Source organism: Miniopterus schreibersii, assembly GCF_964146895.1.
Source record: "Miniopterus schreibersii genome assembly, chromosome: 22".
Classification (NCBI taxonomy): domain Eukaryota; kingdom Metazoa; phylum Chordata; class Mammalia; order Chiroptera; family Miniopteridae; genus Miniopterus; species Miniopterus schreibersii.
The window spans coordinates 1,285,778-1,357,866 of NC_138124.1; the positions used below are offsets into that span (position 1 = coordinate 1,285,778).

Consider the following 72,089-nt stretch of genomic DNA (forward strand, 5'->3'; position numbering starts at 1 on the left):
GGTAGGGAAGCACTGGTATGCATTTGAAGGTATCATCAACATAAAATAGACAATTATACACAGAAGATGTTTTATGTAAACCTCAGGTTAAACACAAAGCAAAAGCCTATACTATAAACACATGAAATAGAAAGAATCAAAGCATACTACTACAGAAAATGACGTCACAAGATAGAGCGAGAGGACAAACACAGCCATAAAACAATTAACAAAATAGTTTTAGTAACTCCAAACCAATCAATAACTACTGTAAATATAATTGGAATCATATCTCCAATCAAAAGAGCAGGGAAATGGATTTTAAAAAAAGAAGACCCAACTATATGTTCCCTATTACAGGCTCACCTAAGCTTTAAGAGCACGCATGGAATGAAAGTGAAGAGATGGAAAATATATTTCATCCAAATGGAATCCCAAATAAAGCAGGAATATCTATACTTATACCAAACCAGACAGACTTTAAGCCAACGACTGTAAGAAGGGACAAAGAAGGTCATTATATAATGATAACGGGGCCTATTCATCAAGATGATATGGCAACTGTAAATACTTATATACAATTGTAAGTATTTATTTACAAAAAGATCTGAAGGGTGAAATGCACAGGAATACAATAATAGAAAGGGATTTTAATATTCCATATTCAACAGTTCAACAATGGGTAGATCATCCAGGCCAAAAATAAATAAGAAAACATTAAACTTAAACTACACATTATGTCATATGGAACACGTGTGCATACACACACTCACACACACACAGAACATTCAATCCAACAGCAGGTGGTCACAAAACAAGTCTTAATAAATCTAGGAAGATTGAAACCTTATCAAGCATCTTTTCTGACCACCATGTTATGAAACTGAAAATCAATTACAAGAGGAAAATGGAGAAATTTAAAAATATATGGAGATTAAGCAATATGACCCTGGCCAACTAATGGGTAAAAGAAACCAAAAGATTCAAAAAAAATCTTGAGACAAACAAAAATATTCCATACCAAAATTTATGGTATGCTGCAGAAGCAGTTCTAAGCAATAAATTTATTTTAATAAACACCTACATTAAGAAAAATATCTGAAACTAACTTCCTATCAAGAAACTACAAAAAATAAAACCAAATGAATCCCAAAGTTAGCAGAAGAAATAAAGATTAGAGCAGACGTAAATAAAAGAGACTAAAAAGATAATAGAAAAGATCAATGGACTTAAGAGCTGGGTTGTTTTTTAAAAATATATCTTTATTGATTTCAGAGAGAGGAAGGGATAGGGAGAGATAGAAACATCAATGATGAGAGAGTCATTGACGGGCTGCCTCCTGCACGCCCCCTGCTGGGGATCAAGCCCGAAACCCTGGGCATGTGCCCTGATTGGGAATCGAACCTCAATTTCCTGGATCATAGGTTGATGCTCAACCGCTGAGCCATGCTGGTCAGGCAATAGTTGTTTTAAAAGATAACCAAAATAGAAAAACCTTTACATATACTTAGCAAGAAAATAAGAGAGAAGACTCAAATTAAATTATAAATGAAAGAGGAGACATGACAACTAATACCACAAAGGATCACAAAGACTACTGTCCTGTGCCACTTAACGAGGAGGGTATGTTCTGAGAAATGTGTCCCTAGGAGATCTCATTACTGTGCAAACGTCATGGTATGGTCTACTACTGTGAATGTATGCTCAATATACTTTTATGGACTGGCAGCACAGTAGGTTTCTTTATACCGGCATCACCACAAACATGAAATTGTAGTGTGAGCCCCAACAGTTGGCTTTTCTTTTTCTAATGCAAGTGCCTGACATAAGCTCCTTTTTTTAAAAAAAATCATTTTTTATTTTCAATTACAGCTGACATACAGTATTGTATTAGTTCAGGTGTATAGCCCAATGATTAGACATTACATAACTTACTAAGTGATCATCCAGGTAAGTCTCATAAGCATCTGACACCATGCATAGGTATCAGAATATTATTGGCTGTATTTCCTGTGCTGCACTTTACATCCCCCTGACTGTTCTGTTAACTTCCAGTTTGTACTTCAAAAGCCCTTCATCATCTTTACCCAACTCCCCTCCCCTCCGGCAACCATCAAAACGTTCTCTATATCTATGAATCTGTTTTTGTTCTGCTTGTTAGGTTATTGTTTAAGATACTGCCAGGAACACACTAGATGAAAGAGCCAGGCAACCTCACCCCACTTGAAGTGCCTTTATTTGCTTGATTTTGGTAACTGACCATTTGGGATACTTGTTTTTTTTCTCTTTCCATGCTTTAAATTCTCACTCTTATGTTTTAGAAACACCGTTAAAAAGTGAGTGTGCAAAATTCCCCAGTAAAAACAGAAGCCCAGGCTCATGATTTTTTTCTCTCTCTACCCTAGGACTTACTGTGCACCCTCTCACAGAACTTCTATGCTCTGGGACCTGTAGTAATAAACTCATTTTTTCTTCAAATATTCTGAATGGTTACTGTGGAAGGGCATCTTGCACTCTGATAAGAACCACAAGGGTCCATCCCATTGTAACAGTGATTTACAAAGGGGTGATATCTGTGGGAAGCTCAACCGGATCCAGGTGAGTGCCCTCAGGAATTTCTAGCTGATGGTACTACTATCCATAGACTGAGACTGCCAGAAAATATTAATGTGTTGTGCTACAACCTTAGGACGGCTACCAGGTCAGAAGGCAATAGGAATTTTTCAGGTCTCCTATAATCTTATGGAACCACCCTTGTACATGTGGTCCATTGTTTACTGAAAGATCGTTACTAGGTACATGACTATATTATGAACAATTATACACCAACACATTCAACAACCTAGAAGGAATGAATAAATCCCTGGAAACATACAACCTTCAAAGACTGAATCATGAAAAAATAGAAAATCTAAGTAAATCGATTATTATAAAGGGAGATTGAAGCAGTAATCAAAAACTTCCCAATAAAGTAAAGTCTAGGAATAGATGGTTTTACTGGTAAATGCCACCAAACAATTAAAGAAGAGTTAATACCAATCCTTCTCAAACTCTTCCAAAAAACAGAAGAGAATGGAACACTTCCCAACCCATTTTGTACGGTCAGCACTATCCTAATACAAAAATCCAGACAAGGACAATACAAGAAAATAAAATTAAAGGCCTATATCCCTAATGAACATAGATGCAAAAACCTTAACACTATATTAGCAAACCAAATTCAACAACACATTAGAAGGATCGTACACCATTATCAAGTGAAATTCATTCCAGGGATGGTTCATGGATGATTTGACAACCACAAATAAACCAATGTCACACACCACATTAACAAAGTGAAGATTAAAATTGTATAATCATCTGAATAGATGCAGAAAAAGCACTTGAGAAAATACATCTATTTATGATAAAATTTCTCAGCAAAGTGGTTTTAGGGGAATGTAATTCAACAAAACAAAGGCCATGTATGACAAGCCCACAGCTTACATCACACACCTGGTGCAAAGCTGAAACCCTAAATGGCATGGCCTACTACTGTAATAGTATTGCTATACTTTTATATAACTGCATTGCAGTACGTTTATTTACATGAACATCACCACAGACACGAGTAATGTGTTATACTGACATGATGACAGCTATGACATCACTAAGTGAGAGTTTTTCAACTCCATTATAATCTTATGGGACCACTGTCATATATGTGGTCTATTGTTGACTGAATTGTTGTTAAGTGGCACATGACTGTACATAGAAAACTTCATAGACTCCACCAAAAACATTTTAGGATAATTTCAGTTAAATTCCAGAATACAAAAATCAACATACATAAATTAGTTCTGTTTCTATACACAAACAACAGAAACAGCAACTAAGAAAACAATCCCATTTAAAATAGCATCAGAGAATAAAATACTTAGAAATACATTTAACCAAGGAAGAGAAACATCTTTACACTAAAAGAAAGAAATCGAAAAGAACGAAAATAAATGGAAAGATATTCCATGTTCATGGACTGGAAGAATAAATATTGTTAAAATATTCATACTACCCTAAGTGACCTACATTTTCAGCAATCTCTAACAAAATTCTCATGGCCTTTTTCACATAAATAGAAAAAAACAATCCTGCAATTTGTATGAGGCCTCAAAAGACGGAGGTATCACACTTCCTAATTTCAAACTATATTATAAAGCTATTATAATCAGAACAGCCTGGTTTTGGTATGAACACAGGCACATATATCAGTGGAACAGCACTGAGAGACCAGAAATAAACGCATGCATATATGGTCAGTTAATTTTGAACAAAGGAGCCAACAATACATAATGGGGAAAAGATAAGTCTCTTCAACAAATGCTGTTGGGAACAATGGACAGCCATATTTAAAAGAATAAAACTAGACTGCTATCTTTCACCATCAACAAAAACCAACTCAAAATGGATTACGGACCTGAAACCATAAAACTCATAGAAGATCCCTGGCCAGTTTGGCTCAGTGGTTAGAGCGTTGGCCTGAGGACCAAGGGTCACAGGTTCGATTCCCATTCAAGGGCATGTACCTCAGTTGCAGGTTTGGGTGCATGCAGGGGGCAACCAATCAATGTCTCTCTCTCACACTGATGTTTCTCTCTCCCCCCCTCGCCTCCCTCACTTTCACTCTCTCTGGAAATCAATGGAGAAAATGTCCTTGAGTGAGAATTTTAAAACCACAAAATTCATAGAAGAAAACACAGGGTAAGTTCCCTGACATTGAAGGACATTATGTTAAATGAAATAAGCCAGACCAAAGGACAAGTCAAACACAGCCTGATATGACTCACATATGGAATATTTTTTAAAAAGTCAAACTCATAAAAAGCTCATGTGTCTATCTGAATAACACTATTGCTTCTTTATTGCTATATAGTCTCTCTTTTTTTTTTTACCTCACTCACTCCTTCACAAAGTTAACAAACATTAATGAAATTCTTACTTTCTGATATTACAGCATAAAACAAGACAATAGGAAAAATTGTCTCTGTCAAACAGGAGCTCATTACATATATTTTGGGAAAAGGAGGCAGAACACACAACAGAAAATGAATCGAAATTGCAAAGTGTATTACTGATAAGGAAAGAAATACAACATTGAAGAGTCTGACGTGGGAAGACAAAGGAAGGGGAACACACTGCATCTGCTATTCACACGAAGGCATGCTGACCAGTCCCGGGACACTGCAGATCTCAGTGTCAATCAACAGGGGTCTCATCCCAAATTCACCATTTTATCCTATATCCAATCAGACGCTCACTACACACCAGCATGGTTTTCACCAAGAGAATAGGCGTGGGTGGGAATGTCGTAGAATCTTATGAATGCAGATAACTACGAATCACTTTTTTTTACGGGGCTTTGGTTGAACTTATCACTACTCCAAATTGAACCAGCAGCAGTATTTTTCTAAAGGTAATAAAGTACAAAGAAATCTTAACCTAAGTCAGAACAACCGATTAAATACAAGGAAGGGAAGCAAGGAGGCGGCGCATCTGCTACTCACCTAATATTTCAATGTCCTAGAAATCAACCCTCTGGCACCTTGGAAAGCTCCCTGCTGACAAGGCGTTTTTTAACCTCTCATGAAATTGAGCATTCTCACGATTCTAGACTTTCCGAACCTAAGAGTAAGGGGAAAGGCTCAAGTACAATTCCATCCTCTTTTCCAATTGTTTTCCAATTGTCTCTCTGGGTCTCTCTGTGAAACCTGTTTACTCCCCCATCTATCACTCGTCAGTAGACTTGTCTTCCTCGAGCATCAATACTAAGCAAGCGAACTGGTTCACATAGATGAAAGTAACTATGATCCTTTTGGGAAACTCCCATTATACTTAACATGGCAGAATGGCCTACAGATACACAAGGGAAGAATTTTTAAAAGTTGGGAAGTTTAAAGATAGCGGTATAAGTACGCTATTGTGGGGGCACTGCAGGGTCTTGAAGTTACCCATACAGACTGTGCCGTATTGTTCCTTCTCATGGTTGAAAGCCATTAGCAAGTGACTATCTTTTGCAAATTAATGCCTTACACATCAATCTATCATCTCAACTCTTCTCTTATGAGGTAAATCTAAAAATAAAGGAGTGCATACTACAGAGAAAGTATTTTCTAGGGAGAGAGTGAACATAAAAAGAGTATAATATAAAAATATGTTGATTCTATCCAGCGGAACATGTCTGGCATCATAAAGCATCCTCTCTGGAGGGACATCACTGGTACAGGCTGTGCAGACAGGAAGAAAACTAGGTTGAATTGTACCCACTCCACAACGACCAACGGGCATTCATAACTGCACAGGTGATTTTCACCATAAAGTCTAACGCAGCTGACAGTCCTTTCCCCAATACCACAATCTATATTTGCACGTTCCAACACAGCGAAGTCTACAGAACCTACGATTTCATCAGTCGTGGCCACGTGTCTCTGGAAACTTTTACCAACCTTGCCCTTTAAGTGATTGGCGAATTCACTGACATCTCACTCGTTCGCACACACTAAACAAGCAGTGTAGTCGATGTGGTAATGAAATGGTGTATCAGCTACACACTAGGCTCTGGAGGGTAATGGGACGTGAAATATGAATAGGAAAATATCCCTGTCAAAGGAGCTCATTATTTCTAGTCTATTAAAAAGATACAAAAATAAAACAAAACTTGGCCAGTGAAACGTTAGAGACATAAAGCATGTTATCAACGAAATGGTGATGGCGCCCCATTTAATATACAGATGATATATCCTAGAATTGCACACTTGAAACCTATATAATGTTATCCTCCAATGTCACCCAAATAGATTTCATATAAATAAATATAAACGGTGGCAATTTCGACAGGTTGGACAATTTCCAGACTTGTTTCTAAACCATTAGTTAGAGTATGACAATGCACCTTAAATTAATTTCTGGAAATATTCCAGAACCAATTGGGAAACATCAGCCTTCCTGTCATCTCCTTGACTTTAGGGATGTTACTAACATTTAACATGCTCCAGAACTAGTATCTAACAAGGAAGGTCAGCACACCTTGGCCTGGCCCTCTTTCCTTCCAAACTCCACCTTCTGCACAATCATCTCCGTTCACACCGCCCCTCCCCTCAATTCCCAGCACCACCCTTCCTCCACTCCATTGCCACGTGTTCATGACTAGGTTGCTGCTTTCTCTTTCCCACGGCTCCTTAGCCATTCTGTCCTTCAACGGTCTGTGCTCAACATCTCTGAAAAGCCAAGATCTCTGGAACTACTGCGCACCCTTGCCTCCATAAGGCATTCTACCAAGGCCAATGAACGCAGGAGGCAGGTAGACACAATGCAAGTGGGAACTCAAAGGGGAAATTTGCACAGAGGTTATTAGGATCCTTTTCTGGGTCCCAAATAAGGGGAGACCTTGTTGTAAAGAACATTACTAGGACAACCGGTAAAATCTGACTATAGACCACGTATCAATGTAATTTACTTGTACTATTGGAAAGCTCCACTGGGGTTAATAAAAGAGGGCTCCAAGGCTCTTAGAAAGTGAATGCTAAAGAGGCACCATATCTGCAACTTACAAATAATTTGTGAGATAAGAACAAATGAGGGGAGAGGGAGGAAGGGAGCGAGAGAGAAAGAGAACACAGCACCACAGAAAATCAGACTGAGGGCACACGTATCCGGGGGTTCTCTGTATGATTCTTGAAACTCTAAATCTGGATTGCCAAAACATGACGTCAAAGCAGTAAACACTGCTACAAGGTATACTCAGGAAGTTTACGAACCTCCAAGCAGCATCGTATTTTGAAAAGGTCAATGGACTCTACCTCCGGCAACCTGGATGACCCTTGATTGGAGGAAAGGTGGACTATTGTTTTTTGTTAATAAGTCATCTATCACTATTTGATCTCTTTTATCCATGGCCAATTACTGTTTAAATTAGATTAAATATTTTCACCTATTAGATTGGCTAAAAACATAATGGATTGGTAATACCCATCACATACAAGTCCTCATGAAAATCAGCACTGCCATTGCACCATCACTGTGTGCTGGCCTGGAACACATCTCAAGGGAAATTTCACAGTATCTACTGAAATCAAAAGCATGCAGAACTAATGACCCAAAAAGGCCACATCTAGAAATCTGTTTTAGAGAAATAAGAGCGCAGACACATTAACATAGATATATAATTATATACATTACAACATTATATGCAGCAGCAAAAACAAACAGTTAACCTACATTTTCCAAATAGAGAAACGGATGAACCCATTATGACGTGCACTTTACTTCCAATAAAGTCTGTAGGGAAGCTATAGTCATTGGCTTGAGAATATGTCCACAATATATTAGCAACAAAGATGCAAAACATATACCTTAATGATGGCATACTTGTAAAATAAACCCAACATAAACTTGTATAAGCTGAGAAGTTAATGACCACTATACCACAAATGGTTAATTGTCACCCCCCCAGGAATCAGAAACAGCATGGGGGACGAATGACCAGGCTGCTCTAAACTGTGTAATGATCCACTGATTCCTAGTGGCCCTGTTTTAATGTACCAGGTGTCAAGCTGGTCTACTGAGACAGGCTGGGCAATGCAGTTAGTAGTTCCCTTGGGACAGGGCAGATTATGTTCCAGAAATACAATTAAAAGTGACAATAGCCTGGCCGGTGTGGCTCAGCAGTGGAGCAGCGACCTAGGACCAAGGAGATCGCGGTTCGATTCCTGGTCAGGCCACATGCCCGGGTTTCGGGCTGGATCCCCAGCAGGGGGCGTGCAGGAGGCAGCCGATCAATGACTCTCATCATTGATGTTTCTCTCTCTCCCTCTCCCTTTCTCTCTCTGAAAGGAATAAAGATATATATTAAAAAAACAACCACCACCACCTGACAATAAACTCAACCATCTACATTAAACCTGCACAGGTTAAGTGGACAACCAATGAAAAATCAGGGCCATGGAGGTGACTGTGAAATCTCTTTGGTGCCTGGTGCTGTTTACTCCAATCCCAAAGAAGAAAATTCCAGCGATGTCAAGAAAATGATAACATCACCATGGCTCAAGTGTCAGTAGAGGACTCTGACTCTCCCTTACACTATCCAAGGGATGGTAGCAGTCAAGTCTAATGATGGGCCATTGGGAAAGAGGTCAATTGAAAATCCAAATCTAAAATGAAAGCTACCAGGTTCAATAAACAGGGAAACTTCCAATCATTTATTGCAGGAATGCACGTTTCAGAAACCTCTAAAAACTGGGCTCGTGAGTCAAATGAGAAACAAAGTCTCCCATAAATAGTACCAAAATGGCCCATGGGAAACACCTAGCCTGTGAGAAAGCCTGGCTATTATGTGGGGCGTCACCCAGGTGTCCATCGGTCGCATCATTACATTTACCATGCCCATCTCTCAATCAATCCCATATGTAATTTAAAACATGGGTCTTTAAAAATGCAGTGGGGTAGTTAAAATAGAAGAAAGCACACGATATATTCAGAGCACAGAGAAGTACGTAACATTCCAGGCAATTACTTGCCAGAAAGCAGGTCAGTTCTATTCCTGAAGACACGTATAAAAAAGTTGTGCCCCTGGAGAAACAAAGCTGCAGGAAGCTTCTCAGGGGGAAATAATGACAGCATCTGGGTGATGCTGGGGATGGAACCACTCCAGAAGGAATCTATGATCCTGTTGTCCACATGTCCACCACCTGGGGGAGTACAGAGGGAGATATTGCGAATGAAGACAAACAGGTTGATGACACAGCCAGACAAGTCCAGGACGTTACTGCTAGTCCACTGAAAACAACGCCCAGGAGCCTGATAAAAGTATCTCCAAGCTATAAAAACTAAGTAAGCTCACCGGGCAAAAATGACAAAAGCCATGATTTTCCTTGCTCGGCCCCTTTACTGTGACTTGAATACCCATCTTCCACTCCTAATAATATTCATGTTGTTCAAAAACAAACGCATTGTTTATACTGCCATTTCCTGTATATCCCAGGTTTAAGATTAAAAATAAACTAAAATGGCGATAGCACAAGGAAATATTAATAATGTGCTCTAAATTTTCTAGCAGTTTATGGAAATCCTTCCAAAACCCAAACCCCATTAGGACGGTACCGACGACGTATCTCTTCTGCCTGCTTTCCTGAACGACTCTTGTGCAATTTCTGATGAGCCTAACTAGAAAAAAAAATTCTTGTATTTCGACTTGTGATTTTATTATGTCATGTTGACTAACAAGAGACAACTCTAAAATCCTGAGTTAAACTATTACCTCGCCCGGCCAGCATGGCTCAGCGGTTGAGAATCTACTTTATGATCCAGGAGATCGAGGTTTGATTCCCGGCCAGGCCACACGCCTGGGGTGCAGATCCCTCCATCCCCAGTAGGGGGCGTGCAGGAGGCAGCCGATCAATGACTCATCATTGATGGTTCTCTCTCTCCCCCTCTCCCTTCCTCTCTCTGAAATCAATAAAGACACTTTAAGAAACCCTATAACCTCAACATAATCACAAAGGCTACGTAATAGGTTTAATGAAAACATAAATTAGTGTCAAATAACTCAGACAAGAATGTAATCCATCATCAAGACAGCCAAGAGGGTATCTCAAAATCAGAATGTAAGTCTTAATGCTCTTACCTGCAGTCAAATTCTCTTTGGTCCTTGCTTAGGGAAGATGCTTGTGAGACAAAGAAGAAAAAAGGAATGCTTGAAACATTTCAACAACCTTCATGCACTCATCAAATGAAAGGGTGTTAAGAACTGACCCCCCATCAAGGTCATATTGAAACATCCCCCAACATCTGTCTACCTACTAATAGTAGCAATACCCTAGCGTACACATCTGGAAATAAAATTCAATTTCCTTATATTATGAAGGCCCATACTATTTACATCAAATTATACTTCCTAATTTATTTACTTACTGATGTCTTTTTATATCCCTTTTACCCCACCTGCCTGACATCCTTCCTTCTCTCTCAACACCGATCCACCATCAATGGATTTATTCCAAAACATTTAGTATTTAAATGAATTTAAAATTGATTGTAGAGAGGTTACAGTCTCCATTTAGATAATATCACATTCTATGGTGGGGAGGGGTAAGCATACACCACCAGAATTTATATAACCTATCTATCAATACTACATCAAAGTCTTTCTATACCTCCTATGGTACCTAATTGGCAGTCACTCTACAAATTGACAATTTTATGTTTAATGGGATTCATAGATGGTTTTCTATTTTTAAATATTACAAACACATCTGGATTCCACATCAAACTGGTCAACAAATAAACAGTACACCAGTGCGATAGATTCTTACCGGCATTTTTGAAGATCAAGTCCACAGAAATGATATAACAAGAACTAGAATTTGGATTGATCTAGAAATGTCAGCATCTAAGATGTCTCACTTCTTACACTGGGAACACCTGTTATAACTGTGGAAAATATGGGAAAATGTGATATATTACATGAACACAAAACACAAGGTCAAGTTCGCTCTTTGATCAATCTCCTAAGAGCCCCCAAATTATTAAGATATTTAAAAATCAATGTAAGAGAACACTGCTCTATTTATATTATTTTGATTACCCAACCGCTAAACTTCCTTCATTTAATAAATTAGCCTGTATCACTCTATAGTCCACTCATCTTTTCATTCATCTTCACATGTGACTTTATGATTGTATTTTCCCCAATGATGAAATTCCTGTACTATTTGTTAATTCTGTGCATCAAACCACCTGTCACAGCACCTAAAAACCATCAACGGTGCTCTCTCGCGCGTGTATTTCGTGTATCTATGCAGGGACCCCTATATTAATCCATCCAACGCAACACATAAATCGTCATCTGGACAATCCTCATGCATGCAACATCCCCGTCTCCAATCCACTCTTTAGCCACCTGTCCTTTCATTTAATACTGACCCTCAATCCACGCCTCCCACTGCTTTTCAAAATACCTTCCTTCTCCTTGCACCCTGCACTTACATCCCAGTCTCATCCACTCTTTTCCATCCGCAGAATTTTCATCCATTCATCAGCCATCGCTCCCTCAGCTCCATAAAGCAAGATCCATGCACCCATTTTCGGGCCTTTTCAAAAGACCGACTCAAGTATCCTCCAAAACATTTTTCCAGCCTGGCCACCGCGCTCACTTCAACGCTGGCATCTGACTAAAATTAGACTCCTGGGTACCTCCACTGTAAGTTGCAATATGGAAAAAGTCTTTCAAGAGCTACCTTAAATTATTGAGGGGAAACCAAAGCACAGAGGAGCTCAGGATTAATTTTGGGAATTGCCCAAGGCCCGTGAGAAACAGCTTCTCCATTCACTACTCCCAGTAACGAAGAAAGGGCACCTTTATCGCCAGGCAACTTTTCCGGAGTCCCTGTTCTTTACTCCAAATGCTGACAAAATTACCAGTACCTTGAATACCTAACTACAAAACTATTTATTCCTTCCCTTTATTTCTAACTTATTCCGTAGCAAACACACGTTCATTCCACAACCAATTCCTGACCTAACGTCCAACCTGACAAAACTGGCTAGTGCCCGGTTTCGGCCACCGATGACCTCACGAGGCTTCAGTTATCCTAATTAAAAACACGGTAAATGCCATTTTGCCACCTTCGCTCCCTATATCCCAGTCGATCCTATTTCCATTCATAACTCGCCATTTCCTAAATACGTACAAATAAATACTCGTCAGTCCTCTATAGGGTTGCATTTCACAGGATGCTCTGGATTTGGTTCAGGTTAATAGACTGGATACTGCACCCCTATCCAGGGAAGTCTTACATTTTACACTGCGACCATCATTTTGCTCGATGCCATCAAACATCTGGAATCACTGATCTGAGAACCAAGTTCATCGTATCCTGGCTATATATTAAATTGATTTACTTTAAATTACTCCCGCCCTATACAAAAGAAATTAACCAAGTTTTACCTTTCGCCGTATGTGTTTACCCCAGGAATGGAAATTACCTGACTGGACTATTTTCTCATGCAATTGTGAACTTCCAGGTTCCCTACAGTATTGTTACGTTTTAGCCTTCAGCATCTGGAAGGGATAGCCAACTCCTGTACACAGGGTCCTACGTCCTACCCGAATAACCGCTGCCAGTATTGCAGGAAATACCGCCGGTGCTACCACAGCCAGAAAAAGGCACTGCCGTGAGCCAGCCAGGCCAGGCCCGCATCTTAGCTATTCGCATATAACACCTCACGCAATACTGAGGAACGTTTTTCTTTTGGCCCTGACTTTACTGATGAAAAAAGCTAAGGACTAAATCTAGTAAACAGAGCAGCCACATCATTAGGAACTCAATGTTGACTATCATTCATATTGTGTATTCACAAAGATCGGGAAATAGAACGTTCTTGATTTCAAACTTCAAAATAAATATGAAACACATTCGCAACTTGCTCCAACGCTAAATATGCAATTAAGACTTTTTAAAGATAGAAGCTAAATTGCACAATTAAAGGCATCTTTCTAAAATGATTCACAGTAACCATTGAAAATATAAAAAACCTTTTAAAAGGGAAAGTAAACGTAACTTAAAAAGTACACAAGAGGTAAATGAAAACCAATTGTATGGTGCATGTATACATAAAAATGGAATTAAAGTTTACAAAGGCTAAGTAAAAGCACATCTAAAAGCTGTGCAAGTGGACTTCATCATCTTGTCCTGTGCTTTCATAACTGCAATACTAGTGTTACATTAGCAACACACCCAAGTTTTTCTATATTTAGGCTAGAGTATGACTTCGTATTAACCACCTTTGGAAACCTGGAGACACCAGTTTCATTATTCTGTAACTGATAACACTAAAGAAATGTCCACCCTATATAGTTTAGATTGAAAATTTGATAAAGTTCTTACTTAAATGTAGAAATTACTATTCATTATGAACAATTTTATTTGTACTCATAGCAAATACGCAAGTAATGAAATAAGATGCCACTTTTCTATGAAAATTTTAAATGAAAGCGGAACGATTCTATAGTTGACACAAACATGTAATAATGACTTATACGCAGCTATGACATGCAACTGGAAACATTCCTATGATGACTAAAGATTAAATAAGACCAGTCTAGTAAGACATCTACCACAAATTGAGGAAATTATTAAACATGACCATCTACCAAGTCAAGAAGGTAGAAATGTAATTTTTAACAGGGCAAAGACTGATTTTTCTCGAAAAGAAAGTTGCAAAAGCCAAGGACATCTGAATCAAAGAACCATAAATTTACAAACTAATTGGAATACATTGCATGATTCTTCAAGCAGATTTAAACATCAGATTATTTTCTATTTTTCAGCAAGTCTGAATTATGTTTGAGACTGGTGTCCCTAATTCTTGCTTTGTCCCACAATATACAAAACTAGATCTTGTCATATCTTGGATCGAAGATGGGTCAATTAATTATAAGTGGCATGATCAGACTCCATCACACCCATGAGAAATTAGTATCATAAAACACGAAGATCAATTTAGTAAGACTAACAGTGACAGCAAGTTAAGAGAGGGCAAGTCTACAGTTGAACCCTGGTAACAATTACTTTCAGGGCTGACATGAGCTGTGCTTGTTATGACCCACAAAGGGATTTATGTAGTCAGTAAATATCTAAATGTGTATGTGTATGTGAATGTATAGGAAGTGAGACACATAACAATAAAGCAGAGAAAGTGTCCTGCATTTTGAGACTGAAAAATTTAACGTTGAGGGGAAAAAAATTTAAGAAGTGCATGGTTCCAAATTTAACATATTTGTTCAATTTGTACATTAAAATATTTATAGGATTCTTGCTAATATTGAGGTGGTAGTTATTTTTAAATATCACCTGTACACAAGTTTAGTCTTGAAACAATGGTAATTGTATGTTGGCAAAGATCCAATTTTTCTAGCTGCTAGTTATATGAACGCTTGATTTTGTCTTGATGCACGTGCGTGAAACTACAGTTCCTCAAAAAGTGGACCGTGTTAACCTATGTAAAGTTAACATGGGAGTTATGACTCCCAGCCATTTTACCCCTATGTACATAGCCAACGGGTATGAAAACGGACAGTTGCTTAACGGTGTTCACAACAGCATTACTCAATGTGGACAGACACAGAAGTGAAACCAGCCAAGTGCTCAATAGATAAAATATGGCACATGAACACAATGGATTCTTCAGCCCTAAAGGAAACCAGGTATCTTAGAGGAAATGGAAACTTAAGCAAGATTAAGAACAAAAATAAATGGACAATATGGGGCCATAAGGTTCAGAAAAGTAAGCAAGCAAGGACAGAGGCACGTTGAAAATATGAGGCCAACGTAGTAAGACTTGAATGACTAAATGTGGAACAATTTCAGAAAAAGTAATGAATTTTACCCATAGAATCAAGAAAATACCCTTGAGACCACATATTAAAAACTCGAAAACTAAATGGGGGAGAAGGGGTGACTTGTAGTCATGGTACACAATTCAAATTTCAACTAAATGTAGGAATGAAATATTTTCAAAATCACAATTGGGCAAACAGCAGGGTATTATTTCAATAAACAGCAATACATGCTGAGGTAAGCAGATTAAAGCATATAAACATTTCTGCAGTAGTCTTGCCAAAAACGCATGACCTGAATCTCAATGTCAGGAAACTAGATGAAGCCACACTGCTGTGTCATTTAATGGTTAGATCTGAGATTGTCAGAAGTGTCCAACCATGAAAACCAAAGAAAACTGGGCATCTGTCACAAATCAGCAGATTACAAAGATGGTAACAACTATATGCAATGTTTCCTCCAAATTTAAATTCTGTGCCTATAAAAGGAGTGGTCAAACATCTCCTGGTGTAGTAAGTGTATCATGTGTTTAACATGAGAGGAAGAATGGAGAATTATCTTTAAGAAAATATACCGATTTGCAACATTTTGGTAAGCTGAACATAATTTCAAAATAAAAATTAAGTAAGTGCTATTCAAAGCTGTACCCAAAATACTCAGTTTCAGTAGGGCCAGTAAACCAAGTCAAATACCCTGACCAAAAATTTATCAAACTAGTTTAGAATTCTCTTTTCAGAAATTGCAAATAGAATTGTATAACAATAATTTTATTGACTGGATGCAGGCAGTGTAATCTTCTTTATGATGTTAATTTAACCTAATCAGTAATTGTAATGGCAAATATAACAAATTGTAACACAAAAGACATTTTATTAAACATGCCAGAAAATTTGGTTGAAATCTACAATTAAAGTTTCCTAAAATAAATCATAAGTAAAATACACTAAACAAGGTTAATATGAACAAATAACAAAGGGCACTTGTTAATCCCATGTATTATGAAAATACTTAACTATTTAAAAAATAAAACCATAATTTTTGGAATTTCAATGAAATACCTGGCAATGAGTAATAAAAAAGCCTACAGTAGCAGTACCCCAACATAACAATTTGATTAAAATTGAATGACATACCTGTAGTTGTATAAGAAGACTCACATTTAAAGAGATTTAGTCTCCTAGTTTAATCTAATAAATTTGGTGCAAATGAAATAAAATTGCATTTTTTCCAACTTGCAAAATAATTTTAAGCATCAATTGAGAGAAAAAGTGCGAGTATAGACAGGGGATGTTCTGAAAAAGAAGAGAAATGAGATAGGACTCAATAGACTAGGTAAGACAAGGATCAGTAATTTTAAAGTATCAAAGAAGGTAAGAAACACCGGAAGTCAGCCAGTTAAATGTGCAGGTTTCTATATGAAAGAGCAAAACCTTAAATAAGTGGTTAAAGGCTTAGGTCAAGGTGACTCATTTGATTATGTAATGCTTTAAAACTGTAGCAATGATGCATGTAAAAAGAAAATGACAATTGACAAAAAGTAGGAGGAAATACAGACAAATGTATGGGATTATTATAAACATGTTTTTAAAGAAAAACACAAACACAAAAGGCATAAAACAGAACATGATTATATTTAATACACAACTTCGGTACAACCAAAAAGTAAAACAGCACAGTAAATAATAACAGAAAACATGGTATTTCATTTGCAATGCATGAGAAATGGTTAACATCTTTAGCCATAAACAAGCTTAGAAACCAGTAACAGAGACACTATATTCCAAGGAAACTGGAAAAAAAAGTGAAATACAAATGGTAATTAAGGATTAAGCATATAGGATGACTGCACTGAAGTGAGGCTACTTTTTCTCTGCAATACCACATGGGCACCTCATCTTTCAGTTTAGAACAGTTTTGCATTTTGAACTCTCATAACCAAACCTGGGAGACAGACTGATGACAAGTGTCTACAGTTTGGGTGAAAGCTAGTTTTCAATCAAAATATAAAGTTTGAGTATCCTTAGCCTTAAAGCCCTAGCAATCCCAATTAATTGAAATTATTTCAACAAATCAGTGAAATTTGAAATGAGTTATGTAAAACCATGTTTATTGCAGAGAAAATCCATAAACAGTATAGGCGTCCTAAAACACTACTTGCCTATCGATTTATCAACACAATCCAAACGGATGTGCACAAAACTCGTAGTAGATAATAGCGTAGTGAGTCCAGTCAAAACTGTGATGACTATATATGGGGCAGGTGTGTACCGGAAATATGGAGGGAGTAAGTACTTTGTAAAGTATAGGATTGTCTAATCACTATGCGGTACACCTGAAACTAATACAAAATAATATTGAACATAAATGGTAATTGAAAAAATAAAAGGAGACAGTACAACATGGGGAGTGGGTAAAAATAAAGGAAAACATAGGTACATAAAGTATTAACTAGTTAACAAATTTCTATGTCTAATATCTAAAAAAAACCGATTATTTTTAATGAATACATTTTAAATCTACCCTATAAAATAAGTAAAATGAGAACTATAAGCACTTAGTACTAATCACGGGAGCCCTGGAGAAAGGCCTCGCATTGGCATGTCCTAGGCTTCTTGGTATTATAGTCTCCAGCATTCCATCTCCTGGGTTCAGTCCAACAGCAACAATGAAAACAGTCAACATGCCTGCTTACAATTGTCTCCAGGTCGCCCTTCAGGTCACCTTCAAGAATGAGCTTTCTCAGCCCTGTTGCAGATCTGCAGTGTCCATTGCAAAACACAAAAGAGGAGTCTCCAGCCCTTGATGAAGACTTTCGGTTTTTAGGATGGTGGCAGAAGCAATGGCATGAGTTCCTGTTCAGTCATCACCTGAGAGGACACGGTGGGAAAATGAGTGAGACCATGTCAAATGCATACTTCACAAGACCATCAGTATGGGCAATACGATTTTGTGCAATGAAAACTACCATGTGAATCAGAGTTAGATGAAAGAGATTGGGATTCGAGAAGAAATAGCTGGTTCCATAATTGGAATCATGAAGTAACAATAGTAATGTTTTAGGATTATTTGCTAGTCAGCAATAACCTGAACAGATCCACAAACCCACCAGCTGCCAAAATTCATTAAGCTTAAAAATGTCGGAATGCCAACTACTGCCCAAACAACTGCCCCTCGCTGAATCAATGAGCAATCAACTGTCTTACAATCATGTCGCCAAGAGGTACTCCTAGACCAGAGATGGAAGGGAAGCACACTTGAGTGAGGAATACTTCAAGTTGGTGGTACCATGTCTTGGGAGAACTGTTCTCTCCTGACAGGGAAAGAGAAACACTGTAAGGAAAGGTATGCCTCAAACTGATAGAGAACAGCTGAAGCAGCAGGTAAGCTGAGGTTCAGGCTGAATATATTTCAAGTTTCTGTTAACATTTAGACACAAGACCTGACCCCTCTCTTCAATAACTGCTTTACCACAAGATTATACTTGCAAAAACACAATTCAGCTATTTTATAATATCCAATTATTGATGGATCATTTACTTTATACATTAGTTACATCACCAGGTTGGGTTGCACAGCAATTAATTGAAAAACAGGAAGTCTCCTACATTCTACACATGTTCTTACTATTTTCGCTGGAAAAATTACCTTTTTTATTAATTCACTAATTCTCAGGCACGGTTGAAAATCCCAACCTGCCTAAGAACAATGTGAGCAGCAGCTCTTTTCCTGAGCCTGGCTACAGCCTCCTGGCTCAAACAGCACTTCCTGATCCAGAACCTTCTTACCTGTGGATCAGTTGAGCCTCGTGGACTAGAACTCCACAGAAAGAGGAATGTCCCTGCTGCTGGCTGTCCTCACAGTATCTGCAAATACATTTTGCTTTCATCATGTTTCCCTGGGAAGCACACAGTATAGTCAATTAGATACCAATGAGATACCCGTACAGATTCGAATAAACTTACCATGGTTAGGGATAGCGAGTGGGGATAATTTAACACCAGCAAATATGACTGGCCAAAGACTTAACTACTGAAACATTTTTGTGCTAATTCTGAATAATCTAAATTTGAAATCCTTTTCAAAAAGAAAGAATCCATCCCCGATTTCCCTCATTGAGAGGAACTCAGAACATATCCTAAGAGACCTGGGCAGTAAATACATATACGGCACTGCCTTGTGTAAACGACCGTTAGAAAGTTTCAATGGCCATTCTCACCACGTATGATCATGGCCCCCAAAGGAACTGCTTGGCACGTACCTCTGATCCGTCTTCTCCCTTCTCTTCTCCTCCTGTATGTCCTCCGATTATCGATTCTCACCGCACAGTACAGCTCTGTGCTGTATTAGTCTCTCTGTCACTTGCTCTTCTCAATATCTCAAAAATCATTCATCATGGCCAGCTGAATTCCAAGGCCATATACACCTGTCCGCCCAATATGCCCAAGGTGTTGATAGGCAAGACTGAACGACAGGCACAAACTTTAAAATTCCTTGTTCTTCTAAAATGTTCCTTTTGAAATACCTTTAAATTTTTGAATTCACAAAGTAAAAGCAGTTCTTCTATCCCCATCTCTCTGTACATTATACTTTTGCCGTAGTCTTCTGGGCAACTTTCTCTTCCATAATTCACAGTCATTTTAGATTGTCATGTAGCAATATACAAATATATGGAGATAAACAATGCCTTACTATTATAACTAGCACTTGTACAAATATTTCAAAAAGAACTCCAAACCACCACCATTATAGTAACACTGATTTAAGAATCACTGCTTAATTCTTTAGTCATGACAGGACAATCCCAATCCCCATGAGCATTTCAGGTAGGTTGACACCTTTGTAAACAGACACTTGTTGATCTTTGTTCAAAAACGACACTTTTAAATACCAATTAAAAGCACACTTCCACATTAATTTTTATCGGTGTGCTTAAATTATATTCAATTAAGCTATATAATCATTACACCCTCTTATTGATGTGTTTCAATTGTTCAATATTACCCTCAATTTATAACACTTTCTTCTTTGTAAACAATTTGAGATTTGGAATAGATACAATCCCAGCTTTAACTCACATCATTTCAAAGTTTTACACATTAAATTTTGATTGTCATTGCCAAACTGCTGTTCAAAAAGATATGAGTTATACTTTGATCAACACTGGATAGGACCACCTTTCTAAGGAAGTTTCATAATGTACATTATAGGCAAGTAAGATACAATACTTCTGACATTTATCACATAACATTCAAATACAACAATTCACCAGAAGAATTTAAAAAGGTCTAAGAATTAAAAGGAATATTCATAACCAGAGAATTTTCATACAGATGCATATATTTGAAGATAGATATGGAGCTGTTTGTTTTACATAAAATTAACATACATTTAAATGTAATATGAAGCAAACTTCTAATAAGTGTTTAAGCTACGACTACTACTCCATAATTTTCAAAAAGCATCAAAATCAATAAGGTAATGAGATAAAAGCATTATGAGATGTATGCTGCTAAAACTAGTTTTACATGTGCATGTTAACATACATGGCTACGTACACACATACTTGCAAGGAGATTTGTCTAGCACAGCAAAACAATTACTTTAGCAACCTGAGCCTCTTCCATGTCTGATTACATCACTGAGTATCTGAATGTCACAAATTGGTTAATTCCAGCCTCTTGTCTTTTACTCCATTAAGGTAGAAATCCATCCCTGGTGTTTTCTTTTATCTGTCTACCATCTAAACCTTCTATCATGTGAACCTAACAATAGGAAGACAAGGAGGCAACCTGTCTATCCCTCTCCCCAAAACTCACTGAAGACCAGCACGGTAGTACAGCCCTACAAAGCAAATTATTACTAATCACCTAACTACACTGCCAAAGCATTACAGAAGCCAACTGACAATAGTATGCAAGGAAATATTTACAAAATTTTGCGAATGTCCTTGTGCATCTAGAAATACTAGATGTTTATATAATGATGTATGTGCTTATTTACAAAGTTGCCTTAAATGTGGTGTGCACTCCAATACAAAAAGGTTTGGTTATCCTTATAAAACGTATTTCCATGATTAAAATACATAATGCCCTATCATAATACAACTAGAAAATTATTACTGAGTTTTGTAATGTATAACACAACCCCTAAACAATGGCTTAAATGGATCATTTTCTTTAAGATGAGAAATCAAATGTAAAGGTCCACTACCTTTTAGATTTTCCTTCCCCTAGCAACTCCACAAACAGGTGAGATATGTACAGCTCAAGAAACCCAACATTCTATCTCCGTTAACACATTCCAAGAAAATGTAACCATGAAACTTTACACTGAATTATTTACAAAATTATACTTTAAGAGACTCTATACATCTTAAAAACTAGGTGTTAAGAATTCAGAAGTGTATCTGCCTATTATTTACAAAGTTGTCTTGAATACTGTCATGCAACCAAGGGAACATACAGAACTGTGTATAGTTCCAAGAGGTAGTATAAAATCCACTTAACAAGGTCAATATCTTAATGTTTAAAAAAAATTACAGACAGAAGGATGAATAGGCAGAGACAGAGGATTTGAGGGCAATGGAAATAGGCAGTACATCATTATGGATGTGTATGTATCACGAACATCAACTCACAACCACAAAATGTACACCACCTAGACTTAGCATTAATGTCAAATATGGAATTTTGGGTGATTGTTTCAATGTAGCTTTATCAATTTCAACAAATGTACCACTCTGGTGGGGGATATTAACAACAGGCACAATTGCCCATGTATTGGGTCGACAGTTGGGAGGACCGGGGGTGCGTGCGTGCGTGTGTACGCACATGAGGGTATATGGGAAATCTTTGTACCTTCCCTTCAATTTTGCTGTGAATTGAAAACTGCGTTTCCAGAGTGGGGTAAATGATTTATCTTGTCCATTTATCCTCTTAACCAAATTAATATATAAGTTGTTCATAGCTCTAGAGCCTATTTATCAATTATAAATTTTATTGCCATGTTATTATTGAAAGAAACTGGTTAACAAATTTACAATAAAATATTTACAGGATAATTTTAGAGAATATGTAAATGTTCCTTAAAAATGAGTTCCATCATGAACCTCAGTTCATCTGGGAAAAGAAGATATAACCACATGGCCCTTAAATCGAGGTATTTTTCTATAAAATGACACAATTTAATGATTACTAACTACTTTTACATCTAAATAAAAATGAGGTAAAAATACTTTCAAGACTGACTTATTTGCTTAGCATAATATTCTCAAGGTCCATCCATGTTGTTGGGTAGGGAGCAGAGAGGTAGTAAAAGGTTATGGGGGCCAAATACATGCTAACGGAGAGATGATTTGACACTGGGTGGTGGGCATACAATACAATATTCAGGTTATGTATCATAGAAATGAACCAAAAAAAGAGAAAGAAAACATCCACTACCCTTGTCCATAACCTTTAAAACAAACAAGTCACCATTCACAGAAAAACTCTACTTATACTAATAGTTTCTGATATTTAAAAGTACATCAGCAATGAACAGGCGTTTTAAAGATAAATACACAGTCTAAAGATCACAATGGGCAGGACTGGTGAACCATTTGATAAGCAAAACAAAAGCTCATGTGCTATAACTTCATGGGAAGTAGATTTTAAAGTATCTGAAATTTCTGTACATCTACATAGGCATATGGTATAAAAACAAAAATCTGATCAGATTAATCACCCCCGCTCACACTAAGTCACTTTAGAATGGGAGGTGAAATAACACTTCTATTGGTAACACTTATTTTTATCCTAGTTCAACATCAATATATTTACTCTGTGTGTGCGTGTGTGTGTGCACGCGCGCATGCGCATGGAGAGAGAGTATTTCTACATACCTAGGAAGTTAAGATGTTGTAAGAAGCTTCTCTATTATACATACAGCAGTCAAACACTTCCCTGCTCGGTCCCAACATCTAACATTCAAAAACTAAATTGAAAGAAAAATTATACATGTTTACATTATTTAAAATATGGATGGCAATGATTTGTACACTTTAAAAAACAAAAACACAAAGGCAATCCCCCTCAACCAAATACATCCCAAATAGACATAGTATAGCAATACAAAATATATGCTTATCAAATCCTATGCAGATGTTTTATAACAAAATCATTTGTCCACTTTTTTTTAACTAGCAGCGGGTCACAGTATCTTCCAGCAAGTTTCTATCCTATGACTTTTAATAAAGTTCTATACACCCCTATACACATATGTACATGTATATGTGTATATTTGTATACACATATAAATATGTAAACAATCCTTTATTTTTCAAGGACTAAAAGTTTAAAGCAAAAATTTATATAAAGTAAGTATAAGACATGCAAATAGTTGCTCCTATTGCTTTAACATAATGACCTTGTCTATTATATACATATAATACAAAAACATTCTTTTGTCAGCCCACATTAAATGAACTTGGGTTTGATATATATTCCATTGCTAACGTCCCACATAAAACATAAATCACCTATACAACTAGAAATAAGTACTTTAAAACAAGAACAATCCACTACTATCAAGTCCAATTCCACTAGCAAATGAAAACTTGTCTACCCAACACTATTTAACCACATGTAGAGATTTCTCCAAGTTATGAAAAGAACTGTTCTATCTGTATATAAACATATCTGAAAACCGTAAACAAAGGCAGACCTACAGTTAGAATGACATTTCTTGCATGATGAATGGTGTCATAATACAGTGCACAATATAGTGTATATTCTACAGCTTATATGTAACAAAACTTAAAAACGGAGAATGATCAAAATAACACACAGAGAGGCGAAATCTAACATCTCTTTGGTAAACAAAAAATGCTTCTACCCTAGTAAGTTGATACATATTTATAATAAATTTACAATAATGTATATACATGTAAAAATTGCATGTTAAGCATTAAGAACATTGTTTATAACAAAATGTATCAAATAAATAAATGATGAAAGGCAATTTTAAAATGCTACTGGCAGAAGGAAACATTTACAGAATATATGCAGACTCCCAACATCTAAGCATGGAGTGAACCCATCCCTATGCTTGGTAAGATGGTGTAACAGTCCCTTTTCTATTGAAGAGCATTAACAAACAAAGCCTACTGAATTCTGCACACTTGTTATCAAGCATAGAGCAATATATACATCTTATCGTAAAGACCATTTACATCCAGAGAGCAGCCTTCATGTCTACGTAACAGCTGTACACACAACAATCCCTCTTCCCCCAAACCCCACAGCAATAACCCATTCAAATGGTTTTAAATGTACATCTTTCAGAGGTATTCTGACAGTTCTATTTTCATAATTATGTATTAAAATACTTCTATAATACTTAACAATTACAATACATTAGGAAATGTAGCAAAGCAATGATATTTGGTTTTTTAATACACACTGATATTCACTGCCTTGCTACTTTCCTTTTCTGCTATCCCTGAGCACACAAACAATGAGTACAGAATTGTGTATAGCTTTACAAAACGTCCTCAGGATTCTTCTAAAATATTCTCCGGAAGACAATTTTACCAAATGTGTTATTAGAAACTTCCTTAGGAAACCAGCTCTATTATCACAGCAACCATTACAAAAGTATCTAAAAATAATAGATTTGTTTACAAATGTAGGCCTCTGTGCTTGTATTTATATTCCAAGAAAGTTTACGTAAACAAAGAAACAAGAAAATGAAAACATTACATGTTGAATTTCATTCTCTTCATCGCCTATCAATGAATAGTTCATACACATTCATCAGTCACTGAGTATTTTATATTTACATTTTAATACCATTGTCCACACACAACGTCCGTAAATTGTTCAGTTTTATGTGTCCAATTAAGTAGTTACCAGGGTTAGATTTTAGGTGAAAATGCTACTGGGAGGAAAAAAAAGGAAGATCTCTGTGTATCTCGCATATATGCAAATGTCTTAGACACACAGCTTTCAACGGTAAACCTTCTGGAGGTGAGTTGATCTTCCATCACGAAAGAACCTTCTTTTCCAAATGCAATGGATTCCAAAGGGAAACATTTGAAAGGTAGGATGATGGTCGAAACAGTATAAATCTGTATTTCTTTTGTCTTTGATTATAGCTGGTAAAGCTTCTTGATCAATTCAAATGCGCTGTCCTTTCAGCATGAGGTTTAGATGCCCACAGCAGTCCATAATAAACTGTTCAGGATTCTCCAGAACTTGAAAACTACATTTTCATCAATGCAGGGCAGTCACTCGAGCTGTGATTCCCTGCTCATCTGTTGTTGATAGAAGAGGTTTTTAGAAAGCCTGTGCCTCATCCTGGGTGGCAATCACATTGTTTCGTGCTGTAAATTTCTAGAGATTCTTACAGGACCAGAGGGTGAAATGACTGGGGGAACATCCAAGATTTTAAGGATCCAAATCTTCGGAGACTACAAATGGAAAATTTCCAGTTTTGAGAGTGGCAAAGATGCTCTAAATATGAGTTTATAAAATCTTTCCCCTCTTCTGATTATTGCTCATTTCTAACACTGTTGGAACATGATGTGGTTCTTCATTTGTGAAGACTTGTCCGGCAGAGAGATGAATTAGAGAATCTGAAGACAGAAGTAAGGCGACGGTTTGAAGTTTTAGCAGTTAAAAGATGTCAACCTGCCAACCTGCAAGGTAGCTGTAAAGCAGCATCTAATGGAGTCGGAATTGTATCCTCCAGGCTATACACGTTTTAACTTTTGGCAAGAAACCCTCGTCCATTGTTCGACTCCATCCATGTCCATCAATGGCAGCCGATTCTCTTCCTCCCAGTCGGCATCACCTTTTAACATTTCCGTAAAATTCAAATATATCATGCAATGATTTCGAAGTGATGTTTATAGATGACATTGAGATATTTCACGTTCCATTGCCAGTATCTTCTTTTAGTGATCTGAGTATGTTTTTGTCATTTAAAAAACTTTTCCAAGTCTCTTTTTTTACAGAAAGTTTGTATGTTTATGTACACTACAAAAACCAACCTAAATAATGATAGGTGTATTTACATATTTTTATGTGGCCAAGTATTCGGTTACCCACTAATAAGTAAACAGTCGTATACTCTCAATAATAATGAACTCTTGGCCTCTAAGAGATGTGCACAAGAGATTCTCCAAAGGAACACATGCTTGTTGTTTTAACATGGAAGATTTATTCTTTAGTGAGCTAGACTGGAACAGTTGTATGCATACAATGAGAGGTTACTTTAAGCAACCCCCTTTTCCCTTTCCACCAAAGCCCCAAATTGAAATATGGTACTCCCGTGGAAGATTCACTCTGCCTGATGGAATAGGCAAGTTGAATTTAAGATAGTATGACCCAACATTAGAAAAGTAAATCTATGCCTTCTTGTATTTTAGGACCGTAATTCACTTAGTCTATCTAAAATTCAAAGCCATGGCATCCAGTCATGCTCACTAGAGAGTTACACATTATGCAATTAGAAAAATATAATGACCGAATTTTTCTGCCATCCTACAAAAATAAGAAAATCAGTATCACTGCAGTAACTCATTCTTATAGCAATCATAAATCATTTTTTTAAAATCCTGTGTGATTTGTCCAAAACACAGAAAAGAGGTCTCCTGTTTCAAGGTTGTGTTCCTTCGTAAGTCACAACTTAAGTCCTCCATGAATTCAATGACAGTCCAACCATAGAAGGCTCCTTGTTTCAAGTTGGAGTCCCTTCATTAGTCAGAATTTTTAAAACCTCCTCCATGATGTCTCATTTTATTGAGTCCAACCATAGAAAAGAGGTCTCCTTGTTTCAAACTGGAGTTCCTTCGTAAGTCACAGTATCTTAAAAAGTCCATGATTTCTCATTTTTTATTCGGTCGAAGCCATAGAACGAGGTCTCTTTGTTTTTCAAGTCTGGGTTCCTTCTTCAGTTGCTGTAGTGCCTCTAACTTGCCCTCTATACTCCTCAGCACTCCCGAATACGGAGCCCAACTGGCGCGGCTGAATGTCAAAGTTGGCCGGTAACACTGGACAGTCCATTGTAACACTATTCCCATATAGAAGCCTATTTACAAACTAGCACTCCATTTCAATACCAGATATTGCCACCAGGGTATTTACAGCCAAGCTATAACATATATATTGAAATTTCCCCAGAAAATAGCATAACCCACAAATTCATTGGTATTGTCAGTTTATGGCCCATTTTAAATGATCCAGAAGTGGATGCTTACAATACAACAAACATGCCTAAATGCAAAGTAACTAAAGTTGTGCACGGTTCAGTGACCAACATAGAGTACAAACTGGGTCTAGGAAATCAACACACTACTGAGATCACATCTACTCTTTAAAAGTGGTTTAGAAATATGTTTCCTGGAAATTTCAACTTACTGGTCAGTTTTATCCAAATTGAACTAAGTGAAAATTTAGGCAATAGTTGATTATTAGAAGAATTTTCAAAACATATACTGGCTTCCTCAAATGAGGTATACATCATTTAAATATATTGCCAATTAGTTCTGATAAGGTATATGGATTCATATTCTCACATTTTCAGCATCTGGCGCCCTACCCAACTGATTCTTTTGGTTATATTACAAGAAAAAAAATTTGGCATTTGGCATTCACAAAACTCCCTGGTCACGTTCACTTTAACATATTCTATAACGTAATTCATTATCCTGAATCAAACCCAGTTGTTCTCTATGTGTGGTGCCTAAACCAAAGCATCTGTCAACTTCTCAGACCCAGAGGTACTGAATCAGAAACTGACAAAGTGTACAAGCCCGCAGGCTGATTCTCATGTGCACTAAAGTTGGAGACAAGTTTGGTTTCATCTCAGCTGCCTATGAATGTAAACCACTTTGCCCACTCTCATCACCCAGCAAGAACAGTCACCCATCCACTCATCTTCGTTTCAAAGATGTACTACCCATGTAGAGGCCTCAGGAAAGGACACAGAGCCTAGCATGTCCAAGCTGGCTGAGACAAAGGCCCTATAGTTACACATACAGTGACAGGTAGATGGTATGTCTAAATCCTAACCCCCCCCAACTGTTCTGATAAAATCCCTCTAAACCTCCCTTTTCCCTCTTGTCCTGTGTCCCCCACCATTGCACTCACCATCTCAGTCATTCCCCCCATTCCCACTGTTTTCAAACTGATTCATAAAAGGAGTTGTGTTGGATCTCAGACTCCCTTTGCAGGAAGGAAAGCTGTCATCAGGTTCAAGAACAGTGAGTTTCATCAATCAACCCTCCCCACCCAAGAAACAAGCACCTGATCATCTTTTCAAGGGATTCTACGTGCAGGTTATTTTCTGTAGGTCACCTCCCCCAAGAATGGGCTAATACGGATGGTGCTGCTCAGCCAGCAACTACCAGTGTCCTTTCTCTAGCAGTAAGTGACCGCTCTTGCCTCACCAATGTCCAAGGTCAAATCACCCCACTCACTCCTTTCCTCTCACTCTACTGGATGTTCCTAATGCAATTCAGTTAGTACAAAGGGCAGCGAACTTCTCTCAATTGATTAAGAGAAACCAAACAAGTCTCTGAGGTAGTAAATATAAAAATAAAAAAAAATTCTGGCAGGAAAACAGGGACTAAATAAGGTCAAGAAATGTGAAAATACTTGTCTAACTTTACAAAGAATGTAATTCAGCGGAACCCCAACAGCTTTTTGCTATAAGCTGTTCACTCGCCACAGTATCAACATCCACACCATATTTACAGACACACACACACATCCATTAACAAATTAAGGTGACTATTTAAGGATAAGGTCTTAATACATTCAACTGTCCATGGTTAACTTTTTATACAGGTTTTTTCTAAATACCTGTTTAATTACTATTCAATCCCCTCACAAGACTACTATAGCAAAGCACAAGAACCTAATCATAGGATGGTAGTCACAGATGATAAAAGATTCATTATTCCTACAGGTGAAGAGATACTAAATGAGTGAGCTTAGACCCCTTTTAACAAAATGCATGGTTGGCAGAACCAGTCCTCTCTCCAAACACTCAGACCCATCAACTGCAAAATGCCAGTTTACCCCCTTGCATCACAGCCAAACATTCTGAATCTCATCTATGTCTTGCCAACACACAGAAGGTGGTAAAACTTAGTAAGAAAGAGTGCTCCCTCTGAATGTAAGTTTTAAAAAATGTCATCTCATCTTAGACCAAAGCAATGTCTCAAACTGGCAATTTCCTGCTTGAGTGTTAATTGGAGCTGCTTCATAGGCTGGGGATGTGGTCTCAGTGAACTCTGGTCCAAAGCTGAAATTGAGTGATGCTCTAATGAAAGAAAAATCCATGGTAGCTCCCAAGTCCTGACTCTCTTGAAGGTATTACATGAAACGCACAATGACAAACTCAACCCTCCACTTCACTGGGTGACCTGCAGCTCCATTCTCCCTGACCTGCACAATATTGATGAGGCAACCTTGTGAAATGTACAGCCTACAAACGGATGTTGAAAAATGTGCGGCCCACGTGCTTGGACTGACACTTTGGCTGGACTTCAGAGTATTCAGTTGACCTTCACGTCATTGTGCTCAGGAAACATAGCTCATCATAAGTCAAGCCCAGGTCTTACCAACAACAAGTGCACCTTTGCTAAGTGACTAATGCCTGCAGACTGTACATTTCTACTAAAGGAAAGGCCCTTGGCTTAGAATGATTGATCCGACTGATCATCTTTGGCAGCTATATCACAGAACTGACACAGAATTCAGGTGGAAATCTTGGGGGTAAAATCAAAGACAGTGAAACATCGAACCACCTGCCAGAGTAACACTGAGATAGAGCTTTGCTATCTTACAAGAAAATATACCTCAGAATCCATTTCCCTAAGTGAACTGTCCATGAATTGAAAACTGAAATGTCCATTGTCACTACAGACGGATGTTAATGATGTAACAAGTTCCTATTTTCCACTCCCTCACTATGATCCAACTTTACAGCCTAGGTTACTATGAAAACCACCACCAAAATATTCCAAAGTGTAAAAATAAAAAAAAAAATCAATATGGAAGGATCAATGCAAATGACCAAATGAAATTAAGGCAGATGAGAGATGCAGGAAAGGCCAAGAGGTCTATGGATCTGCGCTTCAGGACTCTGAAGGGGGTCTAAGCCAAGTTCTCACATCTGAGGTTTAAGGAACCAAAGCACTATGGTAATATAATCAGTCACCATCAAGTGAGAAGAGCATAAGTTACTTTCCTGAAGTCTCCTAATGGTCAAGAAATTACTATCCAAGTGGATTCCAGAGCTACAAAGATGCTTCTGAATGAAAGAGGAGCCATGGGAACAGGTTCTTCTGGGCTACATCCCTGCCACCAGGACGCTGGGGCCACGTGGGAACACCTATGTCCTTTTAGTGCAAGAAAAATGTCACTCTAGGTTTCATCATCTACAACTTGAAAAGTTAATTGAAGCCCACCCCCAGATATCCCTACACAGATTTCCTAGACACTGTTGGCAGGGCCGGACTTGCTGAGGCCATTCACCCACACTTGCTTCTACAATGATTGTCCTTGGAATCTGGTGTCAAATACTGCTCCTTCTGCTAGGCTTTCATGGTCTTGCTAAGCAAGAAAAGTCTCCTCACCCAGTCATCTCGAACAGTACTTTTGGTTTCCCCTTTTTGACCTATAAAGGTTAAATTGTGTCCCCTACAAATGCACTGTCACTAAGAGAAGTCCTAGTCTTGGCAGACACTGAACAGTTTGGCCCCCGTCTATGAACAGTTGGAAATCGCGTAGGCCTTGCTTGTAACCACAGGTATTCCACTGTATCTTACTGTAAAGTATTAACTTGTAGTCTAACATTGAAATATCACTAACACTGCCATATTTGTGAAACATTTAGTGTGTCAAGGCACCATACCCCCATTGATCTAGCACAGTGATTTTCAACTATTTTCACATAATTGCGTATAAAGCAATCACTAAAATTCTTGGGCACACCACAACTTTTTTTGCTAATCTGACGAAAAAAAAACAAAAAACAAAAAACAAAACCGGGGGGGTGGGGGTGGGAGGATAATTTTGACGCTCTCATACCGGACCGCTGTTCTGATGCTGCCTGTGCTTGTTTTTTAAAATTGACAATCTTTACTTTTTACATTACTTTTTCCTTAAAGAGATGAGTACCTCTGACTAAATAGTAATATATTACGTTTTAAAAATTCTTGTGGCTCACCAGTTGAAAATCACTGATTTGGGGTTTAGGCAATTGTACAACAACAAAACCAGATAAATTGTCCTCAAACACCAACAACATCTACATCCACGTGAAGGCATTTTCCACACTCCTTACACTTCCACAAATAAGAGGTCCCCATCTACTTGTACGTCACTAGATACCTAGAAGTCCCGTCATTCCACGTTGATCCAGGAGGTGGTAGGCAGTTTCCTTTTCACGTGTCCTGGCTTCTGTCTCACTCCACATGTGTGCCTCCCGGGATCCAAGGATGAGCTTCCTTTGTTGCTTTCAACAACATAAATGTAAACAGAAGAAAAAGAATTATCTCAAAATGTCTATGAAAATTTGCCTTCAAGGTATGCTACGTTTTGCTTTGTCAACTCAACATTTTATGTTAAACAGAACGTTCTCCAAAAATTTAGTGAGGCACATTGGCTGGATTTCAGTGACATTTTAAAGCTCAATTTTTGAAATCATTAAGTTCAGACAAGGTCCTGTGTCATCATGAATCTAGCCAAGGCCTCTGCAATACATGCTGACTTTTCTTCACAAGATCACTTTACCTGGAGTGGTTTGTGTCTCTGTCGTATATGCAGTTACTAGGCTTTTCAGGCTCGTGACAGTACTGCCCAGGTAGCACCCACAGCAACCTGCCAAAAAATTCCAGTGGTCAAATCCCCTTGTTTTCAGTAATCAACGATGTGGGCAAAAGGTACTGCGTGAGACTGAGAAAGTTGTCATACAACACACCCATTAAACATGCCTTGGTTTATTTTTTTATTTTTTAAATATATCTTTATTGATTTCAGAGAGAGGAAAGGAGAGGGAGAGAGAGAGAGACATCAATGACGAGAGTCATTGATCGAGCCCACAACCCGGGCCTGTGCCCTGACCGGGAATCTAACCCTGATCGCCTGGATCCTAGGTCGACGCTCAACCGCTGAGCCATGCCATGTCTGGCCGGGCTTTGCTTTATTATTAATGCAGTTCAAATCCTGAGAGTTACTGTATCTATGGCCACTCTCATGGTAAGTAGAATGCAAGTGTGATTAAGACAGAATCTGATAATGTGTTATCAACTGGGTAAAGTACCTGAAAACTTCATGATATAGTAGCAACTATATTAAACTTCTTGTTGAGGTAAATAAACATTTTATTTAAAATGAATGTAAGATCTGGCCACTGTGGCCCAGTATTTCAGGGGTCAGCTAGAGCATCCAAGGATCTCGGTTTTGATTCCCAGGCAGGGGCAGGTACCTGGGTTGCAACTTTGATCCCTAGCCCTAAGTGGGGCACCTGCAGGAGGCAACAATCGATTTCTCTCTCTCACATCATGTTTCTCTCTCCCATCCTCCCTTCTACTCTCTCTAAAAAACGTCCATGTAAAAGTATCCTTGGGTGAGGACCATCAATAAAAGTAATAAACGTAACACCCCGGGCCACTGTGGCATGGTGGTTGGGTGTTGCCCCATGCACTGAAGGTTGCTGGTTTGATTCCTGGTCACAGCACATGCAAGGTGTGTGGGACCTGATTTCCAGTAGGGGGTAAACTGGAAGAAATCTAAGTTTTGCTCTCATGTCGATGATTCTCTTTCCCTCCCTCTACTTTCCTCTCTAAATGAAAATATTTTTTTTTAGAAAATGAATTTTTCTGACCTTGGTAAGATCATTAAAATTCTAGGTGTTCCCTACTCTCACACAATTCCCTTAATGACCTGTATTAAGACCTACAAGATGCCCAGGTCTTGGGCATAGCCGGCGGTTGAGGGTCAACCTAAGATCCAGGCAATCAGGGTTCAATTCCCAGTCAGGACACATGCCCAGATTGCGGGCTAGGCAGCTGATCAATGACTCTGTCATCATTGACGTTTGTATCGCTCTCTCCCCTTCTCCTTAATCAATAAAGATTTTTTTTTTTTTAAAAAAAGACCTACAAGAAATGAAACATCAGTATCAATTTTGTTTATAAACGTGAGACTTTTGATCTCATTTTTAAGTGAAATCAAAAATCCACTGAACTAAGTAACAGTGGGGATAATTGGGAAATACTGAACAAATGGCATGAATTCTTGATTATAATACAGGTTCTATGGATGTAATGGACAGTATGATCATTATATTTAATGCAAAATGTCTAGTACAACTGAACCTTGAACCATGAGGATTAGGGGTGTCTACCCCTGGCACAGGAGAAAACCAACATGTAACTGACTTCCTACAACCTAACTACTTACCCCTTGGTCAACTGGACTTGAAATTTACCTCACAGTCCACGGTAAATGTTCCCCCTGCATGTATCAAATGTTGTACATGATAAAATTACCACTTTATACATCATGTAACTATGAAGCTGGGTACAAATTACAAGGCTTGTAAAATTTTGTATGATTCCATAACCAAGAACCAGTGAGTTTGTTAAGTCTGGGAACCACATCACTCTGATAGACTTTTATACAAAGAGTTCATACAGTTTATTTTATATATAAAAAACATCATTTATATCAGGTAATTTTATCTTGCCTGCAAACCAAGGAAGGTTTGGATATTTTATGTTACTTACCTGATAGTGACCCACCACAACTGTAGTCATTCGGAAGGTCTACTGTCCTTGGTAGACATTTACTTGAAAAGTGATGATTTAAAAAGTGGAAGATACACAAACCTCTGCTGGGGGAAAAAAAAAATGAAGACAATCAGTCCGGCAGTCTTGAGTTATTAAGAAATTAATGCTTATCTTTACCCAAAGTAGCTTACAAACTAACTCCCACAATCACTAAGGGTTCACTCATTACCTAGCTGAACCCTTTGCAGTAAACGCTAAGCTTTCTGCCCCTTCCTTTCACAAGTCCACTCTTGCAAAATCAACTTACCCTGGCCCTACATATGAGCATTCCTTTTTATTAAACTATTTTATTCCTAATTATCGAGCTTAAAGAGTATACATTTCCTCTTCTGAACATTTCCAATAAACACATCAGTGGACTGAAGTGTCAACTATATTTTAGGATCTAATTCACACTGCTCTGAAATACAAATCCCCTGACTTCCAATACTGAGACCCTGTCATGAGTATCAAAAAATATAGGTAAATACTTACTCATGGGTGGGCAATGACGATTGCTCCAGCATCCTGTCCTGTACTCTGAGCACACAAGGCAGAGCACTTTAAGTTGCCCCACAAGTATGTAGAAGGAAACCTACTCCACGTGCTTTGATTCCACGCCACTGTTTCCTTGTACATGTGGCCTTACAAGACCTCTCTTCCATTCTAGCCTCCCTCCAGGTATTTATGGCATTAAAGTAGAGGAGACCATGTGGGCGTCTTGGCTCAACCATTTAATCCCCTGGGTCAGGAGTTTCCTTATGTGTGAAGCTTTTTAACACCACTCAATGCAGAGGGAAAGTCAGAAAATTGAAATGATTATCACAACCATACTATCACAAGAATTAAAGAGAAACACCTATTTAAGTGAACTGATTAGCAAACTATCTCATTCCTATATAGTAATTTGGAGACAAAAACTATCCCAGTCTTCAGTCTGACCTCAACAAAACCAACAGGCAAGAAAATATACGACAGTCCCTGGCAGTTTCATTGCTCTATGCATTTATTTGCAAATATTAATGCAGCAAAGGGGACATAAGCTCACAAACACTCTACACAGTTTCACAAGACGCATTGCAGGAAAAGAGTGACTAAGGACAACAGTATCCTAGGGTCTTGGTGGACGCATTCCTGGGGGAGGTGGACCTGGAAAATAAAGCAAAATCCCATGAGACTGTTACCCAAGGTGCATGTACACATCCAGGGACCTGGCTGGCACCACCGTGCACCTTCGAACCCACTCACCTCTGATCCCGGGTGGAGGGGGTCTCATTCCTGGAGGAGGCATGCCTATCGGTGTCCCTCGAGCAGGGGGAAGCCCAATTGGTGGGCCCATGGGTGGTCTCATACCAGGTGGAGGAGCCATAATGCCTAGGAAAGAAAAATGGCAGAAGTAAGACCTCACAGAAAGATCAAAACTAAACCCAAGACAATACTGAAGCAAATGGACCCAGACACCAAGTGAAGTTGACCAATTTCTCCCTGACCATTAACCATGTAAGCCGTCTGCAACTCAAGAAAGTCCAAAGCTGTCCAACTAAAAGCCAGGATCTGAAAGTGGGAACTGAGTCTAAGCTCACTAGGAGCTGAGACTGAGTATTTTCTGTCATCCTTTCAAGATGCTCTAGTCTCTTACAGACCCATACCTTGATCAAAGAGCAAAAACTCTTTTGCCTCTTGTCTATCAATTCCTTACCTGGAGGGGGCGTTGCCCGGCCCACAGGTGTGGGGGGAGTCCCCCGACCTGGTGGGTACTGAGTTGGGGCTCCAGCAATGCTGGCAGTGGCCGCAACAGCGGCAGCCGCGACAGTGCCTCGTCCCTGTGGAGTCATTACCTGAGAAGGATGGCCAGAGAGACAATCCAGGTAAGGCACATCCTCACATCATTCAAACACAGAAAATAAATGGTGGGCCTATTACACTCATAGCAATTCTGTCTCCAATTCTCATTTTTAAAATTTTGGCAGACTAACTATCTCCTTTCAATCAACATGTCCCTTTTAATCTAATGAGCCCTTTTGCCTTTTCTCAACTCTGGTTCATCCATACTTAGGTGGCTGTAGTCCACCCCTCCTGATGCACTGTTCCAGTTCCTCACCTGCTGGGAGGGTCCCCCAACCCCTCGTACAGGGCCTGCTAATCCCGCAGGAGCCTGTGGAATTGGAACACCAGCTGGTACTCCTCTGCCAGCGGCCCTGCCAACCCCGGGGCCTCCTGCAGCTCCTGCAAGTGGTACTCGAGCAATGCCAGTCTGGAAGCAGAAACAGGGTAACTTGATTTACCAAGTTATCAGTCATCTTAAAATCCCCAGAAGACCACTCCCCTTCCCACCAGGTCCCCACCCCACTGATCTATTAGTTCTGTATTCACAGGATTAAGTGGTCAAGGGCACCATGGAGGCCCCTGCTGTTTAAATGCGTATTTATCAAACGTGATAACATTATCTCTCCTATGACCCTGCCAAAAGGTAAATCAGCATCCCTGGACCCCTTGTATTCACAACAGGAACTGACATCAGATGTCAGGATGTTTTACTTGACAAAGCACTCCTCAGCAAACCCCTACAGCATCCAATGCCCTCCCTCAGTGTCTGCCCGCTATCTCTTCCTTACATCTTTAGGGGGCGGCCCCTCCACAGTCATGGAAACCAGGTTCTCCCCACGCAGCAGCACCAGGCCCAACACCCGCTTTTCTTCCCGCTCTGGCTGCTTCGCATTCTTTGGCCTATAAATCAGAAGTCAATTTTCATAAGGTAACTCAAGAGATCACTCACTCACTAAGGTACTTACAGATCATTACACATGCTCGTTAATCATTTATGCAAAGACACTCACCCGAAAACCATTGTGACAAAAAGACACGCACCCACAACAGTAAACTGTTGAGATCTAAGAATGAGTGGTGAAGCTTTCTTATCCAAATTCAATATCCCTAGAATATGCCCTAAATTACTCATCAAAACTAACTTGTCAAATACAGATGCAAATGCCTTGGCCAAGACTATTTAAAGACAAATTGAAGCCTCAGCTTTCATGTTAAGATGAGAAATAAAAGCTTTTTAATCTAGTTTCTTCAAATGATAGTAACAAAAATACAGGGGTGGGTAAAAGTAGGTTTACACTTGTCCCTATGGAAAATACATTAATAATACAAGCATAAACTGTGTCTCATGTACTCAACTGTATACCTACTTTACCCCACAGCCTGTATGTCGGTGCGCCATTAGGGTTCTCACATATGACATAGGTGAAAACAACTGACACAGTGCCATTCAATCCGTCAGCTCCACTGGGCACTGAGGGGGGAAAAAAAATCACATACAACTTGAAGCATTATTTGGGTAGAACTGTCCCTGTCTTTACAAGAGTGAACAGAGAAGTTAAGCATTCGACCAAAGCTCTTGACAAATGCCTTTATAACCAACCACATCATAAGCCTTTTATTCTTGACAATAAAATGGTGAACTATTTAAACCAAAAATAACATTGACACATCCACCATCAAGGTATTTTATTTGACCCAACTTTTGCAAGAAGGATATTAAGAATTTTAATTAAGGGAAGGTCAAGGTACATGTTATGGATTCTATTTAAATGTGACAGACTACAGCTAGCAGGCTAGGTTGAGCATCACGTTTTCCCTTTTTACAAAACCTCAATAAAATGGGCAAATTAAACTTCTAGACAGCTCATGTGTCATGGGAACACAGGAAAACAAGCCCAGGCTACATGCCATGCCCTGTAAGTTACGCGCCCACAGAAAAGCCTGCAACAAAGCCACCTGGGAACGTTTGGAGGTATTACAAGCATGAAGGAATGTTGCAGAAAATGTCAACCTACTATTCCCATTTCCCAATTTTTAAAATGAGTGATGTACTGTCCCCCTCACCCAGTACCCACCCCAAGGAGGACTCACTTGATCTTCCTGAACTCGTCACAATCACAGAGGATCAAGTTCATGTGTTTGTCAAAAGCCTTAAAGGTGCCGATGAAGATGCGGCCGTCCTGCAGGATGCAGCGCATCCTGTAGTCAATGTGCTGCAGCATCTTGCTGCTCTTTCCCACGGTCTGGGAGGGGGAGGAAGAGTCAGCAGCTTGTCCAGGGCTACTCTCTCCACCTCCCCACTCCCGGGCCAATACAAATGGGGCTTCATCGCCCTCTCATTTCAATTCCAACTTTCAGGGCCTGTCCTTCATAAATTTTCCATCAGCCACAACTTGGGTAAGTTTCTCGAACTCTATTCTCATTTTTGTCCCTGTAAAGCACCTTTTCAAAAGACTTTTCTCCTAACCATCCCTCCACTGAAACTTTCATATGCAGACAAGGTGCATCTCCATTTACTTCCTGGGGCCCTTTGGGAGACCAAAGACCACTCTAAAATCTAATTTTCCCCACTTCTCAACCAAGTTCCGCCCCCTTGGGTTATCCTATCCATCTGTTGAAAAGACAGTCTAAATAACAAAACTGCAAGACTGGTTAGCATGCTTTCTTTCAAGACTATTTTCCTTTCCTCTAATCAAACTGTCCATTTTCAAACTAGATTTCTATTGTAACTTGACCCAAGAGTTGCCTGTTTGGAGATGGTCCCTTATTGTCATGACTGAAACTCTCCAGTTTACTCACATTGTAAGATTCCTGAAAAATGTTTCCCAAACCATTCTACCAATATGACAACTGGCAGTTCTCCAGTTGTTGGTCCAATCAATAAAAGCTCTATAGAGCAAACACATTCTATATGGATTTACTATTTCTACCATCGAATCACCTCACACTCCGGGAAAACTGTTACACTGGGCCCATATAGAATTCTTACCCCTCTGCCCCAATAAGCATCTTACCATGATTGCTGTTCCACCAAATCCAACGTCCACAGTCAAGTCTCAGGATCCTTAAGACCTAAGGGAAGGCTACAGATAAAGGTATGACGCAGGCTCTGCTACAAACAATGCAAGCTGGGCAGAAGCTTCAAACAGCAGGTGGAGCCTGCAGAGGAAAGCATTGTCGAGCTGCACTGCAATCTATTTGGCATGAAAATCACTGAAAGATATTTAAGACACCCCCATACTCTACAAAGTCCAATTTCACTCCTCTCACCTGAACTCCATTTTAGGCACCTAAGATTAATGAAGTTTTTGGGTGTCTGATACACAATCTTCTATTTGGTGTATTAATTAGTTGCACGTCCCAAACTATTTCACATTTTTATACTTTACGTGATCGCCACAAATTATAGTAATCATGGGACTGTGCAAACTTAACACTATTGACTATTCCTCACCTTTTCACCCTTCCCCACCCACTGTTCAATTTTTATACAAATTGTTAAATGTTTCCTATAGAATAAGTTTTATTTTATTTTTCATTTGAAAATTTGTTACTTCCTTACTATCCTCAAGATTAGCGCATCATGCTCTGGTCCCAAGTTGACACCAAGTCGTCTCAACTTCAAATCTGATATCCGTATGCTTCTCCCTGTATTAACCTGGCTTTGTGCAAATGTTTCCTTCTTTGCTGAACCACTGAAACCTTTTTAAGCTCATCCTCCAACCAATTTCCTCCAAAATATTTCTAGGTAACTTTTCTACCCCAAAACTAAGTGTTACACATCCTGCCTAAAGCTTCCTTTGGTACAAGGGAATATACAACTACTTATATGGATATATAGGTAACTTAGTAATCAAAGGAACTTGCCATTGTAAGAATGTTATCCCAATTTACTAAAAGTGTTTCTATTACGTATGGCAACCAAATATAGCCCAAATTGGTAGTCTCAAACTATTTTAATTATTAAAAATGAAAACATGCAAATCATATTACTTTTGAATAAGCACTTGGTTTTATGCATAAAATCAGCCCAACATAATAAAGCTGGACATATTCCTTTAACAGACATTTCCAATCAGCTTGTTCCAGTTTTTAAGAGAAAATTTGCAAACAGTAACTGGTTAAAGTAAACACTGAATCATTTTCAGGATATGAATATAAACCATTTAAATTGTGGTTATGAATACAGCAACATCAAAATAGTACCATCAAAAATGTTGCACTGTTTTCTGTGGAACTGTGACACTGATCTGGAGGACATATGCGTATGACACGCATAATGCAGCAAAGTTGGTGAAATGTGGAAGGTAAGCCTTACTACCAAAATTTGACTGTTGAATGTATTTGTGACAGCTTAGGGGTATCAGTGTTTTAAAAATCAATTCCTTACCATTACTCAGAATATCTCCCAAACCTGTTGCTCTAATATTGTGCATCCTTTATCCAGTCTTTTCTCAAAATCATTGTCCCCATTTGCTCACCAGTGTCCACTGCTGACGCCCGTACATAATTCTAGTATCTATACACTGCCTCTCCCATTACCCAACTAGTGTACTCAGAGATACAAGGATGACGGGGATATCCCCAGACCCGGTATCCGGCATTTAATAAATTATGTCTCGACCTAGTAAAATCAGATTGAACAGATGATAAATGTAGTTACTGACCCAAACTCACAAGTTAACTTAATGCCTACGACTCAGATGTTGTAAATTTGACCTGATCCTCTAACGCAGCCTACATATCCTCACCTGTCCATTGGTTAGCTCACTGTAACCATGCAACCCATGTCAAAAGACACTGCTATGTACAACGACCGACTTTATCTCAACCTCGAAGAACCAAATGCTTCTAGAAGGGAACAAAGCAGCAGTGTCGTCACTGCTGACCTGTGAGCTCATGCAGAGTTTACCCCGCCCTGACTCGGCTGTCTCAGGGTCCCTCGTTCAGAAGTCCTTAAGCTATAAAAGAAAGCCTCTGCCAAGCAGACTGGCTCAGCTTCCACCTATGATCCAGAAGATCCCTGTATGATTCCTCCCTCGGGGCACGGCTAGAGTTCCAGGATCCATTCCCAGCAGGCGGCCTGCAGGAGGCAGCTGATCAGTGACCCTCTCCCCATCCTTGATGCTTCTCTCCCTCTCCCTTCCTCTTTTAAAAAAAAAAACACACCAAAAAAACATGGTCTCACTTGGCCAGGACACATACAACAGATGCGACAGTATGGAATAATGGTAATATATTAGTGCTCATTCAAACCTAGGAGACCCTTCACCAAAAATGTGCAAGAGTTTAATAAGTAACAGGATTAAAAAAAAAAAAAGACCATTTGTTCAGAGCAATGCCAGTTACAAACCGCAAAACTTTTTAGTAAGAGCCAAACATGGTTCTGAGGAACTAGCGCTCCTGGAGCTCTTGATGGCCATCAGCCACGCTCACCATGCTGTCAGAAAGCCATGTAACCGACACTGAAGTCATAGTAATATTTATACTGTGCAGTGCACACGGGATCCAAACCCTCATTTAAGGTACAAATGTACCTTAAAATTATAGTACTGATACCTATCATAGCTAGCTAGAAAAAAATACAAGGTAAATGTAAATAATGGACTATTATTTAATCATTATAAATCACAAATATGAGCACTATGTAATAAATTGGGAATGATATACATGTGAAAAAACAGAAAATGTTTTAAAAGATGAGTCCACCAACCTGTATTTTCAAAACAAGAGCAAATGGGAGAAATCAATTTCAACCTCATGCTGTGTTGAAACATGGGCATATTAAAAGTTTTTGGTTGATTTTCCCATTTTTCTTGGCTATTACATCGCTTTAGATTAATAACTTAAAAGGAAATGTTGTCAATAGTTAAAATTTCTTTTGAAAACTACCCAAAAACACATGTCTATGTGACTTTTAACACGATTATCATCCCTGATGCTTACCCCAGAAACTCTCCGGGTTCTCTACACCCTGTAAAGCTCGCTTCTCAACCCCTTTCCTTAGCTCCTTCTACTCCCCCCACTGGCCCAGCTAGTGTTACCTTTGGATGTGGGTGGTTTCTGTTACACAAGGTAACATGTCAGGTTTCATGTGCCTTTCAATCTGCCATTGCAGTGCCAGTGCAGCCACAAACCATATACAAAAATCAATGGGCATGGCTGTGTGCCAGTGATATTTAATTCACAAAGGCAGGCAGTGAGTGGCTCACTTCTTTACCACCCTGGTCTAAAAATAATCCCAACAACTAGTGCTGCTTAGATAAAGCTAGCGCTTGAAAATCCGGAAGCTAATGGTCCTAACTTGCAGATTGTAAGTTATGACTTAAATATTATACTTAGGAACTTATAGAAGTAAATGACCTTCACTGAGGAGCAAAAAAATCCTCTTAAATAACTGCACACTTAGGTATTTAAGAATGCCCTTTCTATGGGGATAGGAACAATGACCTGATTTCACTGTCTGAAATCAATTCCACTGTCTTACAGCCACATTCAGGCAATCTGAGTAATCTGAGGTTTTCCTTAAAATTTTTTGTTTTGCTTTAAAACCCAAAGGAGTGGCCATAAACAGGACTCATTAATGATTTAATATTACCAACACAAATAAAGAAAATCTAAGGAAACTCACCTGTAAGCCCCTTCATGTCTCAGTTTCTAAAAAGCATATATTAAAACCTTTGCATTGATGTCATTCCATTCTTAAAGTTAAAAAAGTCACAAAGGGAAAACAATGCATTAAATCAGAATCAAAATATGAATGGTTCTCCTAAGAAATGCAAGCGACCAACAAAAACAGACAGACTGCAAATAAATCGACAGCACATTGAAAAATCATAGATAACATCTTTATTACATAATCACCTGATTGAAATACATTGGTGAAAACAAAAAAATGAGAAAAAGGCAAATTAAAAAAGGCATGAGTAAATAAGCATGGGAAAATAGTTTGCTTTTCATTTGCTAATGAATGTGAGGTACACTCACAATTCGGAAGGCATAAATTTAAATTACGGACGCAGGTTACAGTGTATTGTAACTGGCCTTCCATTTTTAAGACAGTGAAGACTAATACAACTTTGTATAGTCGAACTAATATATTTTGTACGTAATTTAGAAAGTGTAAGTTCTTTTCAATTTATGTGTACATCTGAAGAAATAATTGTTTTTTGCAAAGCCAGTCACTGAAGCTATTTTCAAACTACCAGCAGGAAAAGAAAGTCTCGGGGAGAGTTCCAAAACATTCATTAGCAAGATTTTCAGCCGTCATTTGTAATGATTTTTCATTATGTTAAGTTGAAAATCAATACACGTTAAACATGAAGAAAACTAACTCCCTAAACGCATGCACCCCGAGGAAGCGGGCAGGAGGCTCGGCAGGGGCGTCGGTGCCCGCCCGCGGGCCCTGCTGTGACTGTTCTGAACTCCGGGGAAGTGCTTCCGGTACGAAGCTCTTAAAGAAATCCCTCGCGGAACCGCGTGGCCGCGCACCCGTCCCGAGGCCGCCTGCGGTCCTGACCGTGCCTATCAGCTCAAACCTGGTTTCCTCGACTCCGCTCCGGGCCGTCCCCGCCGCCTTCAGCCCCCTCTCGGCGTCTCCGCCACGAAAGCCGGTCGCAGCTCCGCCGCGAAGTCGGCCGCGCGCGCTCGGGGCTGCGGGGAGCGTCTGGGGAACTGCTGACACCTGGACGGAGGACACGCGTCAGGAGGCCCGCGGGGGCGCAGCGCAAGAAAGCAGAGACCCTGCCCTTTAAAACGGCTCCTCCTTAGGGGCCCAGCGCAGGCCCCACGGGACACTGTGGAACTCGGGCGTCTGCTCGAGGGCGCCGGGAGCACGCTCCCATTTGGGGACACACCGAGGACCTGAAACAAAAGCAGGCGCGCCTCCCGCAGCAACGCCGCGAGCGCCCAGGACGCCCCCCGCCCGTCGGAAGGAGCTCGCGCCGGCGAGGGCCCGGGTTTGCGGGATGGAGGGCGCGCGTCCCGGAGCTTCTCCCCTCCCTGCGGTCTGCAGGCCCGTGTCTAGTAACGAAGGACCCGCGGGCACTGTCTGTCCGTGTCTACAACCTCCTAACAACAAACCCACCGCTCAGGGACCCTAACTGAGGGCACAGGCTCCCCCCCGCGGGCCGCGCCCCCGGCGCCCACGCCGCCCGCGGGCCCCACTCACTCGCGGCCGCCGAGCGAGGCCGTGCGCCGGCGCTTCACCTGCAGCTCCGCCTCGGGCCCGCGCTGCTCCGGGGTGCGTCTCAGCGGCAGGCGGTCCCTGCGGGGGGCGCCCGTTACTGCCCGGCAAGCTCGCGGGAGAACTTCCCTCCAAGTTCTATCTAGCGCCGCTCTTAGCGCGGCGGCTTAGCACCGCCACCATCGACTGAAAGCAAAGCGCAGCGATACCCGTCGACTGCCCCGCCACGAGGCTGGAGGACCACGGTGAACGGGAAAAGCCGCCTTCCGCTCGTCAGGTTCCCCCCGAGACCCTGTTCCCGTCCCAAGTCCCTCCGCAGACAGCCTGGGGGAACATCGGGAAGCTAAGCAAAAAGGAACGCCGTTCCGTTTTCCTAGTACAGAGTTCATCATCTAGACCAACCCAAGTTTAAATCACACGACGTCCACTTAAGCAATTTTCTGTGCAAATGCTTTCTTAGGGGATCTGCAAAACCAAACAAAAGGATGCGAAAGGAAAAAGGAAAAGGAACCCAGTGGCCGCCATCTTAGGACTGCAGATCCGCCATCTTAAGACTGCAGGTCCGCCATCTTAGAAGTGCAGATCCGCCATCTTAGGAGTGCAGGTCCGCCATCTTAGGAGTGCAGGTCCGCCATCTTAGAACTGCAGACCCGCCATCTTAGGAGAGCAGATCCGCCATCTAAAGACCGCAGCAGAAAGCGGAGCAGCTCCCAAAATGGCCGCTCCAGGTTCCTGGGCGCGAAACAGCCATGTGGTCTTTCCTGTGGCAAGCACAGGAACCACTCAAACTTCACTTTAAAAATGCTAATTCTGAAAGGACAAAAGGAAAAACATTTTAAAAAGTCATAAAAGGCAGAATCCAAGTTGTCTGAAGCCTAGTTATTTTAAAAATGTTAAGCTTACGCAATGTAAACCAATAAGCTCGCTAATTACCCCAAATATTGTTTTATTTCTTCAAATACTTCCATGTTCTAATGAAAAAATCGATCTTAAAAATCACGTCTATCACATATTTTTAAGTTATGTAAGTGGTTTTTTAGGAAATGGTTGTTCCCTACATGATACCCGAATTCCCTGAGGGTTAATTCGTAAGCCGGTCTTCGCCAAAAGGCAAAAAAGGCTCTGCCTTCAAAGAGCCGGCAGGATGGAAATACCTGCAACTACTACAGAGCTGATGGACATGTTGAACATGAACTCTTCCAACGCAAAAACAAACACAATTTTTAAATGTTAAAGGACTTGCAGACTGTTTTCCAACAACTATGTACAAATTTCCATCAGCACAAAACACGCTCAGCCTCAGTCACGGGGAAACGCAAAGCGAAACTGCGAAACCGCCGCACTTCGCACCTCGGCGAGGAGGACGCGGGCGGGCTCGGCAGGTGAAGCGCCGGCGTCGCGCCTCCGGGCCGCCAGCCGCCACTCGTGGCTCAGGCGCTCCTCTCGCTAGACGGAGGGAAATGAAAACCGCAACCCGAGCGTCAACGTGCAGCCGAAAAGGGGGGAAATTGTCACCTGTACGCACGTTGTGTTTCAAAGTCCATTTAAAAAAAAAACTAACCTGGCAAAACACCAAACGTAAGGATCACAAAATGGCTTTTTTAATTGTCCAATAGTCTACTAATAAAATCTTCTAATATTCTACCAACTGTTTAATATCCTTTACATCCCACCCAAAATTAGTAAAATTCAACTAAAATCTCAATAATGAAAATGAAAAATGCAATCAAAAGAGACAACGTGAGCCAATCTCAGCCTGCAGATTTTCCCACAAACGAGAGAAAACCAGTTAGTGCTGCAGGAACCGACCCCGTGGCCCTCGGGGCCCGGCGGCCATCTTCCAGGAACTGCAGACAAAAGAACTTCCTCGCCCGCGCTGGGCGGCAAACGTGGCGCCACGGGGACAAAATGGCCTCGCAAGAAAGCCCAATAAAATACAAAGCCAACTGAAAAAGTTTGTTAAGCAGCAACCCTAGGGTCCCTCCAACACCGTCTCCTTGTTTTAAAGCCCAGGAAAGGCTCACGTCACCCTCCTCCATTTCCAAAGCCACGTCCTCAAGGCCTTTCTGAGGGACCCGCCTGGTGGACCCCGAGCCTCACTCGAGGCTCCAAAATGGCGGAGGGCTCGTCCCCGCTCATCCTCAGGCCGCGCGCCGCAGGGACGCCCAAACCCAAGTGTTCCACGCAAGATCCCCGCAGGGAAAAGGCAAATCATACACGTAAGATTCCAGGCTCCTGTTTTACAAGCTACCCTGGAACAGGCAAACCCAGAACAAAGCCCTCCAAGGCCCTGGGGTTCCTTACATTCCAACTAAAAACCACCAGCCATGCTCATGGACATGATGGAGGAAAACGAGGACAACCACCAAATACACCGTAATCCTGTCATTGAAACCAAAACCCTTAAAAGTTCCACCCCACCCCCAAATCAAAGACCCAGAGAGTTATTTTGTTAAATATTATTTCCCAACAAGTTTTTAATAGTTTCTTCTACTTCGAAAATTTATGAAAACCACTAAATTAAAAAAAAAACACCATGTACACCCGCAGCCCTGTAACAATCTATCCCCTCCTCTCCCGGGCTCTTCTCCTGGAGCCCGTCCCCCTTTAACACACTGACTGATACAGGTCGTGTCACGCAGGGAACACCCCACGAGTCGGAAACGAGACTGAAGGGTGGCACCGTCGTGCATCTAACAAAACCTTCCCGGTGGGAATCGAAGTTTTCCGGATGGGCAGGTACCTAACTGAACCCACTTTGAATACAAGTTAACCGTTACCTACGCTGCTCCCAATGCGCGCGGAAAACCCACGAAGACACAAAGGAAAGGCCTTTCCGGGGAACCCGCAGACATTTAAAATGCCCCGCACCGGGGATGGAGGTTGCCTTAGCAACGCAGGGCGGCCTCACCTTTCCCGGCCTCCAGGCCCGCACCGCTCCCTCCCAGGCGCCGTCCCAGGCCCGCACCCGAGGACGAGTGGCCCCAGCACAAAGCGCGCGCCTCATCGCCTCCGTCCACTGCGGCGCTGTGGGGAGGGGGCTGCCGCGTGGCGGAGGCTCAGCCGCAAGCCCCTCCCCCGCCCCGCCCCCTCCGCTGCAGCGCCGGCGGGAGGCGGCAGCTTTGTGACGGGGAGGGGGCGGCCTGCGCCGGGCAGCGGCTGCGCAAACCCCCTCCCCGCCGCTGCCCACTGCAGCCCCCTGCGCCTGCGCAGCCCCGCACCCCCGCCGCTGCGGCACCTTGGGGAGGGGGCCGCTGCCCCCGCGGGCCCGCCTCCTGCCCTCGCACTGCAGCTGGGGGGGCTGCAGCTGCACTGAGCACCGCCCCTCCCCCTCTGCGGCACTGCGAGGGGTGGGCGGCGGCCCCCGGCCCACGGCGCCTGCGCGCCCCGCACCTCTGCGGCGGCGGCCATCTTTGGGGAGCAGCACAAAGGCCGGGATGCGCCCCCGAGTCCGCGCGCCCAGGCTGCCTCCGGACCCCTCGTGCCGAGCGGGGACCGCACATGCCCCGCGGCGCCGCATCCCTGACCTCGGCGCGTCCTCGCGCCTCGCGGAGCGCGTCACCCTGCCCCGCAGGGAGACCACAGGGACGGGACCCTGGACCCATTTTTTTTTTTTTTTTGCAGCCGTCCCCTCAGCGGAGGGCGGGGCACAGAACCGCCGTGACCCGCAAAACCCAGTCGGCCTCCCCCGAGACCACCGCGCCTCCTCCGTGGGCCCAGCAGGCCGTCCCCCAACCCCACGCCACCCACCCGGGCACGACCCGCCACGGCCCCTCGCCACCGCCACGGCAACCCCTCATCCCCACGCCGCGGCCTCGCCACACCCGCGGCCTCGTCCCCACACCCACGGCCCCATCTCCCCACGGCCACGGCCTCATCTCCCCACACCCGCGGCCCCATCCCCACACCCGCGGCCCCATCTCCCCGCCGCGGCCTCGCCACACCCACGACCTCATCTCCCCACACCCGCGGCCTCATCCCCACACCCACGGCCCCGCCATGCCCGCGGCCCACCTCCCCACGCCGCCCGCAGCCCGGTCCCCTCGCCGCCCCTTCCCTCCTCGAAACCGCCGCCCGCGCCCACCTCGGCCACCGCGGCCACGCCGACCTCGGAACCGCTGGAACCACTGGCGCGGCCCCTCACCACCGGGCATTGTTAACACCCACGCTCCGCCCCCTCACGCCACCCGGTCACACCACCCGTCACCCCGCCCCGAGCCCCCTCCCCGCCCCCGCCCCCGCCCCCTCCCCTGAACCTCCCGCTGACGCGCGCAGAGCCCCCCGCCCCCGCTCAAGGACAAAGGGCCGCCTCGGAGAGGCCCTGAGGCGGCGGGAGGGTGCTGCGGGGGAGCCGCCCGAAAGCGCAGCCCCGCGCCCCGCGCCCGCCCCGGCGCCTCCTCGGAACAGAGCCCTTCGGGTCCCGGGTTCCCCGGAGCCGCCACACGCGCCAGGTCCCGCCGGCCCGGGGCGTCCCCGAGCGGCCGTCCCCGGCGGGAGGCCCCGCGCTGACCTGGCCCGCTCCATGGCGCCGCTGCCGCCCTCAGACCGCGTCAGGCATCTCCCGCGGCCGCTCCGCTCTGCCCGCGACCCGCAGCCGCCGCCGCAGCGCCCGCGACCCGCGCCCGGCCAGCCCGCGCATGCGCCGGCGCCCCCGCCGAGCCGCGGCCTCCGCGCGTGCGCGGCAAGTTGCCGCAGTGCCGCGGTCCCGCCGCAGTGCGGGGCGCCTGCGCCCTGCTCGCCTGCAGGAGCTGGGGGCGCGCCCGGCCGGTGCCCGAGGCACCCCGGTGTCAGGACGGTGCCTCCCCATTTTAAAGTGCATGTGAAATGTCCGGGAGGGAATTCCTGTCTCCCAGCAACCGCTTGCGGGCACCCTAGCCGCGCAGCCCCGGCCCCAGGTGCAGGGATGCGGCCCCAGGTGCAGGGATGCGGGCCCAGGTGCAGGGATGCGGCCCCCAGGTGCAGGGATGCGGCCCCCAGGTGCAGGGATGCGGCCCCCAGGTGCGGGGCTGCGGGGCTGAGGCTCCAGGGGCAGGGATGCGGCCCCCGAGCGGAGAGAGCGCGGGGCCCCTGAAGCCCTGTCCCGGAGAAAACCCTCCCAAAGGGAAAGATACGCGTCGTTCAGACTCGATGAGATCCCCCCCTTTCCTGCTGCCGACACTTTACCTGTGAAAACTACCCCGAGACCGTGCACACTCGCCCCTGCAGAGGGAACACATTAAATCCGCAAACCTGGCCGTGCCCTTCTTGTAGCGCAAATACACACACACACACACACACACACACACGTGAGTATAAAACGAAGCCTTTCCCTGGGTCCATTTAAGTGCTGACCAGTCAGCAGCGGTCCCTGGACCGGGGGAGAGCGCGACCGTGCCGCGCTGACCGACGAGTCAACTCCTCTGTTTCCCTAGAAATGCGCTCTAGACGCGGCGCACGCACCTCGGTAGCGCCCGAGTTTCCGCGGAAACGCCGCCGCCGCGAGGGGAGCAGCGCCCGGCCCCGCAGCGGCCCCGCGGGCTCTGCCTTTCGCTGCGCTTCTCCCGGCCGCGCGCTTCCAGGAGCTGCGGCGGGGGCGGCGCCCCGGGGACCCCACGCTCGGCTCTCCCCCAGCCCCCCCCGGCCAGTCCTGCTGCCCAGCACCGCGCGGTCCCCAAGTGGGGGGCGATGAACGCGGGCCCGCGCCAGGGTACAATGTTGCAAACTATGGAACGTGTCTCCTGGAAGGTGGTTAAGCTAAATACATCAGAGTGTGTGTGTGTAAATAAAATAAAATTGCAAACTATATAATGTGTCTCTTGGAAGATGGTTAAGCTAAAGACATAAGTGTGTGTTTGTGTAAATAAAACGAAATGTTGGAAACTATGTAACATGTCTCTTGGAAGATGGTTAAACTAAATACATCTGTGTGTGTGTGTGTGTGTGTGTGTGTAAGTAAAAATATTGCAAACTATGTAAGGTGTCTCTTGGAAGATGGTTAAGCTAAATACATAAGTGTGTGTGTTTGTGTAAATAAAATAAAATGTTGCAAACTATGTAACGTGTCTCCTGGAAGATGGTTAAGCTAAATACATGAGAGAGAGAGAGAGTATATATATATAAAATATAATATGGCTGATGTAAAGAATGAACTGTTAGGCTGAGCCATGTGAATTATCAATGTTCACCAGTTCTTGGACTACAAAAATTGCAATTTCCAATAGCTCACTCTTACATATTCATGGGAAGTAACACATGAAGGCGTTTAGAACATGTCACCCCAAAAATATGCCTCTCTGGCATACTGGCTATTTTGAGTTAACCCCCTAGGCATAGAAACCCACTCTGATCATGGGAGTGAACGGGAAAATACAAAGTAAAACTGCATGTGGCCGTGCCAGGTAAACATATGAAGGAACTCACACCGCTGTGGTCCAGGGATGAGCCTCTGGGCTCAGGCTCAGCTGGTTCAGAATCCAGCTCTGACAGCCGTGTCGCCCTGGGCAAGTTCACTTTCTGCATCTGACTTTCCTAATCGATAAAATATGGCAGAATTTTATTTCTCGCACCCAATGACTGGATGATTAAACAAGTTAATATACACATTTAGAACAGGGTCTGATACAGACTAAGAGCTCTACGGAAGTGCTGGCTCTTTGAATTGTATCAAATATTCCACCTGGAAGTGGTACTTCCCAGGGAGTGGAAATTGTGTATATATTTTTTTGTTGTTAACTAAATTCCATGCCTTATTTAGATTTCCTCTGTTTTATTCTAAATATCCCTTTCCTGTTGCAAAATAACACATGCATTGTGTTCAGTAATCATGTTTCCTTTAGGCTCCTCTTGGTTGAGACAATTTGGAAGTGCGGGGGATTTGTCTTTTACTTTTTACTGTGTTTATACTTTTTTCAGTGATCATTAGATACTTCTAGACTGAAAAAAATAAGTATTATTAAGACAAAACTGTACTGAATTTTAACACGAATGTACTTCATTGTCTACTTTCTTGACCCATCTCCCACCCTTTCCTAGCCTGCTCTTTTTAACAACTGACCACCCTGCTCACAACTTCCTGGCTGCTCACAGCATTGAAAAGCTGGCTCTGCATTCCAGAGAAGGCATTAAGGGCTCCCCGAGCCTCAAATAATCCAAGGAGAGCTGCTGCTATGGCTCATTCATCTACTTAACTAGGAAAATTTATATCAGTTTATAAGCCAGAGTGAGCATGTCCTACAATTAAGAAGTGAACATACACAAAACGAGTCACCAGTACACTTTCCTGTCGGGACTATGCTCTTAGACTCAAATATGTCTCTCACTCATTCCATTTTCTCCAAAGTCTAGACTTATCCCTGAGTCAAACACTCAAGGATGTGAGTTTAAAGGACATCAAATCTAGAATAAAACTATTCTTTATGCAACTGAAGCTGGAGAACCTGGAAAAAACTGATCAGAACGTCTGCATCACATCATACACAAAAATTAACTCAAAATGGATCAAAGACCTAAATGTAAGACATTAAAATATGAATGTCTTAGAAGAAAACATAGGTGTAAATCTGTGTGACCTAGACTTAAGCAATGGTTTCTTAGCTACAACACCTAAAGCCCAAGCAACCAAAAGAAACAAACAAAACAGATAGATCGGACTTCACCATGTCACATGAAAGATTTTGCTTCAAAGCACACTATTAAGAAAATGAAAAGACAACCAACAAAATGGCAGAAAATACTTGCAAGTCATACAGCTGGGAAAGGAAACTTACAACTCAAAAAGAAAAATCCAAAAAATAAAAATAAAAACGGGCAAAGGATTAGAAGAGACAATTAACAAGTAAATCGATAAACAGATAGCCAATCAGCACATGAAAAGATGCTCAACATCATTAGTTATAAGGGAAATGCAGATGAATATTCAATGTGATGCCATTTTACATTCACTAGGTGACCTATAATCAAAAAGGCAGTAACGTGTTCTGGACAATGTGGAAAAATTTAAACTGTCATCCATCGCTGATAGGAATGCAAAACAGTGCAGCCACTTTGGAAAAGAGATTGCGAGGACCTGAAAATTTAACCACAAAGTTACCGTATGAACCACAATTCTACTTTTACACATATAACCCCCCAAAATAAAAATTTATCTACGCCAAAACTTGCACGAGTTTTTCCAGCAGCCTCATTATAATACTCAAAAAGTCCAAAGAGCCCAAATGTCTATCGACTGATGAATGGGTAAACAAATGACCTGGTGGAGCATATTTGTAAAATAAAATATCTTTGGGTCATAAAAAGGAACAAAGTATATACATTCATGCTACAGGATGGATCATGAAAATGTTATGCTACTTGAAAGATCACATTTCAATTGTGTGATCACAAAAGATCACATTTTGATTGACTCAATTTATATGAAATTTTCAAAATAGGTGGATCCTTGGAGACAGAAAGCTGCTGAGTGATTGCTGTAATGGGGGAGGGATGAATGGGGAATGACAGCTAATGCTTCGGGGTTTCTTTATAGGGTGATAAAAGTATAGGGGTGACTGTAAAACACTGAGAGTATATTGAAAAGCACTGAATTGTGCAATTTTAAAAAAGCAGATTTTGTGTGTGCATCGTAAGTCAGTATTTTTAAAATGCCAATTGAGGGACATTCTACCAAACACCCGCCTAGTAATCACCAAAGCCGTCAGGGCATCAGAAACAAAATCTAATACTACTGAGTGTAAACTGTAATTGAAAAATAAAATTAAAGAAACAAAACCCAAAGAAAATACGAGAAACTTCCTCAGTCTCGTCACAAGCAAGATGACCTCTGAGACAAGTGTACAAAGGTCATGTGTTATCCTGGAGGAGATCCTGGAACAGAAAAAGGGCATGACAGAGAATCCAAGGACATCTGAATGAAGTACAAAGTTCAGTTCATAGTAATGTACCGATGTATTTATTGGTTTATTAACTGTAACAAATGTACCCTACGTACCAATGTAAGATGTTACATATGGTATAGGGGAACTCTCTGAAATAATTACGTAAATATAAAGCTGTTCTGAAATATAAAGTTGATTAAGGGGGCAAAGATCAGAAAAGGGTATACAAAAACCTCCTAACGTGGTCACCTACAGAGGAGAGGAAGGCGGGCGGACAAGGGGAGCAGGGAGACATCCCGCTGCAGAACCTCTGTAATTCTATTTGAATTTCTTTTTTTCTTTTTTTAAATATATCTTTATTGATTTCAGAGAGAGGAAAGGAGAGGGGGAGAGAGAGGTAGAAACATCAATGATGAGAGAGTCACTGATCGAGCCCGCAACCCGGGCCTGTGCCCTGACCGGGAATCGAACCCTGATCGCCTGGATCCTAGGTCGATGCTTAACTGCTGAGCCACGCCCGGCCGGGCTGCTATTTGAATTTCTAAGCTGTACCAAATAAAAAGGGAACAAGCAAATGGCACAGAACACGTTGTGCGAGGAAACCTGTCCGTCTAAATGACATAACATGTCCGGTTAAAAGAAAGGAGACAGGAGAACCTGAGGGCAGTGTTGTTAGATAACGAATGGATATCTGGCCTGTTACATCAAAAACTCACGGAGATCAATAAGGATTTTTTTTTATTAAGAAGGGTATTTCAGCCGGGAAGGTGTGGCTCAGCGGTTGAGCATCGACCTAGGAGCCAGGAGATCTGGGTTCGATTCCCGGTCAGGGCACAGGCCCGGGTTGTGGGCTCGATCCCCAGTCGGGGGCCTGCAGGAAGTGGCTGATCAGTGACTCTCTCATCACTGACGTTTCTCTCTCTCTCTCTCTCTCCCCCTCTCTCCTTTCCTCTCTGTCTAGAATCAATAAAAACGTATCTTTTTTAAAAAAACAAAGAAGGATATTTGAAAGAAAAGAGTGTCCGGACACTGGCCCAGCCTCTCTCTTCTGCATCTGCCCCAGCTCCCTACCTCGTGGTCCTTCCCTCCGGCCCCACTCCCCGGCTGTAAGAACAAAGGAGCCCAGGCCTGGTCCCTGAGATGGTCCCCAACCCCCAGCCCAGCCCCCCGCCCAGCCCCCAGCCGGAAGCAAGGGGACAGCAGGCGAATCCTGGAAGAAAAGACCAACCACGAGGTCCTCAGACTTAAAACTCACATTCTGGGCCACAGAAAATCTGCTACTTGGGCAAGAGGCGCAGAAATCCCAACGCCGTTAGTTTGAACCTCACTGCTTTTTGAAACAATCCAAGTGCACGGTAATAGCTTTACACGCACTGTTTTTTTGTGTGTGTTTTTTTAGATAACTTGGGCCATCTTAGGGGGAAAAGTTTGAGGGCAGAAAGGAGCCCAGGGGAAGCTCCCTTTGTTCTAAGGGCGGATTTCTGTTCTGAGGGTTTTCTTAAATTGCAAAACGTGGAGGCAACGTTAATAAACTCCTGCTGAAAAGTGAGGGATAGGCTGCGATGTTTGGACTCAAATATTTTTTGTATTTTCAGAATTTGAGGCCAAGTATAAAAATTCCTGCCCGGTCATGAAGAGAGTATGTGCTGCTCTTGGATAAAAGACATTGCGGGGGGGGGGGTGGGGGGGGGGTGAAAAACCCTTGAGAACAAGAGAAATACAACTTGTAGAGCACAAACTATACAATCGGGTTAATTTTTAAATATAAAATGAGTTATGAAGTTTTGTTGTTGTGACTACAGGAAAATCCTCAGCCTATCTCCTCTGCCATAAGGAGGACATTTGTGGGAGTCTTCAAAATAGGTCTTTTTTAAAAAAAAAAAAAAAGGCATGAAAAAAAAAAATAGATTCGTTTTAAATAAAAAGCATTTCAGGTAATATGAAAGTAAATACAATCTTTCTTAAAACCAATGTTTTCGAAAATTTCATTCCCGTGTATCAGTCCTAAAACAAATATAAAATAAAAATGATAAGATGCAAATAATTTTGTATCTTAAAAATGTGTGCAATGTGGACGACACTGGACATGATACCGCCAGAGACGCCAAAGTCCTTTTTAGGACACAATTTAAAATTCAGAAGCAGAAATTCAAGGCAATAAAGGTATCCGGACGACATGCTTTGAAGTCTGCATTGGACCCGAGCAGCTAATTTCACTTCTCCGTTTTCTTTTACAAACACATATGCTGCTTACTAGCACCGAGAATGTTCCGGGTGCTTCAACGTCGGTCCAGATAACAACAGTAGGGGTGAAGATGAGGAAACCGCAGCCCAGAGAGGCGAGTGAACGCAGGCCAAGGCGCCCGGCCCGCAGGGAGCTGAGCTCCGGCCCCAGCCCCGCCGCTTCCCGCAGCCCCTCTGGCCACCACCCTCCCCTGCGGGCGACGACTCTCCATCGTCATTCTGTTCCACGGAGGGTTTCCACAAATCCACACACGGGGTGTCCCCCCCAAAGTGTAGACCCCCTTTAACCGCTGACAGCTCGGTGGGTGTTTCTTTCTTTCAGCCGGGCTAAGCTCTGAACAAAGGAAATTCATCCTGAAAACGCTACTGGAAGTTTGAAAACGCAGCTGAAGTACAAACAGCTGACAATTATCCAACGTGGGTGGACAGGGTGTCCCCAAAAAGCATATACACGCTGCAACAGCTGGTACCTCGATTTTCACTCCTTTTCAGGTTTCACCGATTTGAAATCATGGTCGAAGCCAAACGAAGCTTTGAACAAAGACATTTTTTATCCACTAGACGTTTTTACGGGGACACATAAAAAGGCAAAGTTTAAGGGGCAAAACTGGCAGCAGCTGAGGAATGGAGGGCGCGCAGATACCAAACGAAATGGTTCTCCGATGTCTGCAGTTCCTTTGCTTCCTGCCATCAGCAGGGCCTGGGCCAGAGGGGTCACCCGTTTGCAAACAGGCGGTGACGAAAACAGTGTTTCTTTAGATCCTTTTGAATTTTGAAAGCGAACCGTATGTTTCTCAACACTGACTTTATAATCACTCGAAAAGCGTGTCTACATTTTGAAGGGACACCGTGTGTGTGTATTAGCCTCAAGCCCAAGGGGAAGGCCGGGTGAGAGACACGGCGGGGTGCAGGCCCTCGGCGCAGAAGCCTTTCTCGAGGCACTGGGGGGCAGCCTTTCACTACGCGGGCTGCTCCCAGGCAAGGTGAGCGGCAGGCAGGGGAACCCTGGGTGGGCTCCCTCCCCCATCTGGGGACAGCAGGAGGGAGCCTCTGCTACTGGCAGCCTCCCCCGAAAATCCCAGGCCCAGCTCCTCCGGAAGGGGCCCAGCACGGGGGAGAGAGAGGTCCCCCCTCCTTTCGAGAACGCTCACGACACACAAGCATCAGAAGGAGCCACAGGGAAACCAGCCACTCTCCTCCTTCTGGCTCTTGCACGTATCGTCACCGTGCCCAGGCTCTGGGCAAGAACACCCTGGATGGTCCGCAAACGCCACCAAATTCCGCCTGTTGCCCAGACGTTTTTAAATGGGTGCGAGGGAATCAAAAGACAGCCGATTTCGGGCTGGCCGCGAAGCTCAGATGGTTAGGCCATCGCCCGGGTACGCCAAGGCCGCGGGCTCCATCGCGTCCCCGGTCAGGGCGCCCACGACAGCGACCGACAAACGCGTGACTATGCGGAGCAGCAAGTGTGTGTGTCTCTATCAAATTTTTTTAAGTGAAATTAATTTTAAAAAAGAAAAAGACGATTTTGTGACACGTGAAAATTACATGGGAAGTTCAGATTCCGGTGTCTATAAATGAAGTGTAATTAGCTGAACAGAAAAACCCAGCCTTTCCCTCCTGCGTAGGGAAAACCCCAGGTCTCCCCTCCTTGTGTGTCCTTTACTATCACTCCTAATAATTCACTCCTGACACTGCTGTCCCCAAATGTGTGGGGGGGTTTTGTTCTAAGTATGTTTTTATTGATTTTTTTTTTAGAGTGGGAGGGAGGGAGAGAGAGAGAAGGAAACATCAATGGGAGACAGAAACATCGGTCAGCTGCCTCCCGCGCACGCCCCATCCAGGGATCGAACCCGCAACCTGGGCACGTGCCCTGACGGGAACCGAACAGGCAGCCTGTCGGTGCCCAGGACAACGCTCAAGCAACGGAGCCCCAACAGCTGTAGGCAAATGTGTGTCGTTTTTTTCTCACACCAAGGAATTCACCGTGACACCGGCGAGGTGTCCTACAATTAATTACACTCATCTCTGACGTTATCCACCCAGATCCCCCAGGCTAAGGGCTCAGTCCCTAGAGACTGCTTTCACTGCACATGCCAATCACAAGTAGGAGGTCCCCAGCTTACCCCCAACTTCTGTCCAACTTGGCTACAAATTGGAGCTTCCCATGAACTGCTACTCCTTTGGGTTTGATTCATTTGCTAGAGCAGCTCACAGAACTCAGGGAAATATTGACTTACATTTACCAGTGTGTTAAGGATTTGATCAAGGATACAGGTGAAGAGCCATGAAGAGATGCATGGGGTGAGGTTCCGGAGAGTCCCAAGTCTGGGAGCTTTGGGATATAAGAATGGTTTAAGAAGATGCATATGGGTGCCAAGTTGACAAGGGGTAGACTTGAAACGGTAATTTTGGGGGGTCAGCTTGACTGGATCACAGTGGCCACATATTTGGTCAAACACCAACCTGGATGTTGCTGTGAAGGTGTTCTTTGGATGAGATGAACATCTAAATCAGGAGACCTTGACTAAAGCAGATTACCCTCCTTAATGTAGGTGGGCCTCATCCAATCAGTTGAAGGCCTTCATAGAGAACAGACTGAGGAAGATGGAATTTGGTCTCCAGCCTGCCAGCCTATCCTGCAAATGTTGGACTTGCCAGCCAACCCAAGTGCATCAGTCAATTTCTTAAAATAAAGTTTTCTGTCTAATAAACTGGTCCTGTAGAGAAAATAGTTGCTGCTCTTGACCACGGGCACTTGGCCTACATCACAAAAATCAGGGATTTCCAATCAGAATCCTGTGATTAACAACCTTCCTTGATGTATTTATATCTATAAGCTGTACTAGGGATGCAGGTTTTGAAATGTAAAGCCTAAGGAATATTTTTTCAAAAAGGCAAAAACACATAGACCAATGGAATAGAGGGCCCAGAAATCAACCTTTGCATGTAGGTCAAATGATTTCAACAAGGGTGCAAAGACCATTCAATGGGGAAAGGACAGTCTTGGTAACACACAGTGCTGGGAAAATTGGATATTCACATGCAAACAAAAAACAAAAAATGAAATCGGACCCTTACCTTATATATACACAAAAATTAACTCACAATGAATCAAAGTCCTAAATTTAAGAGCTAAAACTAGAAATCTCTTAGAAAACATTGGGGGATACTCCATAACATTATATTTAGCAATGATCTCTTGGATGTGACAAAAACACAGGGAACAAAATTTTAAAAATGTTACTTGGAGCATATAAAAATCAAAAACGTCTGCGTATCAACTCAACACAGTGAAAGATCCGTTCACAAAATTGGAGAAAATATTTGGAAATTATATATCTGATGAGACGTTAGTATCCAATGTACAGCAGTTGTCAAAAGCAAGTAGGTTTACAGTTGTAATACAGACAATACAATTAATAAATAATACAAGAATAAACTGTGTTTTCTGTACTCAAAACTGTAAACCCACTTTGCCTACCCCTGTACGTAATGAACTGGGAGGACTCAACAACAAAGGACCTGGTTAAGAAAAAGACCTTAATAGATATTTCTCCAAAGAAGGTATACCAATCAGTAAACACCGGTATACCATGAGGTACCACTTTACACCCATTCGGGTGCTATCATATTAAAAACAACAAAATAGTTAAGTGTTGGCAAGGATCTAGAAAAATTGGGACCCGGCTGCTTGCTGTTGGAATGTTCAATGGTGCGTCTGCTACGGGAAACAGTGTGTTGTTTCCTAAAAAAGAAATGACAGCCCTGACTGGTGTGGCTCAGTTGGTTGCATGTCGTCTTGGGCACCGAAAGGTTGCTGGTTCGATTCCCAGTCAGGGCACAAACCCGGGTTGGGGTGGGCATGGGGGGCAACCGATTGGTGTTTCTCTTTCTCTCATTAATAAAAACGTTTAAAAATAAAATAAAATTACAACACATGGTGTATTAATACAGTGGAATTCTGAAACGCGGCCGCAATATGGATGAACCAACCCCGAGGCCATGATGCGAATGAAATGGGCGAGAGCGCCAAGGACAACGCTGCGTCATTCCCCTCCCCTCCCTGGAGCGTGGGGCTCCCAGCCCTCTCCTGGTCAGCACCACCTTTCTTATCTGATAGACACCAGGAATCTGTTTCCCTGAAGGCTGACACGTCACCAACCGTGGCCTCCCAACTCCACACGCCAAAGGGCTTGTTCAGGTATGTCTGATTTTTAAGGACATGCCTTACACAGAGTCATGGAATGTAAGTGTATCTTTCAGCAGAAGGTTCATTTATTTTTATTGATTTTATAGAGAGAGGGAAGGAGGGAGACAGAGAAATATGAGAAACATGGATTTGCTGCTCCGGTTATCCACGCATCACTCTTGCGTGTGCCCTGACCGACTGGGGATGGGACTTGCAGCCTTGGTGTATCGGGACAGTACTCTAACCAACTGAGCTACGGGCGGAGGGGAGGGGGGTCGCTAGGGTCAGCGGGAGGTTTACTGATTAAACAATTCGCAGGACACTCATGGGAATCTTCAGTGGGGAAAAAGCATGAAGACTGCATACCGGAGAAAACATATAAACAGCCCGACTCCTAATAAATCTCTGCCTGGTCCCGAAGATCAAACACCCACAGTTCACTTTCCCAAGAACGGGAGTGACCTTCTAATACCCAACCTTATTTGGGGACAACTTTTCGGAGCCCACTGCTCTGAAATCTCTCCTATCTAAGACGTCCTTTGATTGCATTTGCTCCAAAGAGGCCACACATGCTGGAGATGACGTGTTCAAGGCAAAGCCGTCTGCAATCCAGAGAACTTGGTGTGCGTCACTCCCCTCGGGACCTTTCATGTCTACTATCTCTTCCCTGCCCTGCGCCCCAAATGTTTCCCACTGCATCCTCAAGACAAAAAACAGTCCCCATTTCTCCACGGTCCTGTCACGTCCGAATCTCAGCTCCGATGCTCTCTACCAGCCTGGACCCTCTGGCTCTCCACGTCTCAGCTCGGACAGCACCGCCTCCAGGAAGCCTCTCAGGTGGTTTCCAGACACAGAGGCGCCTGAGCCCAAAGCACGTTCCCTATGGCGGTGCTTCTGTCTGGATTTCAGATAAACCGCCTATCTGAAAAATCCAACTGCCGCCAGGAAGAAACTGACAGAGGCACTTATAATTTCCAAAGGCTGAGCACCTGAATTCATCTGAAATATAATCGTATCACTTATAAGTTGCAGAACACATATACTCACGCAAACGGGTTTATTTTTCCGTAAGTTTCTCTTTCCTAGGCCTTTGCCCCTATACACTCCCCTCCATCCCGGACGCAGCAATCAAGGAGGTGACGCAGCGCTGGACAATGTACCCTTGAACGGCCACGGCCAGGCAGGCCCCACCGGGAGTCAAGATATCTTATCAAGACATCGCCAGATGACCAAGAACAAAAGCTGACGCCTGCGGACCTCCGGGGCTGCACGTAGCTGCATTCCGTTCCCAGCCTCAGTTTGCCCCATTTCCCTAAGTAACCGGATCCCTCAGGCCCCTGCCTAGGACAGGTTTTGGATGCTGTAGGCTCCCTGTCTCCTGGGTTGGTGGCCTTCTCAATAAACGCCTTAGATGATCCAACCCGGCCTCTGCTGAACTGGACACAGACAGGCAGCCCAGACCCCACCGGGGCCTCCCAGTAACAAAACCTCCAGGATGAATGGGCCTTTTCTTACCAACTTGTGAGCCCCCACAACATACACGGAGGCCGAGTCTCTGCCCCTCGTGGGCATTCAACAAGAATAGTTTAATTGTGTAAGTCACAGGTCAGCCACCCTCTTCTGGAAAGAGCCAGATAGTAAATATTTTCGGCTTTAAGGGCTGCAGGTCTCGCCCTGGCCGGGTGGCTCAGTGGGTTGGAGCAGCGTCCTGACACGCCAAGGCTGCAGGTTCCATCCCCGGTCAGGCCACATACGAACGAATGCACGAACAGCTGGCACAGCAAGTTCACGTTTCTCTCTCTCTAAAAATCGATCAGTCGATAAAATTGTCTTCAAAGAGCTGTAGGTCTCTGTCGAAACCACCTCACAACTTCGCTGTGCTATAAAAGCAGCCGCAGACGCTGCGAAAAATGGGCGTGACCGTCCGGTAAAACTTTACTTGGGGGTGCTGACTTTAGAAGAAACAGAACCCGCCTTTTCATCTTTTTCCAGCTACTTAAAAACATAAATCTCTGTGTGAGCTCACAAGCCGCACACACACAGGCAGCAGTCAGACTTGGCCACGGGTGGCCCTTTGCTGACCGCGGGATAAATGAGTACAGTTTGGGTCAGTCCCAAATGTGTGTTTCTGGTTTTCCAGTTACCTGCAGACTCTTCCGTATCTTGCCGGAGGACCACCCCGATGGAAATCCCTCAGCGCCTGCCAGGTACCCTCCAAGCGTGTCACCTGCGTATCTAAGACCCCCGGCCTTGCCCCGGCCGCGGTGGCTCGGTGGTTGAGGGTCAGCCCACATGACAGAAGGTCGCTGGTTCAATTCCCAGTCGGGGCACGTGCCTGGGTTTTGGGTTCCATCCCCGGTCAGGGTGTGTATGGGAGGCATCCAATTGATGTCTCTCACATGGACGTCTCTCTATGAAATCAATAAAAATATATTAAAAAACAACCACGCCCCCCCCCCAGGCCTGGCCTGTTTTCTCCCCACGTTTGCGAGGCAGGTCTTTTGCCTCTTTGGCAGGGCCTCTGATGTGCTCAGGTTCCTGGTCTGTGAACTTCCACCGAATCCCTCCACTTCCATACCCCGGGTGGGCTCACCCCTGAACCCCAGCCCACTGTCCTCTCCCCTAAGGCTCCCTACCAGGCTACTCTCCTCTGTGCTCCTGGACACCCTGGGCTCAGCGCATCGCCCTCCCTGACAGCAAGTTGTCAGCTGCCCCCAAGAGCTGTAGCTGTCTTGCCAACAAGTCCACAAACGGGCCAGCAAAGCCTGAACTTCCCGTCAACGTTGCAGAATCAAGGTCTCGCCGCTGGGGGACACGTTCCAGTGGAGAGAGGAGCCCACGGAAATAAACTGGACGTCATTTAGGGCACCTGGCATCCTTGCTCGGAGAGACAGGGACGTGGGAGAGGACTGCGGGTCCCTGTGGGTCAGGACAGGCTGGGGGACGCCCGATGCCCGGGGGGCGGCTCCCAGGACCCGGAGCCCCAGCCCCAAGGCCAACGCTCACTGCTCGGAACCTGATACCCGGGATACTGAGATTTTTAAAGAAAAACAGGTAACTGGTTACCGTCCCCCTTCAGGCACAGAGCTCCCAAAAGCCTGGAATGTTCCTTTGATGGGAGTAAGGTGTCTTTTGTTGTGTTAATAAGGTGACTCTGGGAGACAAAGAGAGGGTAGGAGTGGGCTTGGTTGCCAGGGGAACCGAGTGATTGGAACCTTGGAACTCTGAGTCCCACCCCGGGCCTTGGGGGAGGGGAGAGGGGCTAGCGGTTGCACCGGTTTTCAACGGTCAACGATAATTTTTTTTATCTGTGCCCGAGGACATGTTTATTTTTTTTAATTTTTTTAAAAAATATATCTTTATCGGTTTCAGAGAGAAGAAAGGAGAGGGAGAGAGAGAAACAGAAACATCAATGATGAGACAGCCACTGATCGGCCGCCTCCCGCACGCCCCCGACTGGGGACCGAGCCCGCAACCCGGGCCTGTGCCCTGACTGGGAATCGAACCCCGATGGCCTGGATTCTAGGTCGACGCTCAACCGCTGAGCCACGCCGGGCTGGGCCCGAGGACGTGTTTATTGATTTTGGAGAGAGAGAATCCAACTTGAGAGAGAGACATCCATTAGTTGCCTCCTGTACACACTCCGACTGGGGGCTGAACCTGTAACCTAGGTGTGTGCCCTCCACCCGAGTCCACGATTTAATGGGTCCCGCCTATGCAATGAAGCCTCCATAAAAACCGAAAAGGACAGGGTTCGAGAGCCTCTATGTTGGGCAACCACAACACTTTCACGTACCACGGTGTCAGGTCTAAATCCATGGGGACGGAAGTTCCTTGCCTGGGACCTTGCCCCCACACCGACGCCAGCTCTGGAACCCACTGCTGAGGAGACAAAGACCCAGGGGTGGGGAGCTGACGGAACTGGTTCCCTTGGGGTCTTTCCCTGAAATCCTCCAAACAAATCGTCTCCCTTAAGCTTCTTTATTCTCTAACACCTTCTCTGAAGATGTCCCCATACTCCACAAACCAGGCCTATAACAAAGCCATTGGAACCTACTGTTATAGATTTGTGTGTGTATTAGAGTCAGGAATATAAGTTTGATGTGTGTATTAGACTTGAAATAAGTAACTCCATCTTGTGTGACCGAGTGTAACTGTGATGCCTGCGTGCCACGATAAGATTAACACTTTGTAGCCCCGGCTTCCAAGCAGGCCCGCGCTCTGTAGGACCCTGATAAGACACACTGAAGACGCACCACACCTTCAACTGAACTGTTAAAAGCAGCGGCTTTTCGGCCACATCTTTGGATGCCTGTCTGCCCTCCACAGACTTCATCCCCAGCTCCGGGAAAGCGGACCCTGCCTTGCTCTCCCCGCACCTCTCTGCGAGAACTTCCAGAGGGCTGCAGTGACCGACGCCGTCGGGGCCGCACCCCCGGACCTCGTGTGTGTCTTTTGGCGGATCCTCCGGGTGGCCTGCTGGAGCCAAGAACCATTGGGAACTGGTAAATAAACCCTGTATGATTTGCTTTGTGTTTGTCTCTGTCTCTCTTCCTGAAACTTGAATTATTGGCTCGGTCTCATTGAATTAAAGTGTCTCTCGACCCTCACGGTGGTATAGCCACGTATTGGGAGTTAGACCACCTGCGTTTACATCTCCAGAGAAACTGGGACACCTACCCTTCCTGTGTAGACATAGGTCGCTTAATGTTTAAACCGCGGGGCATAGCGAGATGGTGACCAGTCCCTGGGTCGATAACTTGGGACATACTGGTCAAACACCCGCTCGGGGCCAACTATAGATAACATCTCGGTTCAATGTTTCTGTTTCTCCATAGAAAGGAATGGTCACAGGACAGTCATTTACAAGCTGACTTCAGAAAACAGTGGAGACTCAAGGTCATCCCTGAGGCACATGACCCTCTGACAGAGCCTTAGAGTCTAGTCCTGGAGACCTTATCGAGAGACCAAAGACCACAGGCATTTACCCAACTCCCCCTCCCACTCCCCGCATCCCGCTGACAAATCTTTAACTTAGTCCAGCAGTAAATGGACTTGAGGCAAGGCTGACTCCCATCCTCTTGGTGGGTGTAGGCACCCCCTTGATCAATAAACCCTTCCTTACTCCTGACGTGGGGTAGGGCAGGCGAGAGTGATGAGGAAACTGACGCACGATGTCCTCACGGGACCTGGCCAAGGCCTCAACTCTTTTGAAATAATAAGGCTCAGAAAATCCCAGGGGATCAACAAGATGCAGACGCAGACAGCACTGCAGATGTGGGTGACGTTACACATGCCCAAGAGCTCGCTGCAGAATGCGCAGCAGCAACGTGGGGGGACATGGGAGAAGCCAGGACAAGCATCGCTGGTGGGAACTGAGACGCTCGGTGATCCAAAGCCTCAGTTATGGGAGGAATTATGTCAGCGAGACCTTTGCCCACTGAACTCAAAGGCAGAAGAAACTCCTGAAATTATGCCATTACATGAAGATGCTCCAGGAACATTAGGAAAAGAGTTCCAAAAGCTGAGACATGATCTTTTTTATATATCTTCAGAGGAAGGGAGAGAAACACCAATGATGGGAGAGTCATTGATCCACTGCCTCCTGCACGCGCCCCATCGGGGATCGAGCCCGAAACCCGGGCATGCGCCCTGACTGGGAATCAAACCTCGATCTCCCGGATCCTAGGTCGACGCTAAAACGCTGAGCCACGCCGGCCGGGCACAAGGAGAAACTCTCGATTATCTTGGGGGAGTTTCTAGAAGATTATTTTCCTCTACCTGAGAGAAATGTGAAAAACATTCAAGAATCAATTGCATAGCTGTCAGCCCTACATGAAATAGATTCACCTAAAGAGACTATTTGATGTTCAGCATGATCCAGTCTAGATTAGTGATCACCACCTTATGGTGATCTGTTACTTGAGACATTAAGATCCAACCCAAACGAGAATAGAGGCCTTTCATCAGTAAAAGGATGTCTCTTTGCCTGGCCAGCGTGTCAAGAGGTTGAGCATTGACCTGGAATCGAACCCAAGACCCTTTGGTGTTCAGGCCAATGTTCTATCCACTGAGCCACACCAGCCAGGGCCCCTGGGCCATCTTTATTGTATCCTTAAGGTGACACAAGCTGCAACCTGTTACGCATTTGCCAGCGGTCCTCTCTCACCCGGCCAGGCTTCGGCGTTTGAATTGTGACCGACAAGAACGCAAGTAAAAAAAATATTCTGAACTTGATCACTGTGAAGCGTTTAATGTACCTTATTTCCTACAATGTTCTTTGGAAGGTTTTTTTGTTAATTTGCGACATCGCTCATTTTATGCTTTCCATTTGAATTTTACGGCAGTTTCTTTTATGGATTTTGAGTTCCACTTGGGGCTCAAACCCTTGATATTTAGGATTATGGAAACGGCATTTAATTTGCACATGGTTTTCAACTGATGCACTATCCGATATGCTAAATGTTTTAAAATATTGCCACCTTCTACATCTGTTCCCTGTGTATTGCCTTTTTTAGATGTTTTAAAATGAAATATAAGAAACTAATGGATAAAGCTAGCATGAAAACCATATTTTAATGAGTATGATACACCAAGTGACCTAAGTGATGTTATATATGAAATTATTTTCTTTCCACCATATTTTTTTTATATTTTGTTTTCCAATTACTTTACATTCAATATTATTCTGTATTACTTTCAGGTGTACTGCATAGTGGTTAGATAATCTTACACTTTACAAAGTGGTCCCCCTGATATTTCCAGTACCCACCTGTCACCACACAGAGTTATTACAATATTACTGTGTTCCCTGCGCTGTACTTACATCCCCGTGACTGTTCTGTGACTGCCAATCTGTACTAGGAAATCCCCTCAATTTTCCCCCCAGCCCCCCAGCCCCCCAGTCCCCTCCCCTCTGACAGCTGTCAGCCTGTTCTGTGCATCTGAGTCTGTTTCTGCTTTGTTTATATTGTATATTAAACTATTGATTCTGTTCATTATTACCAACACGACTGTGTTCATAAAAACCTTACTATAAATAAAATTCTCTATCAACAAAACTCAGAAGCAGCACAAAGCTAACTGTGAAGTCCCTGGTAGCAAAAGACTGTGCAATCACAAAGGAAATGACCGTGAAAATAAATGAGAGCAGCAGTAGAGCCGCTTGCAAATGGCGGGGTCAATGAAGACAGCTCGAGCGGGGCCTGTGACGGGAACTCTGCCGGGTGAGAGAAGCCGGATCGGTAAAATCCCGCAAAACCTGAGCAGGCCATGCAGAGCTGGAGGGAGCTGGGAGGCACCAAGCTCACGGAGGAGAAGGGTGCGGGGCATCGGCGGGAGGGGCCGGGCCCTGAGGCCTGGACCCCGAGGAAAGAATTTGAAGAGGAATCTGATGCCCGATCGCCCAGCCTTTCCCGGCAGCTGTCTTTGGTGGCGCCGAGAACAAAGGCTACGGGGAAGGAAAGAAGAAAGAAAATCCGAGGAATGAATCATGCGCCTGCATATTTCCTCCTGTGGAATCCTGAACAACTTACTTAACGTAAGGCCAACAAATGTAATTTCTTTTTCTTAGAATCACAGAAAATAAAAACAGAAATAAATGAGCTTGTAGCAATGTACTTCCAATTACAAGACAGCTTTTTAAAAATCGGTTAGAAGTCCATTCTAATAATGTATAGAAAGAAGGGACAGGACTTGGGGTCCCAGATTTCTAGAGACGGTGAACAATCCTCTGAGAATGTAAACTAAGGACATAGGCAGAATGAAAGAAAAATATCCATGATAAATTACCCTTTGCCCTCTTAAATAAAACAATATATTGGTCCATCCCACCCCTGACCTTTAAAAAGTAATAGGTCACCCATTCGGCGTTTACTCAGAGCCCCAACCACGGCGAAAGTTCAATCTTGAACAAACATGTGCTGAATCTTTAGGCAAACTTGTCACCGCCTTAATTCAATTTTACTTGAAAAATATGTATTTCCCTGGCCAGGTAGCTCAATCGGAGCATCATCCTGATAGGCCAGGGTTGCGGGAATGATCCCCGGTCAGGGCACATACAAGACTCAACCAATGATGCATCAATAAGTAAACAGCAAATTGATCTCTCTCTCTCTCTCTGTCAATAAGTAAAAATTTAAAAAGAAAAACATGTCTTTTTCCCTCGTGGCAGAGACTGGTGTTGACAGAAAAACCAGCATGCTGACCCTGACCTCATGTCCACTATCGAGCAGGAAACTAAACACTGGGCCCAGCTCAGAAGGAAACGGGCATATGCCTCTCACGGGAGACTGGGTGGCAGCCCACGGAGGGTTGGCTGGGCCCACCCAGGAGTCGGACAGACAGGCTCCCACCCTCATTAAGGGACACCCGAGTGACAGGGTCCCTGCAGCGTCCCCTGAGCCAAGGTCTCTTGAGGTCCTGGGTGCCTACGAGCATTCCCCATCCTCTTTGATGAAGCCCCTTTCATTTCCCTAAAGCCTGCTCGCATTTTTGTGACATTTTCAGTGTTTGATATTAAATCTGACGCCTGCATTGTGCTCCTCTGGACTGGGAACCGAGGGGAGGGAAGGGGAACAGGGGAGGGGAGGGGATGGGAAAAGACAGAAGGGGGGACACTCACTGGGAGGGAGGGTAAGAATGGGCAAATAAGGAAATCCCTGGGATTGGATTGGGGTTGAAAGTATTATTATGAATACATGAAAACACACACACACAGGGTGGGGCAATGATAGGTTTACAGTTGTGAGTATGCAAAACAGTTTATTCTAATATTATTAGTGATTATTGTATTATTTGTTATAACTGTACACCTACTTTTGCCTGCCCCTGTATAGTTACACAGAACCATATAGTTATTTATACATATACGTCTATGTGTTGTCATATATACAGAGCTTTTTATCTAAAAGCAGAATAAACTGAGGAACAAAACAGATCCAGAGACATAGAAGCATGGAGCAGACTGAGGGATCTCAGAGGGAAGGGGGAAGGCGGACGGCAGGGGGTGGGGGTGGGGGTGGGAGGAGGGGGGGTGTGGATTGATCAAAGAACATACGCATAACCCATGGACACAGAAAATAGCCTGGAGAAGGCCTGGCAGGGTGGATGCGGGGTGGAGGGGATCAATGGGGAAGAAAGGGGACATCTGTAATACATTCAACAATAAAGATAAATAAAAAATTAAAAATAATAATAAAGTAGAGACAAGAACATATTAGCAGCACTGAGATACTGGTTTTGACCTTCCCCGGAAAGATTCGGGGGCGAGGCGGGGGAGGAGGCCTTTGTTATGCTAGAGCGCCAGCTACAAAACACTGCAGGAGTCCTGTCGTTTAAAAAATCATTTAGGAAAAAACAAAAAAAAACCATTTAGGACCACGGAAGAAAAACTGCTGTAACCACACAAAGGCATCGCCTAACACTCCCGAGGGCACGTCGGACAGACCCCAGGGGGGGCATCCGTCACTGACCCCTGAGCTCCCAGGTGATCGCCAGGGGGAAGGCAAAGCAGGCGCCCACCGCTGCAGGCGACAGAGTTCACCAGAGGCACGGCGGCCTCATGGATCCACGGGCCCCAACCAGACCTTCAGCAGAAAAAAATGCTACAAAGGACGTTAGTGGGACAAGGGAAGAAACTGGAATGTGGGCTGTAGATTAGATGAAAGGGTTGCACAGCTGTTACATTTCCCGGATCAGTAGTAACTGTGCGGTTATCTCAGTGCACGTCCCCGTTCCCAGGAGATAGGCATGTGGTGTGACGCCTGCACCCTTCCCTCACATTCCTCAGGACGGACAAACAAGTTTACACGGGAGGGGAAGGGGAAATGACAAAGCAAATGGGGCGAAACACTTGAAACCAGTGAATCTGAGGGAAGGGTAAATGAGAGTTCTTGCTAATATGCTTTTTTAAAACATGTGTTTTTATTGGTTTTAGAGAGAGGGAGGGAGAGGGAGAGAGAGAGATGGAAACATCAGTGATGAGGGAGAAACGTCTATCGGCGCCTCCTGCACGCCCCTCACTGGGGATGGAGCCCGAAACCCAGGCCTGTGCCCTGACCGGGAATCGATCCCTGACCTCCTGGTTCATGGGTGGATGTTCATCCACTGAGCCACACCCGCTGGGCAATATTCTTGCAATTTCTAAAAGTTTAAGGTTGTTTAAAACACAAGTTAAATAAAAACAACATGACTATGCCTGTTGTTTAGTATACGGGCTGTGGAAGCCAGCACTACACCCATTTGTTTAAAAACAGAATCTGTGCATGTATTTATTTCTATGTGCATAGAATTATTTTATTGTGAGTAAAGGTTGGATTTTCAAAGCAGCACAGATATTTACCTTTGTACTTCCAGTGGTACTCACAGATCTACCTAATTTTTCAGAGAGTACTTTATATTCTACTCTACGGATATTCCAATAATTCAGCCAGTTTCCAGTGCTTATGAATATTTAAGTGGCTCCTTATATAATTAGATGCTTACTTTTAATGTATTTGAGTCGCTACTATAGTCACAGAATTTAAAACTCAACATTTATGAAACGATGTACAGTGAGAAGCCGGCTTTCACCCCAATGGCCACGTGTCTCCGTTTCCGGGTGAAGACTCAGTGTACAAGGGCCCAGCACAATTATGAGCAGCCCTTCCTTCTGTCAGAGCTGCGCTGGCCAGGGGACCAATGACAGGCACGCTGCTTAGGGCCTGATCCCACCACGCCGCCACCCTGGGACACACAGAGCCACCGGTTACCACCGTCTGCAGTGGTGGGGAATTTTTTGCTATATAAGTAAACACATCCACAGGTTCTGTTAAAATTGTTTTCTTATTCCTCACCGAAAGATCTGTGTTTTTTAAAAAATTGATTTTTAGCAAGAGGAAGGGGAGAGGGGGAAGAAGGGGAGAAGGGGAGAGAGGGACAGAGGGACAGAGGGACAGAGAAAGATCGATTGTTACCTCCCATAAGCACCTCAACTGAGGATTGTACCCACAACCTTGGCATGTGCCCTGACTGGAATCGAACCCGCAACCTTTTGGTGTCTGGCTCAGTGCTCCAACCCACTTAGCCACCTGGCCGGGGCATAAATTCTGTTTTTTAAAAAAAACAAATAAATGGGTTGGGGAGAAAAAGGAACAACTGTGATACTTTAAACAAAAATAAAAGTTAAAAAAATAAAGTAAAAAATAAAGTAAAATAAAATGGGTATATCCATGCTATTTTTCCTTAACATTAATTTTGAGACTACCTTAAGCATAGAGACAACGTAAGAATGTGAAAGAGTTTGCCAACGTGGTTTATGTTCTGAGCCACTGTCACTTTCGCCTGGGTCTCAGCCCCAACCTCTCTCAAACGTCCTTCTAAATGGTTTGGAAAAGCCGATGCTCAAAGACGACTCCATGGAGACAATACCGGGAACTTCGTGAAGGGGACACTGGCAGAAACGGAGGCTGTGCCGCGTGGGGGCGCACAAGGGGGACGAGCGACCCTGATTCTGAGAATCACAGGATTGCAAAGCCTGTAGGCACACAGATGCTGTCCTCTGTGATTGAAGCCAGCACTGGAAATCCCTCGCCTCCCAGGAGCCCTTTATAAGCTAATCGCCGACAGGTGCACCCTACACTTGCAGGCACATGTGCAGAGAAAAAACAGACTGAAACGTTCGCTTTTCCTACCTCAGTCCTGAACGACTCCAGCGCAAGCCTTCATGCACGATTCTATTTAAGTCAACAAAGAAAATCATACATGCATTTTGTCCGCATTGTGTTCACAATCCAATAAAGAGCTGGAGCAAGCTGATGGAGTTTGCACTTAAGCAGCCAGAAAAACAGCACAGCTAAACCAGACTCCTCCGCCTCTCAGCCCCCCCGGAGCCTCCTGCTAGGCACGCAGGCCTCTCTTGGTAAGTCGCACTTGCCAGTGTTCATACTGCTAAACGTAAGGGTCTGGTGACTGCCCACCTTTAGGGGCTGAGGGTCTAAGGAGACGCACACAAAGATGCTCACGGCAGCAGTGTCAGTGAGAACGCGGACTACACAGGACCCAAACCATCCGGTACGGAGGGACCCATCTCTGGGACACGTGCAAGATGTAACAGCATCTGTAGGGTCAAGGGAGGATACAGCCCGATTCCCCCTCCCAGGCAGTGAAACAGCATCCACCTGGCCCGCAGCCACAAGGAGAGGAGCAGCTCACACCCAAGTGTTTCCCACGTCCCCGACAGCTAGCAGGCCTCACCAGGCTGTCTGTCCTTGGCCGGCACGCAGGCCTTTCCCAGCAGAGCTCCCTCACCCTACCCTCTGCTAGATAAGCCCCTAAGCCTACCCTGGCCAGGCGCAGAAACACCCCGCCGAGCTGGCGCCATCGGTCTTCCCCAGATGTAAGTCATCAAGGCTATGACTTTCCCCTCTGTTCCCCTATGTGTTTTTTTCAGACTAGCAAAGAATGGTGTGGCACTCCCGGGGTTGGAGCTCCTGCAGTACAATCTCATTCACATACATAGACGGATACTTCGCATCACTGTATATACGCAAATATGCGCAAGTGCACAGACATGTACATAATGCATGTGTATGTTCCACCCATACAGACTGGCACAGCTATATACGCTGTGGTCCTA

The 72,089-nt window shown here is 43.4% G+C and overlaps 1 protein-coding gene and 2 long non-coding RNA genes across 48 annotated transcripts; all 3 read right to left on the reverse strand.

Moving 5' to 3' along the window:
* Positions 1-7,867: 7,867 nt before the first annotated feature.
* LOC308550601 lies at positions 7,868-16,639 on the reverse strand. The gene is made up of 4 exons (XR_013997932.1): positions 16,481-16,639; positions 11,322-11,439; positions 10,634-10,673; positions 7,868-9,698 (listed from the first exon to the last, which is right to left on the reverse strand). It is a non-coding gene; the product is annotated as an uncharacterized lncRNA (long non-coding RNA).
* Positions 16,640-16,959: 320 nt separating this feature from the next.
* LOC308550600 lies at positions 16,960-23,269 on the reverse strand. Of its 2 annotated transcripts, none has more exons than XR_013997930.1 (4): positions 19,606-23,269; positions 19,133-19,242; positions 18,551-18,657; positions 16,960-18,214 (listed from the first exon to the last, which is right to left on the reverse strand). It is a non-coding gene; the product is annotated as an uncharacterized lncRNA (long non-coding RNA). The 2 variants fall into 2 exon arrangements; XR_013997931.1 differs by having other exon boundaries at positions 19,133-19,210; positions 19,606-22,352.
* An 11,886-nt stretch (positions 23,270-35,155) lies between these two features.
* On the reverse strand, positions 35,156-48,846 carry SNRPN (small nuclear ribonucleoprotein polypeptide N). 45 transcript variants are annotated; one of them, XM_081124583.1, is made up of 12 exons: positions 48,270-48,359; positions 44,697-44,995; positions 44,171-44,266; positions 43,539-43,684; positions 39,015-39,159; positions 38,092-38,243; positions 37,368-37,471; positions 36,789-36,900; positions 36,275-36,427; positions 35,873-36,011; positions 35,422-35,547; positions 35,156-35,322 (listed from the first exon to the last, which is right to left on the reverse strand). In XM_081124583.1, the coding sequence occupies exons 7-12, from the start codon at positions 37,445-37,447 to the stop codon at positions 35,285-35,287; spliced, it is 648 nt and encodes a 215-aa protein (XP_080980709.1). In that variant the 5' UTR covers positions 37,448-37,471; positions 38,092-38,243; positions 39,015-39,159; positions 43,539-43,684; positions 44,171-44,266; positions 44,697-44,995; positions 48,270-48,359; the 3' UTR covers positions 35,156-35,284. The 45 variants fall into 45 exon arrangements, with proteins under 45 accessions (XP_080980709.1, XP_080980708.1, XP_080980710.1 ...); XM_081124582.1 differs by lacking the exons at positions 44,697-44,995; positions 48,270-48,359 and adding an exon at positions 48,696-48,824 and having other exon boundaries at positions 44,171-44,509; XM_081124584.1 differs by lacking the exons at positions 44,697-44,995; positions 48,270-48,359 and adding an exon at positions 48,696-48,818.
* Between the last annotated feature and the right edge of the window lie 23,243 nt (positions 48,847-72,089).

Excerpts from the sequence above, each read along its gene's own strand:
- SNRPN (XM_081124555.1), bottom strand. The coding sequence starts at position 47,192 with ATGAGGCGCGCGCTTTGTGCTGGGGCCACTCGTCCTCGGGTGCGGGCC. Across the intron at positions 44,267-47,096 it reads GGGCCTGGAGGCCGGGAAAG|GGACCGCCTGCCGCTGAGAC; the intron begins GTGAGGCCGCCC and ends CGCCCCCCGCAG. Across the intron at positions 36,012-36,274 it reads TTGGGGGACCCTCCCAGCAG|GTAATGACTCCACAGGGACG; the intron begins GTGAGGAACTGG and ends CATCCTTCTCAG.